The sequence below is a fragment of the Neofelis nebulosa genome, chromosome 10 (assembly GCF_028018385.1).
Source record: "Neofelis nebulosa isolate mNeoNeb1 chromosome 10, mNeoNeb1.pri, whole genome shotgun sequence".
Lineage (NCBI taxonomy): Eukaryota > Metazoa > Chordata > Mammalia > Carnivora > Felidae > Neofelis > Neofelis nebulosa.
The window spans coordinates 78,596,520-78,668,608 of NC_080791.1; the positions used below are offsets into that span (position 1 = coordinate 78,596,520).

Genomic DNA, 72,089 nt, shown 5'->3' on the forward strand with positions numbered 1-72,089 from the left:
TGTAACAGATGTGATGATTCCCAATACTCAAAGCCATGTGGCTGAAAGAAAAAAAAAATATAGCCCCTAACCCAGGCCTTGTACATATATAAAGACTTTCTTCTCATTAATTCATAATATTTCAAAAACTGTATACTCACATACACACACACACACACGTAGAGACATACACATATTTACGTATACACACAGACACACATGTGTAGATAATTTTATGGATGCATTGTGATTCAGAGACTAGGGATTCAGAGGCTGGGATAGGGTTATTTAATACATTTCCCAAGCATTCTCAGATTTCTTGAGTCCCCCAAATTTAGAAAGGATAATAAATTTGATTCCAGAGAAAGTATATTTCTTGGAAATATTTAAAACTGTGGGGTTAGTGGCAGATGAAGTTGACTGTCAGCATTGTAAAAAGGTTTAATCTTTTAGGCCTCCTAGTCTTTATTGCTATGTTTGGTGCAGTCTATAAAGTGAATTGGGAATAAGCACCGCTTCTTGAAGGAGGGGCAGGGTCTAAATAAACAGGAGTGGAAAAGCTCATGTAGGACACATTCATGCTATGGTGACAGCAAGACTACTCAGGGTTGAAAAAGCCAAGTCCAGGATACCTGTTTTTCCCAATAGCAGAGGCAAAATTATGCCTTCCCTGTTAAGCTGATGCATTCAAATTCTGGAACAAAAAATGACTTGATCTTATCTGTAGCAGCTTTAATTACCTTTATCCATTCTAGTCTGACTGTAATCAGCTCTCAGAGTACTTGACAGGACAGTGTAAAGTCACTAAGTTCTTGTTCTTCATGAATAATTTTTCTATTCCCAGGGAAGACATTTCACATAGTGAGACTCATTACAGCCCAACACCTCTTTCCAATCAAGTTGTCCATTGGAATTTCCAGGGCGTAAGGTGTGCTCAAGCATCAAAGTAGGGCTATTCACTGAGCCTCTTCTGTTGCCAGTAGAATCACACAGGGAGTTATTTGGTGCATAACGTGAATTCCCTGACGTGTTAAGTGCAAATGACGAGAAGACTCCAAGACCAGTGCTGATACTTGCAGCTAATGAGGAAATCTGCCAGAAGAGGGAGAAATACCATGTTGAAAGTCAGCTCTGTTACAGTGAACGTGACAAAGGGTTTGGCCTCAGGAACTCCAATGTCAGGACTGCTCTGTCACTTGCTGATTACAGACCTTAGACAATTTAATCCATCTAAGCTTTTAGTTTGTTTGTTTGTTTTTTTTTTTTTATCTATCAAATAGATCTTTATGTAACAAATGTGTTCATTGTGAGCAATGAATAAAATGCTTTAAAAATGGTGAAGTGAGGTCCAAAAGCTTGTTTTATTATAAGAAGTCAATATGTATCAGACATTTTGAGATGTATTAGATGTAGATCTTAAAAAAATTTAAAAACACAAAAGAAAGACAATAAATAACTCCATGTAATACAAAAGTTGAAAAAAAAAACAAGAAATATAACCAGATTTCCTTATGTGGCTCAACCGTGGAAAACATTTACATGGTTACAGTAATGGAAACATGAAATAATGATTTGATCAAAAAGCGTAAAATGGTTATACTGAAAAAAATAGAGGAAGAAAAGCTTAAGGGGTTTGAAATGGCATGAACAGGGGTGTATAAGACAGCTAAATTCTCATTCGACATTCTTGCAAATCAATGTATAATGTCTAGAATTCAAAACTCATTAATGGTAGTATACATATTATTAAGAAATATGAAAGTAAGTAAAAAGAAACAAAAAAAGAAAGTGACTGTTTCTAAGTGTTGGAGGCTGGGGTTGAGGAGGGTGGGGTAGAAGATTGCCATAGTCCATTCCAACCTTTGTCATGCCATTTTAAAAAATTTAACTTGACTTTATTGTGGTAAGAACACTTAACATGAGATCTACCATCTTGAAAAAATTTAAGTGTGTAATACAGTATTGTTAACTATAGGTACAATACCGTACAGAAGACCTCTAGAACGTATTCATCTTGTGTAAGTGAAACTTTATGCCTGTTAATTAGCAAGTCTCTATTTTCCCCTCCCATCAGCCCTGGCATCCACCATTCCACTCTCTGACTAAATGAGTTTAACTATTTTAGATACTTCATACAGGTGGAATAATGCAGTGTTTGTTTTTCTGTGACTGGCATTTCACTTAGCATGTTGTCCTCAAGCTTCATCCATGTGGTCACTTATTGTAGAATTTTTTTTCTTTTTTAAGACTGAAACATTCCATTGTATGAATATGCCACATTTTCCTTGTCCATTATCCACAAAAAGACATTTAGGTTGTTTCCACATCTTAGCTATTGTGAATAGTGCTGCCATGAACCTAAGAGTGCTAATATTGTTAAGATTTTGATTTTGATTCTTTTGGGTAAACAGCAGAAGTGAGGTCATATTGTGTTCTGCCGGGGTGTGAGAATTCTGGTAGGACGGTATCTCAAATTTCGATATCAGCTTGAATGTTTCTGGTTTTGTGCTTGCTTGGGGTGCAGGAGCCTTTCAACTGATTCCTGGATATCTTACAAAGGGATTTGTCCGCCAACTGATGAACTGGTGTTTTTGTTGGGAGTGGGGAGAGGAGGACCCCAGGATTTCTCATTTTGCTATCTTGCTGATGTCACACCCCATCATGTTATTTACCACGTGAACATACATTAATTATAATAGTCCCAGTATATAATCTTTACTGCAAACTACAATAAAACCTCTTAGGAAATGATGGAGGATAGTTTTACTGTGAGCAGAAACATAAATTCTCAATGGAAAGATTTACAATTGAATTTTGTTCTTCCATTTACTAATTACATGAATTTGGGAGACTATCTTTCTGAACATAAATAACAAATAAGCATATTTGAAGTATCCAGTGTTATTTAATTTATTTATATTTAAATTATTTATATTTATTTGTTGATCTAAACAAGCTTATAGAAGATATTCTAATTCATTCCCTGGCATGATGTCTAACTTATCATGTTCATTATTCCCTCAAGCAGGGAAGCACATTTTATGGCAATTTTGAGCTTATATTTTGCTCTCTGTTTTCTTAATGCATTCCTTCAACAATCCTCTAAATCATGTGTCCTCATGTTTATACACAAGAAGGTATAGAATATAGAGTTCTAGAATAATAGCACTCAAAGGGATATTAGAGACCATTTATTTCAAATGCCATCTAAAGTATGAAGGTATATTTCTTTGTTTCTTTTGAGACTTTGTTAATCCCTTAATAAATAATATTTAAGTGGTGTCTTTTGAAATGAAACCAAAATCTGACATTCTTAAGATATACAAGTCCCAGGGGCGCCTGGGTGGCGCAGTCGGTTAAGCGTCCGACTTCAGCCAGGTCACGATCTCGCGGTCCGGTCCGTGAGTTCGAGCCCCGCGTCAGGCTCTGGGCTGATGGCTCGGAGCCTGGAGCCTGTTTCCGATTCTGTGTCTCCCTCTCTCTGCTGCCCACCCCCACCTTCTCTCTCTCTCTCTCTCAAAAATAAAAATAAACATTAAAAAAAAAAAAAAAAAAAAAAAAAGATATACAAGTCCCCAAATATGCTTTATTTTGATAGTTTCTTTTTATTGTGAATAGGATTTTTTTCTAATTCCATTTATCCATTGGATATTGATGGTCTAGAAAAAAACTCTTGGGGGCGCCTGGGTGGCTCAGTCGGTTGAGCGTCCAACTTCAGCTCAGGTCACGATCTCGCGGTTTGTGAGTTAGAGCCCCGCGTCAGGCTGGGGGCTGATGGCTCAGAGCCTGGAGCCTGCTTCAGATTTTGTGTCTCCCTCTCTCTCTGCCCCTCCCCCATTCATGCTCTGTCTCTCTCTGTCTCAAAAATAAATAAACATTAAAAAAAATTAAAAAAAAAAAAGAAAAAAACTCTTGATTTACACACACACACACACACACACACACACACACACACATATATATCCCTGTTTTGCTGGCCATTTACTAATTACTATTAGTTTTAATAATGTTTACCGTTTTCAATTTTTCTCTTTTTTAAAAGTATTAACAATTTCATCTGCAAACTGAAAATTTGGATTATCTTTAATATTCGAATTTAATTTTCTATGAATTAATTCAACAGAAAAATGTCTGAAAATATTTGTAGACAAAAGTTTATTACAACATTATACAAAAGAGTAAAAATTAGAAACAGCCCAAATGATGCCCATTGATGAGAACTGGTTATAGTCTGAAACAAATGACATAATTTCATATATCTTGACTTTAAGAAGGTGTACCGGAAATAATACTCACCTTCAAAATCTTGTTGCAAACTGTGGGCATTACATGTTTAAATTTTGTCTCACCAAATTATTTTGGATTTGTCCTTTAGAGGTCTAGAGTTTACTGTAAACAGCCATTCTTAGCGGACAGCTCACATCTAGCAAAGATCTAATAGATAGACACTGCTTAAAATAGGCAAAATTTGTAATTGCAGAATATTACAATAGGATAAAACTGTTTGAACATATTGGCTTATACAACTGAAAATTGTATGAATATGCCACACTGTCCAACTGAAAATTTAGTTGGTGTTTCTGTCATATCTTCATCTTACTGGTTGTAGGAAACATCCTTGTGATTGCTGGATTGTATGCACCACATCTACATTCAGGTACTAAGCCTTTAAATAGTTCTGATCTAGATCTTGTATCTCAGATTGATACTTAGTTGAACTGGAAAGAAAAACTTACTTTCCTCACTTTATGGGAGGTATTTCCCCCAACCTATTTTGGTAATAGAGAAAATCATGTACTTTATTTTTTAACATTTTTTTTAAAGTTTACTTATTTTTGAGAGATAGAACAGTGTGAGTGAGGGAGGGGCAGAGAGAGAGGGAGAGAGAGAATCCCAAGTTGGCTCTGAGCCACCAGCACAGAGCCTGATGCGGGGCTTGAACTCACAAAACCATGAGATCATGACCTGAGCTGACACCAAAAGGTGGGTGTCTAACCGACTGAGCCACCCAAGTGCCCCTAGCACCAAACACTTTAAACCTGATATACTAGGGTGTATGCTGACCCATCAGAAAGCAATTGAGAAATAGGAGACTAGGAAGCTGCAGGACAGAAGGCTCTTGCTTTAGGAGAGATGATGCTTTGTTAAGTACCTCATGGGGTTTACTGAAAGAGGTAAGAATCTCCTGGAAGTCCCCAGGGAAGAGTTGCACACACCTTCACCTTCACCTCGTGTTTATATGGTTCCACAGGACTGAGATGTTTTATTATGGAGGCAAACACGATTTATTATGGATGGTATTTTTAACTTGTTTGCCAAGGACAAATGTGGAGGTAGTAAGACACCCAGTTCAATATTCTCCAAAATGCCTGAAGCTAAACTCCTGATTAAATCTTTTGATTAGTGCCTAAGATGCATTATTTGTATTTCTTTCAGCATGCAGCAAAGTCACCAGACAAATGCTTTCAAAACACAATAGCAGAAGCATTGACCTTAAGAATTAAAAAATCAATGGGCTTTTAACTGTTCATTTGCTTAAAGTTGCAATATTTTAGTATTTTGTAATGAAATTATAATAATAATGGTAGAGATCTGCTAATGTCATTTAATTTTAGAGAAACTTGTGTAGGGTCTAATTATTGAGAATTGAATATATTTCCAGTTAAATACACACCTATATTTTAAAATAGAAGCAATTCAATCTTTCACTCTTAAGTCATGATATCATTATCTTCAGGAAAGCCAGGATACTAATAATCAGTATTGCTGCTAAATAGTTTAGCCACTAAAAATAGTTTGCAAAATAAAAGCTCCTAAAACCTATTTTATATAAATTGTTCCTCTAGAGCATGCTGAGCTGTACCTATCACAAGCCCTCTGGAACCTTCAGTTGAACAAACCACTTTAGGTTTGTGGGTCAATGAAGCAGTTGGTTCGAAGTGGGAGAAGAATTGCTCCAAAACTAAAAATTAGACAAAAGAGGCCGTCCTCCATAGAAAAGTTCTTAGAATGTGAGGAAAGAGAGCATTCACACTTACAGGGGAAAAAATGCTCATTTCTACCATGAAGCTCTTGAGGATCCCGTATTACCTAGGAGTAATGAGGAAAGGTTCACTGTGTATCTCTTGGATATTTCATGACGTAGGTAACTTAGTAACATTTTAAGACTTTTTCCTTCAATATATCCTTGTTAAGTATTTATTCCTTGCCAGAATCTGTCATGAAAATATAAATATTGGAGGAACTAAGGCCAAGAACATCCAAGGAGTTTTTACAGTTCAGCGCACAAGACAGATGTGTAAACAATCATTCCAAGCACTTGTAAGGTGGGAGTGTTGTCCACACTGTAGAGAAGTATAATGTAAAGGAGAATGATCAGTTACAATAGTAGCAGTGTGAAGAGGGTGGTGGGAAAGGTTTCACAAAAAGGAAAGAAGCAATTTGAGGCTTATTTTCTTTTGGCTAAAATATAAAAATAAAAACTAACACTGTTGGTTCCTCAGTATGTGCTAAGTAAATTAATTATCTCACTTAGTCATAATAACTGCTCTATAAGGTAGGAAAAATTGTCTCTGTTTTACTAATGAGGATCTGAGGCCCAGGGCGTATAGATGAAACAGGACAGAGTTCATATTTGAACACAAGCATCTTGCTTCTGAAGCCATTGTTCCCAAGCACTCCCTATGCCACCTCTCATTGTAAAAGGAAGGAGAGCACATCTCAAAACCCAGACTGTGAAACAAAACTATGCTTTGGGGGAAGTAAAAATAATTCAGCACAACTGAAGCAAAGGCTGTATGTACATGAAAGAGTGAAAGGGTATAGGATTGGATCAAAGGATTAGAAGACAGACCAAATGGGACCACGTAGGCTGTGCATATGGCTTAAGAAATGAGGAATGTAGGACCAAAGGCAAAGAGATCAGATGAGAGACAGAACAACCAAGGTAAGAGAATGATGGCTGCCTAGAATAAAGCAGACACAGTGATAAAGGGACAGGAGTGGATAGAAAAATGGTGAAAAAGAAGAGTGGAAAGGGGCGCCTGGGTGGCTCAGTGGATTAAGCGTGGGACTCTTGATTTCAGCTCAGGTCATGGTCTTATGGTTCCTGAGTTCGAGCGGCACCTCAGGCTATGTGCTGACAGTGCAGAGCCTGCTTGGGATTCTCTCCCTCTCTCTCTCTGCCCCTCCCCTGGTCTCTTTCTTTCTCTCTCAAAATAAAAAAATAAACTTCAAAAAATTAAAAAAAAAAAAAAAAGAAGACGGGAGGACTAGGGGGTGTATTAAAGGGAGGCTGAAGAAGACAAGAATGGATCCTAGGTTTATAACCTGAGCAACTGATTGTATGTATATTAGTACCACACAAGCTAGGACACAAGGGAGAGAGTGCTTTCCCAGAGTCAATGCCCTTGTGCCTTTGAGGGTTTTGTGTGCATCTTTCAGAGATGCTTGTGCCTGGTGAATGCTTAAGAAGTCATTATCTATTCATTAGAGACCTCTTTGAGAGAAGCATACAGCTGTCTTTAGGACACAATAGAATATGTGTCTCCTTTGCCAAGGTAACAAATGATTCTCCATTTTCCCCAATTTGTGTAAATATACAAAAATAATCCAATATCACGGGTTTATTCTTTAGATTCTGGGCCAGAAAGTCCAGCAACTCTCTTTGAAAACATCCAACATCCTTTTATTGTGAGACATTTAAATTGCCCTGCAGACGTGACCTCACAGATCGTTACTTCGCCACCATGAAGTGGGCCAAAGAATAATTTATCACTATTTTTAAAAGGTATAAAAAGGTTAAATGACTCATTGGATTGCTCAAAATAGAAGCTCAGCTCTGAAGTCAGCTAGGTGCATGTAAGAGCAACCACCGAATGGCTGCATGACAGGATGTAAATTGCAGTTTATTGATACTTGATATAGCTTGAGTTCTTAGAGTCTTAGTCTGCTGTGAGCAATGAGCTTAGAAGTGAAAAGGGGAATTGAAGAGGTAGTTTTTCCAAGGTAGGCAGTTTATTCTTATTCTTTGTAGGCTTTTCTTCTGACCTGTGCTTTTCCATCAATAGGAATCTCAAGGTGAGATCCAATATCAAAGAAATAGGCACAACACGTTTGGCAGAAATGTTTCCTATGTAAAAACGCCTTTATATTATGTATTATCCAATATTCTATTTGTCCCATACAATTTTATATTTTATAATTTTATATCTAGGTCATCTCATTTAGTCTCTGCTGATGAATATGTATGTCAAATGCAGTCCTTTTCCCTGGATGCCAGACCCACATAAGAAACTGTTTTTGCAATTCTTGGCTGACGAATAGGTCTCTCAAGGTCAGTATATTCACAACTTGAGTTACGTATATTCTTTCTATTCCAATTTTGCTCCTCCTACAGTCTTGTACAACAAGTTAATTGAAACTCTGTTCTTCTGTTGGTCAGGCCAAATCTTGGAATCATTCTTAATGCCTCAGCTTTTCTGAGGTCCCAAATTGGGTCTCTGATGAAATCCTGTAGCTACATTTATAATCAAATAGCTATTCCATTTACTCTTCCCACATCCACTAACTTACCAGGCCGAACCATCAATGCTCTTGTCTGAAAACATTGGAACAGCCTTCCAACTTGTCATCCTGATTGTGTATTTTGCCTCCAAAATCTATTCCCACCATAATAGTCAGAGTTACTCTGTGATAATCGATGCTATATTTTTCTTTCACTTAATCCCTCTGGTGCCTTTACTTCTCATTTGAAATACAAATCAAAGTAGTTACAACACAATTTAATCTGGTCCTACCATATGAATTTCCTTCTCCTACATTCCCTATAGCCCATTCCTTTCTGTCCACACTTGACTTCATATATGAGGCAAACTCCTGCCTCAGTGCCTTTCCACTCATGGTCCAATCTTCCTGAAATCACACCTTACAGACTTTTACATGATTTCATCCATTATATCTCTTAGGTCTTCACTTTTCTTTGAGGCTTTCCCAAACTACCTGTTTTAAAATTGGAACCATTATGGGGTACCTGGATGGCTCAGTCGGTTAGGCATCCAACTTCTGCTCAAGTCATGATCTTATAGTTCATGGGTATGAGTCCTGTGTCAGGTTCTGTGCTGGCAGCTCAGAGCCTGGAGCCTGCTTCAGATTCTGTGTCTCCCTCTCTCTCTGCCCTTCCACCTCTCAACGTTGCTCTCTCTTTCAAAAATAAATAAACATTTAAAAATTAAGAAGTAAAATGAAAAAAAAATTGGAACTATTACTCTTATATACAATATCCTCCTTCCCTACTTTATTTTTCCCCTTAGCTCTTATTGTTATGTATGATAGGTAATATGCATTTTATTTATTTTTCTTATTTATTTTTTGTATGATAGAATTTAAGAACCATAAAGACAGGGATATTACCTGTTTTCTTAATGGTCTTGTACATGTAGTTACTCAATATATATTTATTGAATGAATGAAAAGCTATGCATTTTATACTTACTAAAATGACCTAGAATTTTGTACATTTTTTGTACATTTTTAAGAATCCTCATCATAGAAGAATGGTTGCTGTCTTTGCATGGATCCATGAAAAGTTGTATGTCTATTTTATCTATAAGGTTGAACCATATAAAATTGCCAACTTTCAATATTGGTTTTGATTAATTTCTAAATAAAATTAATCACTTTTTTTTCTTAGTACTGATTGCTTTTCTCCTTTGATTTCTTTTTTTTAAGTTTTCAAAATGTTTATTTTTCAGAGACAGAGTGTGAGCAGGGGAGGGGCAGAGAGAGAGGGAGACAAAGGATCTGAAGTGGGCTTTGCGTTGATGGCAGAGAGTCCCAAGCAGGGTTTGAATTCGTGAACTGTGAGATCACCACCTGAGCTGTAGTCCAATGCTTAACCAACTGAACAAACAAGGGGCGGGCCCCTCTCCTTTGATTTCTTGACAGCTCTTAACTATAATTCCCAAATTCTGAATTCTAGAAAGCAAATGGCTATAGGCTACTTCAGTTAAAGAAAAAGAAAGGTTGGCAATTACTCAGAAATTAGCTACTCTATGATCAGCTTTATGTTTGCAAGCATATGCAGGTTTAAGGCTGATATTCCTAGCCTGGAAAAGATAAGTTCTGGGCTCCATTCTGCTATTGCAGCATCAGGAAGATATGATAATGTAATCACTATATTATTTTATTTCTTTACGTTTTCCAAAAGAAAAATGTCAATATCATCTACTGAAGAATTTGAGACATTGGGTTAAGTTCTTATTTTTGCCTTTTATCTATGTAATCCCTTTTAAATTGGGTTTCTCTTGAGTAAACCCAACTATTTTACCTTGAACAAAACTCTGTAGCTTGTCTCCTTTCACGGAAAAATTTAAAAAAAGAAAAGAAGTTATTAACTGTTTTATCTTTTGGTGAAAAATAATCAGCAGTGAGCTTAACACTTTGAAACAAAGTATGCTAGTAAGCTAGTGAGTACACACATGTTGCCTCTATTATTTACTTCTCTTCTATTTAAATTTTGTTAATGTTTATTTATTTTTGGGAGTGAGACAGAGGGACAGAGCACAAGTTGGGAAGGGGCAGAGAGACGACAGGAAGACACAGAATCCAAAGCAAGCTCCAGGCTCTGAGCTGTGAGCACAGAGCCTGACACGTGGCTCGAACCCACGAACCGTGAGATCATGACCTGAGCTGGAGTCAGACATCTCACTGACTGAACCACCCAGGTGCCCCAATTTCTCCCCTACCTTAAAAATGGACTGTGATGCTTTTATTTCATCTATTTCTATAAATATAAAAAACAAAATCAGCAAAAACAAACAAATAAGCAAACAAACAAACAAAAAAAACACTCCTAAATGTACTGAAAGCCAAGGAAGACAAGACTTCATTAAAAGTGGCTGATGAAGTGAAGAAGTATGGACAAGGAGGAAAGGATATCCTTGGCATCTGGGGGTAAGTTTGTGTCAGAGGCTGTGATAGGTAGGGATGTGGAAATGATAACTCACGATCCAATAAAATTGTGTTAGTTCTTTTCCATAACAACAGTCTGGCAGGGTAAGATTTTCCTGTCCCCATTTTACAGAAAAATAACCTAAGATTCTTGTCTAAGAAAAAAATATATTGTATATGCGTAGGTAATGTATGGAGTATTCATGTATATGTAGGTGTGTGTATGTATATGATTCTTTCTGACAAAATAATTTGTTAGCTTTAAGGTATTTTTGTTAGCTTCAAGGTCTTTGAGACAGTAAGCAAGAGAGCTGAAATTGGAATATTTTCATGTGATAAATAGCATTATGCTTCATCTTCACCTTCTGAGTCATCCTTAACGCCTTAGGAGTATGAACTCTTGTTAATGGCAGTATATGTGTTATTAAGGATTTGCCTTTCCTGCATCCAAAAGGTATAGTGTGTCCAAGGTACTAAAACAGACATCAATTTTCCTCCTAGTAGAAATAAAATAGTTCTAAGAAGCTCTTTTTGTCTCTAGGTTAAACCATAATACTTTTATGACAACACAGAAACTCCTGGAAAACTTTTGACTTAGAAAAATTTGTCTCCTTAATATTTTGTCCTTGAGGTGATATATTTATTAGGATCTGGGAGAAGCCTTGGTAAGTAAAACAGCAAGAAACAGCACTGCCCATTTTATTTAAAAGTATATTCAATACACTGGGGAACCAACAGCACTGCTTTAATATCCTTCAGAAGGAATACATGATGGAAATGGAAAGAAGCGTTTGGACACTTCATTATAGAACTCCCTGTGGTTGGGGGCCACTTGAGAGTTTTGGCTGCTTCCCCGGCAGGAAAGAAATGCTTGTGATTAATAACCTCGATCTTCAGTGCCTACCAGAGCTGGTGCACAAATATCCCAGGCCCCTCACATTTTGTGTGGTGCGTTTTACACTGATTTCCAAAGTTTCTCATGAGAGATTAGCCTCCATCCACTGGCAATAGTAGCTGGCTTGAAAAGGTTGTCTTTATTGGCTGCCTTTTCTCTTAGCCTCAATTCTCTACCACTGGTGTTTCTTTCACATCTTTACACAAGCTACTTGTGCTTGAGTCCTTGCCTTGGGGTATACCTCTGGGGAACTTAAACTGAGACACACATTTTAAAAACTGGGTGTTTCCTGCTCTGCTTTTCAATGACCCAAATATCTAAATGATTACTCCCGACAGCCTCTGAGCACCCATTTCCAGGTTTCTGCATCTTAGACGCTTCCATTTTGTCACTCTCCTCTACATAGATTTTAAGAAGTTAAATTCTGCTGACATCCCATTCTAGATATTTGGTGTCTGGGTCCTTTTAAGGTCTGTCAGAGCAAAATTTGCACTGGATAGTTAAGCAGGCAGAAGCCTTTATACAAAACTAGTGTAAAAAGGAGAAAGAGTGAACTCAACTCTGGGAGCGCTCTTTTTTTTTTTTTTTTTTTAATTTTTTTTTTCAACGTTTTTTATTTATTTTTGGGACAGAGAGAGACAGAGCATGAACGGGGGAGGGGCAGAGAGAGAGGGAGACACAGAATCGGAAACAGGCTCCAGGCTCCAGGCTCCGAGCCATCAGCCCAGAGCCTGACGCGGGGCTTGAACTCACGGACCGGACCGCGAGATCGTGACCTGGCTGAAGTCGGACGCTTAACCGACTGAGCCACCCAGGCGCCCCATGGGAGCGCTCTTAAGTGTGGGGGTGAGCAAGTGTAAAAGTCCTGGATGACATTAGTGAGAGCACACTTACTCCTGTGTTGGCAGTTGTTTTTCTCATTAAGCCATGTGTGATTGCTCCTTGATGTCTATTTAGATTAGGTTCCCACCTTCCAGGAAGACTGGGAGGTAGGGGCACTATTTCTTTCAACGTTCACATTTCAAAAAGGTGGTTCCCAAGTCGTTGAGAAAGACATTTCCTTGATTATAAAACTGGTAAGAGTCTGGGAGAAGACTTACATACACATTTCAAATAATGTGTACATAATATACAATTGCAAACTTTCTAAAGTAAATGCTCTAAGAAAAGAGAGGTCAAAGGCCGATTGTCAGGAAGAAAGCTGTCCAAAGTTTAGTCAGGCTGAGGGGAATATTAAGGCCATCTTGGTCAATTCCTATTAATAAACATCCAAAGACATGCTTTTCTAGTCCTCTCTCATACAGTGGTAAGAGTTGTCCAGATGTGTCCTTCATTAGATGTGTGATTCTGGTAACTTTACTTCACATTTCTAAGCCTCATAATCAAAAAGCTGGTAGTAATCATATACTTTCTTCAGTATTAGAACGTATTAGTTGGCTAGGGTGGCCCTAACAAAATACTACAAACTAGAAGGCTTAGACAACAGGAATTTATTTGCTTATGGTTCTTTGGGCAAAGTATGAAGTGTTAGCCTGGTTGGTTTAAGGTAAGACGCCCTTTCTATTTTATAGACAACCATCTTCTTACTGTGTCCTCACATGGCCTTCCTCTATATGTAGCATCCCTGGTATCTCTTGCTTTTCTTTTAAGGACATTGGTCCTATTGGATTAAAGCTCATTTAACCTTAACTACTTCCTGACGACCCCACCTTCACATATGGTCACACTGGGGGTTAAGACTTTCACTTACGAATTTTGGAGGGACACAATTCAGCCTGTAACACATAGTTTCAGGATCATAGTAAGAAACCTACAAATGGTAATTATTATTAATAAGCACACGACGACTGGAAGCTTTGAATGAAAGGTAACTTTAGTAGCGGGTCAAGGAAATTTGAAAGCACAGAAGATGAGCTCTTTGGAGGCAGACAGCTCTATTCTAAAGTGCAGATGTAACTAATTCACTTACCAGCCATGATTAAGAAAACATATTTCTAAAAATTATTTCACCAGTACCTCTTTGATTTGATAAGTTTTACATTGATTTGGTAGGCTGATATTTTCTTATGCTACATAATTATTCAGGATAAATAAGCTTATAAAGAAATGTCCTTCTGGCAAATTTGTATATTAGAGTTAGACTAAAAAAATTACCTTTAGGAACTAGCCTGAAACCCAGAAGAACCTCAATAGATCCACCTAGCCCTTTTGCTACCAATCGTATTGATTGTGGGAGTAAATACATACAGAATACATAATTGGCTTTAAGTGACATATTTGCTAGTAAACCTATAACCACAAAATAGATTTAACTAAAAAAAATATTTGACAGAACAAACCTTTAGAAAAGGGGCAGTGGGTGGGAAGTATTTCAGGAAAAGCAATGCTAAAATTAGAAATTTTCTCACGGAGAATTTTTTGGGAAAATCCCATTTATTCCCTCTTAATCTCATATTTTAGGAACTTCCAACTTGTACCATTGGAATAATTTACATGATTGTCAAAACGTCAAAAAGGCAAGACGCATAGCCTTACAGTCACTACTCATTCTTGTACCCGGAGGAACTCCAGATATCTGAGAATACTCTCAGAAAAGCAAAGTACATGTAACGTTCCCAGAGTCACTGATGGGTTGAATGGAAAATGCTAAAGTTGAATATCTACCCACCCTTTTCCCATTTATGTTGTTCTAGTGAATTTAATAACCCTTGCCTGAACTTGTTGTCCTGAGTTCGAGCCATTGAGCAGGTTTTGGTGATAACATGACATCATAGATGTGATTGGCTTTTGAATCGTTGTCAAATTGATAGTGTGAAGCAGATATTGCAGAATAATATGATGTGATAGAGAATCAAGGAGTCTTGTATGTCGTACAAGGCAGGAGGATTCCTCAAGCTCCTTTACTATAACATCTCTGCAAATGTTTCAGGGTTATTACCTCAGGGCTTTAAGTGTGTGTATAGAGATGGGGTGGGGAATGCACTTGATTTGTCCATTGCTTCCCAGATTCCAACTCTGACAAATCTTCTTTTTCCTTACAATAAAAGTAGAATAAAAACAACATGGGAGAATAAGGAATGGGAAGCAAGACCAAAAAGGAGAAATGCAGCAGAATGAAGAGCACCAAAAATCTGAGCCGCCTCACTTCTTATGTCCTCTGGTATTGTTTATGCCATTAGCTAAATTAATTAAGCACTTAGATTAAAAGTCTTCTTGACCGCTGATTAATCAGCAAGATTTTCAGAGTGCTAAATTACTCTCTGAGGAAACATCAAATTTGATTAATACTTCTTGTCACATTCACACACACACACACACACACATCCCTGTATACACATGCACACACATAACACTAATTACTAAAGTATTATTTTGGTATCTTAAGGATAAGTCTCACTTCCAGAAACATTTTCATCATTCTTTTGTTTAAAGTTCACATCTTTGTGAAATAGCTATTATCATTTGCTCACTTTTCGGAGGACGAAAATGGGACTTAGTATGTTTGTTACTTGACCATAGTCTCCAAACGAGTGAAAGATGAATTTAATAATGTAACCCACTTCTGTCTGATTCCAGAGCCATTACAGGGAGACAATAGATTTTAGTTATCAAGAGGTAAACTCTCAAGTCAGATGGCATATCTTGAGTGCTGAATGCAACTAATTACAATCTATGGAAACCTCTGCATGTTAATTTCCTTCTTTCACCTCTCACTTCCCCTTCTCTGATATGGAAATAATATATTGTGTACCTCATGTAAATGTTGTGACAATTAAATGAATTAGTGTATGTACTCAGAACACTGCCTAGAATATAGCACATGTCCAGCAAACGTTAGTCCTGAAGACAAAACAATGGTTATGATGATGATTAATGATGATAATGAGGACCCATTGTCTCTAGTGATGAAACAGCTCTCTCTGCAGTAGGTGAAGCTTCTACCCCTCACACTTTTTTGACAATGATACATATGTGTTGAGAAGGCTTGCCTCTGATGAAATAAGCCTATCTATTCTATGTGTATTTCCTGCATTGCTGTTACTGGTTTGATCAATGCTGACCATTGCTGTGGAGAAATGTGTTATGATGTCTCTTCCAGAAACTGAAAATGCAGGTTATTTTTCCTATCTATACTTCAAACCCTAGGAAACTTCTTCGTGTCATGTCTCCTAATGAAGTTGAGGGAGATAGCATCCAACTGGAGCAGGATGAAGGCTTCCACAGCCCATCAACGGGGTTTAAAGAGGAAAGACCTTCTTTTTCCATTTGAAGTTTCTGCGTTGATTCTCATTGTTCATTCTACTTTTCTAATCACCCTCAATCTCAAAGGGAATTTAGGGGATTCCTGACACCATCTTCTGGTTGAAACGATTTACAAGACCTTTAAAGTAATTAAAGAAACTGGCATCAAAGACAAAACTAGCCAAAAATTGGAATTACTCAGAAAATTTCTTGAAGTACTTTTATGTTTGTGTCAGTGCAGTACCAAGAAAAATATGTTTTAAACAAAAACACTCTTTTTGTGGACTTTCATATTTGGGAAATTGGCTTTGTTTTTAGAGGACATTTTTACATTGTGCTTGATTTAATATCAGGCCAGAGGCAGAGTTTTGTCTTCCCAAATAATGATGACATTAAACATCTTAAAATTAGTAAATGAAAGAAAAAATGCAATTCAATAGAATGTTCTGAATTTTTACCAAGACCTTTATTAATGACTTGCTAGCAAATGTTTTAAGGGAAGTTGGTCAAGAGAGCTCTTAAATTATTTCAGTTATTCTTTGTGGATTTTATGAGATACATCTGAGAAGATTTTTATTTATTTATGTATTTATTTACTTTATTATTTTTTTGTTTGTTTTTAGTGACAACATGAAATTAAGAACATATGATTGTATTTGGTCATCAACTTTCATCATCAGACTGAATGCCAAATGAATTCTAGCTGTTTCCTAAATTAAAACTTGTAGTCAAAAGACAGAGTTATGCTACATTAGAGAAAATTAAAAAAAAATAATTGGTCTCAGTATCTGAAGGCAAGGCCATGGTTTGTGGAAGGAAATGGATCTCTGGAGAACCCTTAGGACAGTAGAGTAAGGAGTTTGGATCATTAACCATTTGTAGTTAATAGAATATGGTTACAGTCACTGTATTTCAGTGCTCTCTGCAGTGACCAAGTCATGTTGGAATTAACAGGATATAGATTATGTGGTGGCTAATATTGATGTTGCTTGGAGAGGAGGATTGGGCTGCATTTATATGATCACAATATAGTTAGTTCAGTTCTCTGCACTATTCTGTGTCTTGCCAACTAAATTCACGTGTGTGAGTCCAAACTGCATAGGAGACTTGTGTATGTGAGAAAGAAGGGTGTACACATACTAAGATACTGAAAAATCGGTGATGGGGTGTCCTAGAAAGTGCTCAGTCTTTAGTCAGAGATCTGGTGTCTCATCACTGCCATTAGTTAAGTGTGAGATCTGTGCTGAGTAAAGCATTCTTCCAGCTTTACTTCCTTGATTGATAAAATGCAAGCAATAAATTCTAACTACATAGCTGCTATGAGAATTAGACGTGATGCAATTCATCAGAGTGCTTTGTAAGAGGTAAAAATTCTACATAAGGTTGACACTTGAACGCAGGTTTGAACAGCCAGGTCCACTTATACACAGATTTTTTTCGACAAATACAGTATAGTACTATAAATATATTTTTATCTTCCTTTAATTTTCTTTTTTTTAAGTTTATTTATTTATTTTTGAAAGAGGAAGAGTAAGGGAGGAGAGGCAGAGTGAAAGAGGAAGAGAGAGGATCCCAAGTAGGCTCCCCACTGTCAGTGCAGAGTCCAGTGTGGGACTCGAACTCAAAAACTGTGAGAGCATGACCTGAGCTAAAATCAAGTCTTAATTGACTGAACCACCTAGGTGCCCCATCTTCCTTATGATTTTTCTTAATAACATTTTATTTTCTCTAACTTATTTTATTGTAAGAATACAGTATATAATGTATATAACATATAAAATATATGTTAATCAACTGTTGATGTTATCAGTAAGGCTTCTGGTCAATAGTAGGCTATTAGCAGTTAAGTTTTGGGGGAGTCAAAAGTTATATGTGGATTTTTGACTGCATAGGGGTGTTGGTGCTCCTAAGCCCTGTGTTGTTCAAGGGTCACTGCACAGTTGTAACTTATTATAATTATTTTTATTCATATTACTTTTATTCTATATGTACTCTAAATCTCAGCTAGAATCAATAAATAACCGATAGTAGTCATAGGTATAAAAGTATATATTATATCACTGATCTCATACTAATTTTTCCTTCAGGAGGAAAGAAAGACCTCCCCCCCCCCAAAAAAAAGTAAAACACAAATAATCGAGGGAAGAAAATTAAAAATTAGTTTGAAGATTGGAGACCAGTTTTATGTAGCAGAAGATATTGAAAAACAGCAAGAAATAACATCACCCTATTTGTAAAAACTTGGTTTTCATTATTCAGATGTGTGTGTGATCACCACGCCCACTGAAGAGAAATAATGTTTTACAGACTTTTATGAATTAAAGGGAATATTCTAGAGAGTGAACTGGGCTAAGGGTTTGAAGAACCAAATTCTTGGCTTATTTTCTGGGTTAATTTGAATAATAATCTCATAGTGCCCAAATCTCTAATAACACAAATGAGAAAATCAGCCGTACTAAGTGATCTCAAAAAATTGTTCAGACTTCGAAATTCCAGACCGGACACCAAGTCGCTGCTTCTAAACTAATGCAGGCTTCGTATCAATGATACATTTATTATTCCATTTTATTAATAAGATGGCATCATACATTTCTGTAGCTCAAAGTGTACTTTGATCTCCATACTTTTGATTCATGAAAAACTCCCTGAGTTGTCTTCAATTTCTTTCATCAATGTTTTATAATTTTCAGATTATAGCTCTTTCACCTCCTTGGTTAAGTTTATTCTAGGTATTTTATTCTTTTTGGTGCAATTTTAAACAGGATTGGGTTTTTATTTTTTCCGTGTCACAATAAATTTTTTATGGAAACAGGCTGGTGTGGGGACAAGGGGACAAACAAGTGCCTTTAGGTCCAGTGGCTCAGGTGAAATAGTGAGGCATCTTCACATCGATGCCATACTCCGCTGACTGCAGGGGTCAAGTCCTCTGTGGTTAGCGTGCTGCTTGCAGTCCTTGCTGTTGCTTCCAGAACTGCTGGAAGCTGTGCCCTTCATTTTTCAGTGCTGTAGGGCATCACTGGAAATATCTGAGATGGATTTCTGGGCAGCTGCAGCTAGGGAGATGAGCCGAATTATGCCTGGGTCCAAGGTCTCAGAGCCAGCACCGTGCAGGTAGTAACTAGGCACCGCATCTGGGATCATAGGCGTGTAATCCTCTAGCTGCATCAAGAAATCGACCACAGGCTTCTGGACATCACTGCCTTCACCTCTCCATTGGTCTTGCTCCACAGCACGTAAACCCCAATAGACCCAGCCCCCTCGACCTCGGTGCCTTGCAGACAGTGGAGGCGCCCAGCACCACCCCAGTCAAGTGCCCACTGCCACAGCTCCAGCCCCAGGTACCCCCTCCCTGCCCCCCCGCCGCCGGCCCTGTGGGGCTGGCCTTGTTTTCCCCAGTGGTGCTCATGGGGCAAGACTAAGAGTACTGCTGAGGCCCAGGCGGCAGAGCTCAGCACAGACGTGTGATTGTTGTCTTAATTTCTCTTTCTGGTACTTTCTTGTTGAGAGTTTGTTGTTGTTGTTGTTGTTTTTGTTGTTGTTTTAAATCATGAATGAATCTGATATTTTGTCAAATGCTTTTTCTATATCTATTGAGATAGCTACATGGTTTTTATCTTTTCTCTTGTTAATGTGATGTATCACATTGATTTATTTGCAACCATTGGACCACTCTTACATCGCTGGAATAAATTTTACTTACCTGTTAGAATGGCTAGTATCAAAATGACAAGAAATAATAAATGTTGGCAAGGTTGTGGGGAAAGGGGAACACACTCATGGTTGGTGGGAATGTAAATTGGTGCAGTCACTACAGAAAACAGTATGGATGTTTTTCAAAAATTAGAAATAAAACTACCATATCATCCAGCAATTCTACTTCTGGGTATTTATCCAAAGAAAAATAAAATACTAACTTGAAAAGATATATGGACCCCCATGTTTATTGCAACATTACTTATAATAGCCAACGTATGAAGTAACCTAAGTGTCCACTGATGGATGAATGGTATATATAAACAATGGAATATTATTCAGCCATAAAAAAGGATGAAATCTTGCCATTTACTACAACATGGATGGACCTCAAGGGAATTATGCTAAGTGAAGTAAGTCAGACAAAAAAAGACAAATACCATATAGTCTCTCTTATATGTGGAAGCTAAAGATAAATTAATTAAACAAAAAAAGCAAGGTCAAAGTCACACAGAACAGGTTGATAGTTGCCAGTGTTGGAGCATAGGAGAAATGGGTGATCTGTTTTTGTTCGTTTGTATTTTGGAAATAAATTAAAAACCAAGCCAAACAATGTTAGTTGGCATACTGTAGGTATAACATCGGAATGAGAATCAGAAACTTGCTGAATTTTGGAATAAGGTAAAATAAAGGATCTTGCATACACTTAATAAATTACCAAGCTAAGGTTCAAATTCAGGTCTGTCTATAAAAGTCAAAACCTTTGTCATTATTCTAATCTCTTTTTCATCAAGAAGAAAATGTTGAAGCAAAGGGTCATGAGGATCAAAGTTAAGGCACTCTGTTTAATCTAAGCAAGTAGCCAAGTGTAATAATCAAGAGTAATCTACCATTTAGATTAAAGACAGTAAATCTAGAAAATGGATCCATAGTCCAGGAAACATGCAGCCAATGTTTTCGGGACAGATATTTGGGTACAAGAAATTATAAATGCGGATTATAGAACTTGATTCTGAAGACAGCTTCTATCCCATCCAAAGGAAGATATTTCAGTGAGCATTTTTTAGTGAATAAATTTAAGATTGCCAATAGATGGTATATTGATACATAGATACATAGATATATAAATATAGAAATAGGATATATGTAGCTTAAAAGATTAGAATTTAGATAGTGGGTGGTAAAAGTGAAGAACAGAAATGAAGACATAACCTAAGAAAATGAAGCTCCTACTTAATGAAAATTTTTTTTTTTTTCAACGTTTTTTATTTATTTTTGGGACAGAGAGAGACAGAGCATGAACGGGGGAGGGGCAGAGAGAGAGGGAGACACAGAATCGGAAACAGGCTCCAGGCTCCGAGCCATCAGCCCAGAGCCTGACGCGGGGCTCGAACTCACGGACCGCGAGATCGTGACCTGGCTGAAGTCGGATGCTTAACCGACTGCGCCACCCAGGCGCCCCCTTAATGAAAATTTAATGGGTCCTGGAAACAGATGGACTGGGTTCACATCCAGTCTATATTATTACCTATGTAATCATAGGCAAGTTTTATAACCTCTGGAGCCTCTTTGTACTTTTCTATAAAACAGAGACCATGAAATTTACCATGTGTGGTTGTTGTGAATATTAGAAAGAATATATTCAAAATGCCTAGCTGTGCCTCCATAAAGTAGTTACCCAATGAATGGCAATAGAACTTGTCTTTATTATTAATACTGTCAGCTTCACATAAAGTTGCATGTCCTTGAGAAGCGGGGCGGGGGTGGGGGTGGGGGTGGGGGCAGAATGATAGATTCTGATGGCTAAATAACACATTCCTATGCACCAGAGAACTGAAAAGATAAGGGAGAAGAAAATGGATGTATCAGAATAGGCAGGTTCCATTTCAAAGCACTCAAGGAATCAGCAGTTAAAAACTTAAAAAAAAAAAAAAAGGTCTTATCCATTTGTGTTGAAAAAGGAGACTAAGTTGGAAAGTGACATTTGTAACATTAAAGAACCTGCTCAGTTCAACTTTGCTATTTTTACTATTTAGAGTCTGGAACACAGAGAAAAAAAGGTCTTTGAAATTTAGTTCCATGTTTCCAATTAGTAAATGGCTTCTTAATTATTATGATTCTAATTTAGGAAGATGAAAATAATGGTTCATAGATATTTTTATCCTTTCTAATAATAAAGAATAACTGGTAAGTTTGTAGTTAAAATAAACCATAGACGGATAAATGAAAAGCTGAGAATGTAAATAATCTAAAGAAAATTACATTGTTTGCTAAAAAGATCATTTTGGCATAAAAATCTGAGTCTAAGCCATATATGATGGTAAGTATTTTGAAAGAGAAATAAAAAAGACAAAGCATAAGAATTATGTGATGTGTCAGCCAATGACTAATGGAGTCAAAGGTGAGATTTCTCTACTAATAAAGAGAAAAACAGGAGTTTTGCAGGTTAAAAAAATAAGGTAAACAACTTATATATCTATTTGTTCTAAGTGCACTTATAAAAGACAATAAAATAGGTAGACAGAATATAATAACAATGTTGACATTATGCTCTCAATTTAGTAGAAAATAGCCTATATATAGCCTCCCTAATATCATGACACATGTGACTTATGTATACGTGGCAGTCTTCCCTTAATGTTATGGCTATGTGTGTATAGACACCATTTCAGAATTCAACTCAGAAATCTCATTATGCTCTATTTAATTGGGTGTGTTTTTAAGTAAGTTGAAATCCATAATAGGAGACATAATACATTTCTACCTTGTAACAGATTTATCCCATCTTGAATAATAATTGCCTATTCCACAAGAGTAACCATTTGAGCACCTTAATATGGATGACTGGTAAAGAATAAAGAACACCAGGAAGTCAAATATCCTCAAATGAGAATATATATATATCATAAATGGTATAGAGTTGTGACAGCCTGTGAAGGATTAGTTAAAGATTTTGCTTAAACAGATGTGACCTGGAATTTATTGTAATTACTGTGGGTCTATGGTTAATTCCAGAGAAAGCAAATAGGAAATAAGAGTAAATGATTTTATTTTCTCAATTAGGCAAGGATCAAGCTGAGGGAGATCAATGAAATCGTGATCAGTAACACCTAGCTTATCATTACTGAAAAAATAAAAGTCACTTGGAAAAAGACTAGGAGAGCAGAAGGTAGGCAAAGAATCTTGCTGGAAATTTATGGACAAATTGCTTGAGCCAGATAAGTCATGAGTCATAGGCTTACTATTTCACTGTTTGTAGACACATCAAAACATAGAATGCCTTAGCCTACAGTTACACTAAACCTAATTTGAATAGTGGAGAATCTCCAGAGTTGAAACTTTTTAAATTATTTAATTGCGTATACTTTTTTACTAGGATTATTATTACTGAATAAATATGCTTTTGAAAAATGTGTTTAATTTTTCTTTCTGAATAACTATGCTTAAAGGAAAGCTATTTCTATAAACCACAATGCATACTGCCCCCAATCCACCACCTGATAATTAACCTGAATTTACTCATCCTAATTTGCAGAAATGTGGAAAAAAGTAACTTCCTTTTTATAAATCTGTAGATTAAGATAAAATTAATGATAACACAATCAACTAGTTATTCATTAACTCTAATTTTAATTTAATGAAGCAAATCTAATCTGAGTCTTTTTTTGCATTTTACCCTTTATCAATAATAATCTGAAACTATGGAATGCCATTAGAGAATGCATTAGTAAGTTGAGATCTGTGCCCTCTCTTCCAAATAGTCAACAAGATCCACAAAGTCTATGTTTTGCTTTTGATCTTAAAAAAATGAAATTCAAACTAAAGTTTCAATTTAATGAGGTGAATAAATTCAGAAAAAGCAAAAGTACAAAGAACATAGGATAAATTAGTTCAGACACTGAGATTAATGATTTTCTTTCATAGCTAAATTATAAAAACTATTTATGAAATTATAAATAAAGATGCTTTTCTTTTGGTTATACAGGAAAATAAAATATATTCATCTAATTTTGATATTTAAGTAAAGTTAAAATTTAGATTTTTCCAACTATAGTGTTTTGATCTTTTAATAAACTTAGATTTAAAATTCAAAGAAACGCATTCTCATTTTATAGCATTATCCTCCACTTTGTACTTAAATATCTATCATTTAATAGGTTATACTGGGTAAATATAATGCACTAATGAATAAATCAAGCTGTGTGGGATCAAATTAAGTTGTTTTAGAAAAGAAGCTGTTATGTGTTTGAATTCTGGTTTTTGACAATGTCGTTTTGACTTTGAAAAGTTACTTTAAAAGTCCCTGATCCTTATTTTTTTCATCTCTAAAATGAAGTTATTAGAAGTAAGTTTATTGTGAATACTAGATATGCTCTATTTGCAATATTTACCATTGAATATGGCTCATGGTGGGAACCAGTCTTTAAAGTGTTGGGGCACCTGGGTGGCTCAGTTGGTTGAGAGCCTGACTCTTGGTTTAAGCTCAGGTCATGATCTCACAGTTTCCTGAGTTTGAGCCCCCACATTAGGCTCTGCACAGACAGTGCTGCGCCTACTTGGCATCCTTTCTCTCTCCCTCTCTCTGCCCCTCCGCCACTCGCTCTGTCTCTCTCAAAATAAGTAAACAAAAAATTAAAAAATAAAAATAAAATGAATATTACTCCTCTTTCTCCCTCCCCTTTTGTTTCTTCTGATCCCCCCTTCATCTTCTTTTTTGTATCATTATTATCACCAATTGTTTTAGCATGAATTTCATTTAAACAAATGAAAACACCATCATTCCCATGTTTGAACTACATCATTTTATATCTGGGTAGACTAAAGGGCTAAATGTGATGAATGAGCTGTACTGATTCCAGATCAGAGCCTCTAGTGACCTTATTACTTTAGGGTAGAGTATAGAAAATGCTTTCAGAAAGAAAGATGATCAAATTGATATAGCCAAAATAATCTTGTTCAACTTGTCAATCAATTTCATAGCCACAAATGATATATAATAATGAAGACTCTATTCACCATGGATTCTTTATGGTCTCTAGTTCAAGCTCTTGCTATTATTGAAAGTTTTATTCCTTACATTCATTTTTAAAATTTGACTTCATATTTGGATATTATACAGTGATGTTCACAAATGAGAATAAAGTACATGAAGACTTAGGGTCTTTGGGGAAAACATTATCAATTTAAGTATATGGTCCATGGTGGTAGAGGTCAATCTGAACAGATAAGTCATTTGTTCCATCCAATGTTAATTTGGGCTGTATGCCTGAAGACAAGGTGTTGCCTAATGGAAATCATCAATTCTGATTTAATTCTGGATCTCATTCTAAATTATATTGTGAGCTTTCAGGTGGCATTTAACTTCTAGGACTAATGAACTTCCTCTGTGAAATCTTTAAGATACTTTTTTTTTTAATTCTAAGGTAGCTACAAGGATTTTAACCTGGGAAATAATGATTTTTGGAGAACTAATAACTGTAAAATGAAGAATTACAGTCTTTGCTTTTCAGGTTATAAAGGGGTCACTTCTGAAGCTGGGCCAATGAATTAGCAAGTATCTATATCTACTACTCTATTTGATCTCTATGACTATATCCCCTCCCTCCCCCCACATTATGCATCTGTGTGTTCAATTTGAGTTTCGTTACACAAATGCAACTTTAGTTATCAGAACATAAAATAATGTGGTAGACTAAGCCAATAATGAAAGGCCAAATTTTCTGCAGCATTGTCCCATTTTTTGATTACCTTGATTGCAGGGTTTTCAGCCGAAAAGTGGCAAGATCTAAGTTATATTGTGAACTGATCACTATTTTTATTGTGTCAGTGCAGAGAAACTAGTTAGGAGGCTACTATAATAATCTAGGCAAGAGATGGTTGTAACTTGGACTGATATTATACTTTTGGAAAGAATTACCAGCGGTAAGATTGTGGATAATTTTGAAGAGATAGCAAACCAAATATTTTCGGAGTATGAGAGGAAGAAATTCACCAAGGATGATTCTTCAAAGTTTTGTTTCTGTTTTCTGAGCAACTTCATAATAAAGAAAACTGTGGAGGGGAGTAGTTAATGGTGAGTGGAGGCAGAAATACTATTAGTCATGTCATTGGGTTCTCCAGATGCATACAGGTATAAAAAGCTTATTAGAGATGAACAGGTATATATATATATATATATATATATATATATATATATATATATTTTACATTTTTTAATGTTTATTTATTTTTGAGAAACAGAAAGAGCATGAGTGGGGGAGGGGCAGAGAAAGAGGGAGACACAGAATCTGAAGCAGTCTCCAGGCTCTAAGCTGTCAGCACAGAGCCCAGCACAGGGCTTAAACCCACGAACCATGTGATCATGACCTGAGCCGAACTCGAACGCTCAACCAACTGAGCCACCCAGGTGCCCCAGAGATGAAATTGTGTAAACGGAAGGTGGACCAATAAGGCTGATGAGAGAAAAAAGTTTAATTGCAATGCAGGGCTGTCAACACCATGAGTAATTTGATGGAGTCCTCTGCAATGAGCATTGCCTATCAGTGTGTACTACAGAAGCTGAAATGGCTGGGCTTATCTATCCTGACCCTCTGTCACTGGATGTGGCTTCCCCCAAACAAGGTAGCTGTCTGCAGGTGAGGCAGACTTTAAAGATCTGGAAATTGGAGGCTGTCTGCTGACCTCACAAACTGCAGCTGGGCAGCAAACCTGGCTTGGAAAGATCTGGCATTTTTTACTGACTTTTCCATATTCATTAAGAGAGCTGCTGCTCAAGGATGCAAATGGACCTTTCTTTCTGAGGAGAACCATACAAAATAGACATTAATTGGACAAATTACAGCTGGTCTCAGGGCTAAAAATGATGCTTACTGTCTCCCTCTTTCACTATCGATTTCTAATTTCCCAACAATCTGAGCTACTATCTCTGTGGCCTTAGTATCTTGCATGGCGAAGTTACCTAGACCCTGCTTTCAAAGGAGTCTGAGCCCGGATCCTCTGCTCTTCTCAGAAAATGGCTGTTGTTATATATTTATAGTTATAATTGGTCAAAAGTGTAGTAAGAAGCATCCAAATGGAACAACCAAGTTTAACATGCATTTTTTTCTGTGTCTCGTGTAACAGCAGTGCTACATTCTCATAATTGTCGGGGTCCATTACCATTGCCTGGGGAGTAATTCCTCTTCTTGTGTAGAGCTCCTGGAAACAAAAGGCACCCTATATGCTCAGGAATCATCTGATTTTATTTTATTTTATTTTATTTTATTTATTTATTTATTTATTTTAAGTTTATTTATTTTGAGAGAGAGAGAGAGAACACAAGCTGAGGAGGGGCAGAGAGAGAGGAGAGAGAGAATCCCAAGCATGGTCTGCATTGTCAATATAGTCAGAGGCAGGACTTGAACTCACAAACCATGACATCTTGACCTGAGCTGATATCAAGAGTTGGATGCTTAACTAACTGAGCCACCTGGACGCCCCTGAATTTTGTAATTATAGTTACATAAGATACTTTTATGTATCCTATGTGAAAGTAATTTCCTTCTAAAGATCAGGATTTCTGATCCTACAGGGTCCAGAGTTGTGGAGACAGAAAGCATCAAATCCCTCTTAGGTCATCAGGAATGATAATGAGACCATTCACCTTCCTCACTTGGTTTCTAAATGTGAGTGTATTTTTTCTACTGGGTAACATTTTTTTTGTATTGAATATATAGTCAGAGTCCTGAAGGATAGTATCTTATCCTTTCAGAGTATCACCCTAAAGGGGAAAATCAGCTGTGCTTTCAGCAGGCTGTCCCAACAATCTATCAGGTGATGAATGCAATATGAAAAATGGATCTCCCAATCATAATCCCAAACCACACCTTCTTTGCTGAAAGTGAGTGCCCTAGTCTCCTGCGATGTGATGTGGGATCCCATTCCAGTGCATCAAGTAGTGGGTAAGCCTTCAGAAATTGGAGGTCAAAGTCCAGGGGGTAGAAAAAACAAATCCATTACCCAGAATAAGTGTGTGTGTGTGTGTGTGTGTGTGTGTGTGTGTGTGGTGTTTTTTGGTTTTTTTGTTTTTTGTAATTCTGTTCTTTCCAAGGAAGGGCCCTAGAGAAATCAACTTTCTACTTGGTCTAGTCAAGAAATGATATCACATGGAGGCACCTGGGTGGCTCAGTCGGCTAAGTGTCTGACTTTGGCTCAGGTCATAATCTCATGGCTCATGGGTTCGAGCCCCACCTTGGGCTCTGTGCTGACAGCTCAGAACCTGGAGCCTGCTTCAGATTCTGTGTCTCCCTCTCTCTCTGCCCCTCCTCCGCTCACACTCTCTCTCTCAAAGTTAAAAATATTTAAAAAAAAGAAAAGGAAAAATAAAAAGATATGATATCATATGAAGACTTCACAAGGCTCTCTGTTGCTGGCATTTCAGACATTAGGCAATAATGATGATTAGATTAGTCTTGGGAAGTAGAGTCCCTGATATTGGGCTTATGTGTAGCCTCCATTCCTATAACTAGGTCTTTTTAGTTCATATGTGCACATCAAGGCAGAACGATGTTGGCTAAAGACAGACAATGACTGACATCAACTGGCTGAGATAATTTGTCTACTTAGTTGTCAGTGCTTTTTGTACTTCGATGCTCTCTAGTGGATATTAACATGTTACAGACAGATGTCCAAATGTAGACACTGATTAATTAAAGATTTATGCCGGAAACCATAGGATGGCTAATAAAAATAATTGAGTCCTTATGTTATAATGTACAATTATTGGAAGAACACTGAACTAAGAGTCACAAACACAAGGTCTCATCTTGAATATGACATTAGTAGGACCTAGACCTTGACCAATTGTAACTGCATTTGTGAAAATGGGAATATTACTTGCTCTGAATGCCTCAATGTGTTATTGTGGTAAATAGTAAATTCTGGTGAAATTTAAGTACTGTTTAATATGGAATAAGAATAGTTATAAGCAGAAGTCCAGCCAATGAGGTTTTTAGAACTCTTATTCATAAGAATATATAGAGAGATTCTTCCTTGTGGAAACTTGATTTCATTCCATCTCTCCTATAAGTCTACCTTTGTCTAACTGTTTCCTTAGAGTAATAGTCTTTAATAGTTGTGACTGCATAAATGCCTTTCAAGTTATAGCACAGGGTGGTTTTACTAAATTGTTTTACCTCAACACTGAGTGGTTTTACCTTGGTACTTAGAGGTCACTTGTTTTGTGTGTTTCTTTATCACCTATTCTCTGATACTAAAGTGAAGGGCACACATTTTAGTTTTTGGGGTTGTTGTTATATCAGTATTTCACTTCTATAGTGTAAATTCTCTGAATTAGATAGTGTAAATTATCAAGCTACCTCCTCCAGACCTGCAAAAATATGGTTAAACAGTATGAAATTTTATTTCTTCTTTATGTAACCACCCAGAAGTGACTGGTTGAGGGCCAAGGGAGAAGTTCTGCCATATTTTTCATCCAATGACACCTAAACTTCCTCTGGTCATCACCATTTTCTAGTCACTATAAAGGAACAGAAAGTACAGAACAATGGTTTGGGCTTTAAAGAGTGATTTATAACCCACTGAATCTAATAAAAGTGTAATTTTGGCTTATCACATCTGATCTCGGTAATTGGAACTAAGAGCCCCTTAGAGAGAGCTGGCCAGTTATCATCAGCCAAGGTGGAAAAAGTATGTCTGTCACAAAGTAATCTTGAGCCTAGATCAAGGTGAATCTAATATAATAAATTATAAACAGGTTGGTAATGAAATAGAAAGCAGCAGCATGAGCTGATAGCTGAGTCATATAATTAGAAATTCTTGAAATAAAAATCTATTAATTCTTATTATTGAGGTCTTGAGAACCTGCAAAATTTCTACAACCAGCTAACAGACTTAAACCATGCCTTAAGTTCTGTTCTTCCATTTTTATGAAAATACATTAAAACTTATCTAACATCTGCTTACTCCTTTTCTTCCCTCTACTGGGATCAAGAAAGTTCTTACGCCATATCATGTGCTGAACCTTTGCAAAAAACTCAAGTCAACTAATTTTTGAAGCCAAAATGACATTTAATTCAAGATGAAAACTATCATATCCATTGTGTTGGCCAAACTAACTTTCAAGGAGAACTTAAAACTATGGAGATTCTGTCAGTGCACTGACCCAAATTACTTTTTGCCACTCATTGCCTCATCATTGCAATTTAATTGATTCAACAAGGTCATAACTGGGCATATAGGCAAAGCTATAGAGTTTCTTCCCAATATACAAGTTGATGTCAACTTCCAACCAACATGTTTTTATTACCAGAATTGTTTGTTATGCTATGATTATTTTTCAATATGTCATAAATTACTTATAGCTATGCTCATATTGACAAAGTTCTTATCTACTGACACCAATTATTTCCCCTTTAATCTTGTCAGATGGCTGCTGTTCAGTATAAGGTGTCCTTAATTAACAACTAACTGTAATTAAGAGTATAATGAAAATATATTACATTGTCAAGACTCTGTTCATCTTGATGTTATACAAGGACAATAGGACTGTTTCTATGAGAATGCAATGCTCAAATATTTAGCCCTCAAAATTTTCTCAGTGCATTTCAAGGATTAGCATTTTGAAACCATTGTTTTAAAATTGCAATAAGTACTAACTCCACTAAAAATAATATATACGACAACAGCTGTTTATGAAATAGTTCTCAGAAGTAGCTGTTTATTTTTTGTGTGGAAGAAAAATGGAAAAATTAGGAAATAATTTATTCTTAGTAAGAATCAAAGCTTGAAGCTATCTCTTATTTATTTAGGCCAATTATCCAATTATATTCTTGATATTAGGTCAAATTAAGCCATAAAAATTAATAGTAGTGCAATTCATCAAAAACACATTAATATTTTTACTTAGACTACATCTTTGAGTATATTCATTCTGTCTTGGCAGTGTATTGAAGTTTTCTATTGACACAGGATTTGAAGTATTTGCTTCTTTGTTATCTGCTTTGAAGAAAGAAATGAAATGTAAAAATCTAAATAAGAAACGTTTTCAAAGAGTATTGAAAGAAAATTAGATCAGAACTTTTTCTTTTGATTTTTTAAAACTTGGCCTTCCTTGGGGCACCTGGGTGGCTCAGTCAGTTAAGCATCTGACTTCGGCTCAGGTCATGATCTCACAGTCTGTGGGTTCAAGCCCCCGGTCAGTCTTTGTGCTGACAGCTGAGAGCCTGGAGCCTGCTTTGGATTCTGTGTCTCCCCCTTTCTCTCTGCCCCCCCCCCCCAACCTGCTCACTCTGTCTCTGTTTGTCTCTCTCTCAAAAATAAATAAACATTAAAAAAAAACACCACTTAAAATTGGCCTTCCTCTATATTATGTAATTTCTCATCTACTATCCTCTTACATTTTATCATTTTACTATATACTTACTAAGTACCTGGGGGCTTATGATATATTTTGCACACAAATATGCACTAATTTTTTTGTGAATAAACGATATGGTGATCTGACACATGTTTCAGAGACACTCTGTGAAGTAACAAAGGAAGACACGTAATTGATCAGAAATAAAATTAAGGGTCTCTGACTAATGATGAAATCACAACCATTAAGACAATTAAATATTACAAAGTCAGTGTAATTTTATTTTTTCTCTACAGTGTCAATACCCTACATCCAGTTACTACCAGAAACATAACATTTGGCTGAACTATTTGCGTTTATTACTCATCTCAACAGAGGAAAGAAAAAAAAAAAAGACCAGGGCTATATTGTGATTTATTATAAAACAGATATATTTGGTCTTCATATCCCATTCCTGCACAGAGTTCCTAAAACCTTTGGAATTTCTTAAGTGAAAAGAATGATAAAGGTGTCTTGATATTTGTAACAAACCCCTTTCAACCACATCTGAGTTTAATGTTAATGAGGTGACTTTTGGATCTATCTAAGGATGGGGTTGGTTTACCATGGGAACCAATCTGTGTTTGGAAGGTTGGTAGTTTCAGTGCCATCCTTCTGACCTCCTGGGAGAGAAGATGGGTTAGAGGTTGAATGGATCAACAACAGCCAATGATTTAATCAGTCATGGCTATGTAATGAAGCCTTCATAAAACCCCAGAAAGATGGGGTTTTGGAAAGCTTGCAGGTTGGTAAACACACGGAGATTTGAGGATACTAGTGTATTAGGAGAGGTCGTGGAATCTCTGCCCTTTTCACATACCTTACCGTATGCATCTTTCATCTGGCTGTTTCGAAGTAACTCATACGATCAACCTGTAATCTGGTAAGTAAAATGTTTCCCTGCATTCTGTGAGATGCTCTAGCAAATTACTCAAATGTAAGGTGGGAGCCATTGGATAGTCCAATCTATAGTTAGTTGTTCAGAAGCACAGGTGACAATGTGGACGCACAAATTGGATTCTGAAGCGTGGGGTTGGGGGGTGCAGTCTTGTAGGGCTGAGCCTTTAGCCTGTGAAATCTAATGCTATGTGCCAGGTAGGTTGTGTCAGAGAGTGAAATTGCAGGACATCCAGCTGCTGTTGGAGAACTGCTTGCTGGTGTGAGGAAAGAACCAACACGTTGTAAATTGGAATCAGAAACATTAGACAGCCTGATGGGAATGAGAAGAAGGACTTAGTACCTCTGATTTTCTTTCTCAAACTTTCTTTCTTTTTTGCACAGTACATCAGTTTGAATCCCAAATTTTTTGCAAGAATTACTGAAAAATGACAGGATAGTTTTTTATCCTGGAGTTGCTAAATTTTGAGAATGTGTTTCAGGAATGCTTAGCAGGTATTTAACTTTTCTATGGAGAGATAGCCTACCTGTTACAGAACCTGACAAAGAGGAAAGACAAGGAAACCCTGCATGAATCCAGAAGGTATCTCTTGACCTCCTGCATCTAAATATCCTTGAATGTTTTCAAGCTTGAGGTCCATATAATGAAAGCCAGGAAATTCCCTTTATTCCTAAAGTTGGATTGACTTGGGGTAATTTGCTGCAACTGAAAGATCCCTGTCAAGTTAAAGAGGCTGAAACCAGTGATTAAAGAGGCAAGAGAATGGCAGGGTTTTCCTTTAATAATGCAAATCAAACCTGCACTAAGGGCTCCTTTAGGGGAAGATTTATTTTCTATTCAGATCCTGTAGCACAAAATATAGTACGTCCCAGATATCTTATCCACTGCTGTTCTATTATGTTTTTCTTCAAAGTACTTCTATTCTGATGTCTTGCCATCTGATCCCCACCTCTCATTTGGGTGGGGTAGACCCTACCTCTAATAGATCCCCTGCAGTTTTCCTTTATATCGATAATTTCTCTTTTTTTCTGCCATATTTTTCATAGATGTATTTATTGCTCAAAAACTTCCGGAAGCAGTTAAATGGCTTGAGTTAGTTGCTGACAAGTCAATCCTGTCCTCTCAATTTATTCAGGAGCATTTCTAAAGGCACTGCTCATTTTCAAGTGTTCATAAATTCCAGGCTGCTCATAGGCCATATTGCATAGTTTTGACTAAGCCTATTTATCACCTGATGTGAATGTTCACTTGCTCCCAAACAGATCTTTAGATTGCATGGTTACAAAGAAAAACTAGAGCTAGTCATTAGTTACAGAGGTAAAAACAGATTTTATTCAGGACTATTGCAATAGGGGAAAAGAGACCTCGTATAGAATTGGGTTCAATCCAAATATAACATGGGCAAGTCAGAATTTATGGCTAAGAAGCAGGGTGGGGTCAGTGGATGGAAAACTTCTAAGAGGAAACATTAAGGTTAAGGAGGACATTGGCTAAAGCAATATAACAGGATTCTTACTGAGGACAGGACAGGGTAATCAGGTGTCACCTGGGGGATGGGGAGGATGACTAACCCAATCAGATATTGAGGGTGATCAGATATTGAGCGTGGGAGGTTCTGGTTAAACTGAATTAGTAGGTTTTTTGCTAAAGCTGGATTTTACAAGGAAGTGCACAGATGTGCCTAAGAGAAGGATCCTAAAATTTGGATGAAAAACAAATCTTTGTCAAAAGAATTAAATGTTCTTGGAACTCTAGACTGCAGAGGAGAGGGGAAATCAGAAATCTTAGAAATGCAAATCAGCTCCTTGAAATGGCATACTCTGTGCATCCCACCATCTTCTCCCCTGCCCAGTCTATAAAATGCCTGATATTGTTTCTTAACTTTGTAGGTATTTGATCAACATGGTTAATTTTATACATCCAAGCAGCACCTACATGATTTGGAGACTTGATATTCCATGCTTATTTTCTATAAACAGATAAATAGTTTCCTCTTGGACAACATTAGTAATTGTCCTAACGTTCATACAGAATTTTCCAGTTTTCAAGGCATGTTACCATACATTGTCCCATTATTTTTTTTCTTCACGTAAACCTCAACTATACACAGACACAGGGGTGCAGTGAGGGTAATGACTTGTGTGAAGCCTTGGGAAAGTGAGTAGTAGAAAGAAGCAATGCCTGGAAACTGGTATGTCAGGTCAAGTGCTCTTTGCACTTTGCTCTGCTGCTTCTGGATTTTTCAATAGGATGCTGTTTGCTTTTGCATTAAAATAAATGCTTCATCACTTATTTAGGAGTAATACTTAAAAAGATTTTGGCTTTCAAACTTGGCGGGGTAAGAGATTCTTTTTAAAAAATTCTTTTAGGCTCCACATAAGAGTGAAATCATATGGTATCTGTCTTTCTCTGTATGGCTTATTTCACTTAGCATCACACTTTCCAGTTCCATCCACGTTGCTACAAAAGGCCATATTTCATTTTTTCTCATTGCCACGTAGTATTCCATTGTGTATATAAACCACAATTTCTTTATCCATTCATCATGGGTATTGAGGAGGGCACCTTTTGGGATGAGCACTGGGTGTTGTATGGAAACCAATTTGACAATAAATTTCATATATTAAAAAAAAAGATTAAAAAATTCTTTTAAGTTGTATTTTAGAGAGTGAAGGAGTGTGTCTGAGCAGGGCAAAAGGGGTAGAGGGAAAGAGAGAGAGAGAGAGAGAGAGAGAGAGAGAGAGAGAGAATCCTCACCAGGCTCCATGCCCAGTAGCGGAGCCCAACTTGGGGCTTGAGTCCACGACCCTGGGATCATGACCTGAGCCAAACAGGCTCCCCAAAAGATTTTGTAATGAATCCTTCTTCTGCACACATTTCTCTTCTTTTCAAATGTAAATCAATTTTAGGGAATCCAAATTTCCAGCTTCTTCGATCATTTCTTTATTTTATGCTAATTATTATATAATGCTAAAAAGGCAATTCATCTCCGAAAAGTACAGATATTTATTATGTTTGAATCTAAACATAGAGACTGCGTTCAATGGGATTTTCAGCCACTCACCTATCTTGGCTGACACACTGAAGATTGTTTTTCCCCTTTGGAAATAACAGTTTATGTATCAGTTCCTCTGCAATCTTTGCTTTATGATTCTTAATTCTTTTCATAATATTTTTGTTTTTGTTGCTCAAGAAGAAAGTTGACTCGGTGCTGATAAAGATGGTGTAAAATAGGCAGTCTCAGTGTTTAAGTAGAAACATAGCTTGCAGGAAATTTTCTATTGCTGCTATTGCTGCAATCCCTCCTCTCCTTCTGTGAGCCTCTTCCTTGCATAAAATGTTGCACACATACAGATTTGAGCTGCAGGTGAGGGGACAAATGATCAATCTCAGTAATCCTGAAGGATAGTAGAATATGCTACCCAAAACAGGCCACTTTGGCTTATTATTTTGAGCCATAGGCATTTGAAAAACAGCAAATTCAGGGAAAAGCTTTCTGGACTTCCCATGGCTGCCTAAATAAAGGTCCCACAAAAGGAACTCAGTTGTTATAGAGCCTCTCCACTACAGTTTCATCACTAGGGAAGATTGAGTCTTATCACAGGGAAGGAAGCTAGAAGTGTCGACCCCCCATCCAGACACTTTGTCACAGACTCTTATACCTCCCATCTATTCTTCTAAGGGTCTATTTATCTTTTCTAAAAATCATTTGCTCTCCCCAGGAAGCCTACATTTCCTCCCTCTTTTCCTATTAAGATGATATTTAATCCAGAATTGTAAGCCACTTTGGAGAGTTGCTCATTTTTTACTGTGTCCTGTGTGCATAGGAATTCAGAAAAGTATAGGGAAAATTCTTTTTTTTTCTCCTCTACAATACAGATCAGCTCTCTGAAAGTACGTACTTTGAGGATCCTACCCACCCCTGCCAACTTCAATTACTTTAATGCCTTTTCTAAAGAGCTTTTATTATAAGAAAATGTTATAACACTTAAAACCTGTCAGAATGGCTAAAATCAACAACGCAAGAAACACCAGGTGTTGGTGAGGATGTGGAGAAAAAGGAACCCTTATGCACTGTTTGGGAATGCAAACTGGTGCAGCTACTGTGGAAAACATTATGGAGGTTTCTCAGAAAGTTAAAAATAGACTACCTTACCATTCAGCAATTGCAGTACTGGGTATTTAACCCAAAGAACACAGAAACACTAATTCATAGAGATTCATGCCTTCCTATGTTTACTTCAGCCTTATTTACAATAGCTAAGATATGGAAGCAACCCAAGTGTCCATCACTTGATGAATGGATAAAGAAGATACATATATCACATCTTCACACATATATATGTGTGTGTGTGTATACATATACATACAATGGAATATTATTCAGCCATAATAAATGAATGAAATATTGCCATTTGAAGAGACGTGGATGGAGCTAGAGCATATAATGTTAAGTGAAATAAGCCAGACAAAGACAAATACCATATGATTTCACTCATATGTGGAAACAAAACAATTGCTCATGGGGGAAAAGTGAGAGACAGAGATAGTCATAGCAAGAAATAGATTCTTAACTATAAAGAACAGTCTGATGGTTATCAGAGAGGAGGTGGATGAGGGGATGGGTTAAATAGGTGATGCGGATTAAGGAGTGAGCTTGTGATGAGCACCAGGTGATGTATGGAATTGTTGAATCATTATTTTGTACACTGGAAACTAATATAACACTCTATGTTAACTAACTGGAATTAAAATAAAAGCTTAAAGTAAAAATAAATAAATAAATAAAATACCTCAGAGAGCTCCAAAAACATTAAAAAATCAGAATATAAAATTGGATGTAAGTTATGATCGTAACTTTCCAAATACATATACAGCAGAAAACTGTAATAATTATAGCTCTCTGTTAATGATAATAATTTTATGTCAGTGTTATGAATATTAGATTTTTTTTGTTTTCTTTTTCTTTTTTTATGATTCTGTCAAATTAGTTATTCAGTAATTAATGATTCTGAGGTATTAAGTCTGGGTGGCCCACAGCTTAACATGGTAGAGCCCTTAATATAGACAGTTCATTTTTCAGACCGTTATTTTTTCTTTTGGCAAGTAAATAGCTTTGATCGAGTCACTTAGTTGTATGTGTACTATAGCTACTATATATTAACATACTTAAACTATACTTAATTTATATATTAATGTATCTATTTATTAAGGTCTCAACAAATTAGATTACACTAATGACTAAGAGATGTCCCCACCCTTTAAAGTGTTTGAAGTTTAGTGAGAAAGATAGAGAAGAAAGCAGACGATTGAAATATAGAACATTAAATGATACAAAAGGCCGAATCTGAAATGTGATAGGAACAGAAAAAAAAGGGGGGGGGCAGTGCTTTCAACTTACAAATGTCAGAGAAGGATTTGGGTAGAAAATTACTAAGAAGTCAAGGTGCATATCAGTTGTTTGAGATTGGAGAGTGAGGGGTGCTTCAGGCATAGAGAACAGAATAGGTTGGTGAGATTCTGGCATGTTTAGGTGACTAGAAGTGAGTGAGCATATCTGGAGCTAGGATTTCAGGGTGACATGACAGAAGATGAAAACAGGCAACAAAGATGCTTAGACGTCATTTTGATAGCAGTGGTGGACTCTGTTTTGAGATGTACATCACCAATTAGAGGTTGAAATGTCAATGTCCTGCAAAGTTTGAACATATTTAAGGAATATTATGTTCAAGCTGAAGTTCTCCTATTTCAGGGCAGAGGCCAAACAGAATGTTAATACCCATTTCAGTGTGACGATGGAATAAAATCTTAAATCATCACAAGTTCCCATGTTACACCTTCATGGCTTAAAAAATGAGGATGAACTTTAGATTTGGGCACTGTTTTGTTCAGTTGTACTACTTTGTTCAAATATCAGCATCTCCCATGAATTGTGTACAGGGGACAAAGTTATTTAATCTTCCAGAGCCTCAGTTTCCTTGTTTTCTAGATGGGAATTAATTCCATCCAGAGGGGAGTTAACAGATTACAGGTGACATCTTATACAAAGTTAAACTGAAAGGGTGCCTAAGAAGAAGAAGACATTCAAAAAGTACTCTTCCTATTCTTACCTCTGAGATTTCTAAGAACACACATGAAAATGACTCCAACAGGTCAAAAGCAAAACATTCTTTTAGATGTAGCCAACTCCACTTGGCAGTTGCTGGGTACTATTTTCTAAACAAGGAGTCTGTCCTCTAGCTCTTAAAAATATGCAAATGATCCCCTTGAAATTCCCTACACTGCATATGAACTCAGCAATGCAACACCTTACTTGGCACACATTTTCTCATGATATGTCTTGTAAACTGCAATATTTTAACTTCTACTTCACCAATTGTTACACTATTACTTTGTATAATATCCTATTAAGTGTCCCTTCTAAAGAGATTATAATCACCAGGCCCTGAATGTTCAACACTGCTGAGCAATTCATCACCCCTACTCCACTTTTCTTCCCACGTCAACATCCACAATAGTCTCTGTGCCTCTATTATTTAGAAAACTATGAAACCCTGTATCAGTACACAAACAGCTGTTTCTCAGGACATTTTTCAGCTTATTCAAGCACTTGCCATAACTGAAATCATGCATAATTACAATTCTAACTGCCTACATATATTTACAAAGACCAATCTTTGCTTTACTTTCTGACAAAGGCCTCAGTTGGTACAACACAGGTCAATAACTTAATTATACCATCGTGAAATTGAAACAGAGAGGCCAAACATTTTTCAGGTTTATTGCCATTGGTCTTACAATGAAGGAAGGGATATTCATATGAATTACAAAGCATGTTTTTATGTCTTTTTTTTTTTTGTATTTGCATTCAATTTCACATACTTCAAATACAATGAGATTGTGTGGAAGTGACTTAAAATGTTTTCCGGTTTATTTTCATCCTAGAATTTCAGTATATAAAAATGGGAAAAGTGGGTTAAGACCAAAGTCTCAGCACCTTCTTATCTTGAGTACAAATTTTTGGAAGAGTCTTTATTTTTCTTGGAATAAGCTTCAGGAATTTCACCAAATTCTCAATTTAGAAAACATTCAAAATATTTTTGCAGTAGTTATTTTTTACAGGAGTACCTCTGTAATCATGATAACCAATTTTTTTTTTCATTTTGTTTTTTATAACGACTATTTTTAAGACTTCTTGGAGGAGGCAGTTCCATGTGTTGTTAGTGAGAGTGAAATCTGGTGTAATATTTTTCTTGAACTCTTTAACATTGTTATTAAAATTTATATAAATGCATATATGCCCTCTCTTTATAATTTCTTATACTTTATCCTAATAAAATTATCAAAGATGTAAATAAAACTTCAGTCAAAATGCTACTCAATGCAACATTCTTATAATAATAAAAAGAAGCAAATTAGTCTTACATCATACCAAAAAAAAACACCTCAAAATGAATTAAGGATCTAAATATAAGACTTGAAACCACACAAATCCTAGAAGGAAGCACAGGCAACTAATTTCTCTGACACTGGTTGTAGCAACATTCTTCTAGACATGTCTCCTGAGGCAAGGGAAATAAAAAAAAAGCAAATAAATCATTGGAACTTTATTAAATTAAAAAGCTTCTGCGAAGCAAAGGTAACAACCAACAAAACTAACAGACAACCTACTGAATGGGAGAAGATATTTGTAAATGACATATCTGATAAAGAGTTAGTATCCAAGATATATAAAGAACTGATACAACTCAACACCCCAGAAACAAATAATCCAATTGAAAAATGGACAGAAGACACGAGCAGATTTTTCTCCAAAGAAGACATACAGGTGGCCAACAGACACATGAAGACATGCTCAACATCACTCATCACCAGGGAAATGCAAATCAAAAACACAATGAGATATCCCTTCACACTTGTCAGAATGGCTAAAATCAACAACACAGAAAACAAGTATTGGCAAGGATGTGGAGAAAAAGAAACCCTTGTGTACTGTTGGTGGGAATCCAAACTTATGCAGCCATTGTGGAAGACAGTGTGGAGGTTCCTTAAAAAATTAAAAATAGAACTACCCTATGATCTAGTACTTCCACTACTGGATATTTACCCAATGAATACAAGAACACTAATTCTGAGGGATATATGCACCCCTACCTTTATTGCAGCATCATTTACAATAGCCTAACTATGGAGCAGCCCAAGTGTCCACTGATACATGAATGGATAAAGATTTCTCTGATCCATTTTAAGAGTTGTTCACACTCGATTCCTTTTCTCCCACCTCTCTGGAACTCACTTCCATTTAGATTTCATCCCTATAGCTTTTCTGAACTAACCCTTGTCAAAGTCAGCAATGACCTCCAAATCACTAACAGCAGTGGTCATTTCTTCATTCTAATCTAATTTTGACTTGTCGACATTTTTTAATATATTTGATTCTCTCCTCCTTGAAATACCATATTCACTTGAGTTTCAGAAATTAATACCTTGCCTCTAATTAAAGGAGAGTTTTAAGGGTCAGTCATTGGAGCTTTTCTCTCTTCTCTCTACCTTCATACTCTAAACTGGGACTATCTAGCAAAAATGTCAAACCAGCCACAGTTCAGTGTCCTGATCTCCTGGTTCGTAAGTTTGAGCCCCACATCAGGCTCGCTGCTGTCAGTGCAGAGCTCACTTTGAATCATCTGTCCCCCCCCCCCCCGCCCCTCCCCTGCTCACACTCTTTTTCTCAAAAAAAAATTGTTTTTTTAAAAAAATTGTATAAAAAGTAAAAATAGGCAATTTTAATTTTAAAATATATTTTATTTAAGACAAGATATTAAAACATGATTGAAAGTAAAATCAATATAAAATCATTAGTGAGGTATCTTAGATTATTATTTCACACAATGTCTTCAAAATCTATGGTATTTTATGCCTACTGTACATCTCAATTCAGATGACTCATGTTTCTAATGTTCAAAAGCCCTTTGTGGCTAAGTCTACCATATTGGTCCATGTGAGTGTAGATAATCTCATTTATGGCTTTAAATACCATCCCTCTGGGCTGAGTGCTGTCAAATTAACATAAATGGAACCACTTCCCTGAAATCTTCTTCCCTTAAAAGCTTATTTGATATCTCTACTTGGTGTCAAATAGTTACATCAATATGTGTGTGTGTGTGTGTGTGTGTGTGTGTGTGCGTGCACGTACTAAATATATATATATATATTTATATGTATGAATATATATACATACATATATGAGCATTTAATATAATGATTTAATGATTACCTACTATAAAAGTGTGTGTGTGTGTGTGTGTGTATATATATATATATATATATATATACACAGACAGTTAACCCTGTTAGAACTAGAACTACTTCTATAATGTGCATAGAGTCTGATCATTTATGTCCATTACTACGCTCTATTATTTCCCTGCCACTAGGTCCAAGTAGGAGTTGCTATTTTTCATGGTGCTTGCACTGTTCCTTTTCTACAGTGAAGTTTTTTTTCTCTTTCTCCAGAATTCTATAAAAAGTAGAAAATAAAAGACAAATTCATACGGTGGTGTAATTTAATGTTTGCACCTAATTGAATTTACCATTTTCGTTGTCTGCCTGGTCTCTGTAGGCATTTGTGCTTATAACACTAGATGTGGACTGTAAGACATGACACACAGAAGGAGGCTTAACATGTCTTAACCAGCATCTGTCCTATTTATCACATTAAAGATGTGGGTGATGTTTGTTGGCATTGCTATGTCTGTAAATCATTAAATAAAATAATGACAATCTTTCCTTTTGAACTCCATAGTTGAATTCTTTTTACAATTGAATCTAATAGTATGAGCAACATTTAGGAGAATTTAGACAAACATACTTGAACTATGTTACCCACCACAGTAGTTTCAAACTTAATGCTATGTTTTTGATTCCTAAAAGAGCACTTGTGACATACAATGTAGAGTAATTACGTGTAATTGAATATTTTATTTCTATGAATAAAAAGAGTATTTGCAATGTGTTATTTGTGCTAAGATACTTATCTGTAATAAACTGAAACCCTTGCTCTCACCTTGCTATTTTGTTATATAATACATAAAAACTAAATTAATAACCATGAAGACAACAAAAGATGAGTTTTAAAATAATCAAAGGGGTTCATATTCATGTGTGGTTTTTTTTATTATTTATTTTAAGAGAGAGCGCATACATGCGGGAGGAGCAGAGAGAAGGAGAGAGAGAAAGAACTCAAGTAGGATCTGCACTGTCAGTGCCGAGCCTGATGCAGGGCTCGAACCCACGAAACATAAGATCATGACCTGAGCCCAAATCAAGAGTCAGATGCTTAACTGACTGAGACACCTAGATGTCCCTCGTTTGTTTTTTTAAATGTCATAATTACAGACAAATTTCAATTTATATTAAACATAGATGTAGATATGGGTGCAAAACTAATCAAATAAACCATGGAATCGTCAACGCATTTGTAGACAAATCAAGTTTTCTTTTTGAAAGTACTGATTTAAATTAGATGAGACCCATTATCCTCCGGTTAAATATATCAGAGCAAAGGGATTTCCATCTGCATTGCCATCACTGAAATAATCAAAAGGAAACCAAGTAAATAAATTTCAAAAACAGGCAAAATGTGAAAACACCATTCATTAAAAAAAAAAAAAAAATTTGAAGTAGTCATAACACCTAACTACTAATTGGAAAGAATAGCTGTTGTAACGTGTGAAACTTGAAACAAGTCAAGGGGTGATGATAAAGTAGATGAGGCAGATTCTCAGACTTGACTAGAGGTACCTTTCCCTCTGGATTATAATGTGAAGGTTTGTTCTTCTGGGATTCAATAGAGAAGCAGAAGAGTTCAGGTGTGAGTGGGAAACCTCTCATTTAGTAAGTTCTGCTTTATCCTCTGATAGCTTATTAAATATTCTGTTAAGTGTTCAGTACCAAAGGAGGGTTTATATCTCATCCCACGGAGAGAAAGTCTTGTAATTTTCATTGTAAATCCATTTTTCAGCGTCAAGGATAAGAGTAAATACTTCCATTAGAAAGTTATTTTCTTAATCACTTCTCCTGTTTCTCCTTAGTATTATGGTTAATTAAAGTAATTTGTTGGATTACGGTTACAAAAAGATAAGAAAGTATGAAGATAATTATGTGCCACCTGGGTTTAACTATTATGCCAGTGAAGATTGCTGCAGTCCTTATGTTACACTTTTAAAATGAAATCTTGTGTAATAATTACATAGTCCTTGTTAAGTTACATTATATTGGAATAAAATATAATAAGCATAATGTTTGGTTTTTTTTCAACCAAGAGTCAAGGACTTGTATTATCAAAATAATTATGAAAAAAGCATTTAATCCGACAAGTAAATATATTTGTAGTGTTGTCTACATATGCTATGCTATCACACAGGAGAAGGAAGGGGACATCTTCCAGAAGGAATGCTCGTTAAACCTTATGATGTCTGTATTTCACCTGAAGGGATGAGTAAGACATGATGACTATTTGGTATCGTTGAATAAGTAGTTCAGAGAAGAAATCAGCAATATGCATTCATTAGTTATTTCAGCAAACATTTAATAAGCATCTACCATCAGTCCAGCCCTGGTCAGCATCCTAATGGCAGAGAATAGACAAAGACTTATTCTAGAGGGATAAAAGATGGTAAGTATGGAAACAAAAACAGATACATCAATTGTAGGTTCTCTGAAGATAAAGGAAGGAAGAAATGAGAAAATGAGGACTGGCTGCTATTTTCTGAAGGAGTAAGGAAGCCTCTCTGAGAGTCACAATCAAGCAGATACCTCAATGGAACAGGCTGCTTATCATTGACATACTTGATGATTCAGTTTGAATGCTGAGATTGTGTGAAATTTGTCCAGGTTATCAGTATATGAGTTTAGATATTTTGTATTCTCCATAAAAAGAGTACTTTGTACCACCATCAACACAACTGTAAAGATATGTATTGGCATTGTTTCCGGTAATATAAAAGCAATAGGAAGGGCTCTTAGGGGTACAATAACGCCATTATTAATTGCCTTCATACACTCATGAGAAATTTCTTTAATGAGTATTAATGGTTAAATAGATGCGTTCCTCTTAAAATCCATGTAACAGGATAACATGTGAAACATGAACTAATTCTCTTCACTTTATTGTAACTCGGTTTTCTTATTTGTGTAAAGACTTTTTACTGTCAAATTTCTTCTTTGAATAGTGTATGGGCTTGAACTGACAGATTGCTGGGCTCTTGAGCTCCTTTGAAATGCAGATTGTTTTGAGGTTCTTGGGCACACAGGGCTCTGTAATTATGCCACAACAACAGGGAACCTCTAGCTCAAGAAAGACATTGAACAGCTGCGATGACCGTGTACAAACGTTTTCTCAGTTTCCAAAACAAACAGAAACACACACTGTTCAATGGCCTTTATTAGCAGACTATTCTCTAATTTCATCTCATAACAATCTGCCAGTGTTTTCTTTAAAATTGCTTTCTAAAAGAAAAAATATATATTACTTAGCCATTTTAATTCAAGTGAGGCTAATGCTTGGCACTCCAACAAGACTGCTATTTGAGTCCACTTTTTCCCCTGCGAGACTATTAACTACTCATTATAAAGACCATGATAAAAACATATATATAAATACTAAACCTTAATATGTACAAGTAGATTACATGTACATGTACCATATGTACATGTAGAGTCACTTTGAATTTATCCTTTTTCATATCAACTCTGAAGGAATCAGAATTTGTACATAAAGTCTCATTGGTCTGGGCCACTGAATCTTATGTAAAGAAATGGCTCATTAATTCTAGGAGACAGTCCTACAGAATGATTAGAGCCAGGGGCCCTGGAACCTGGGTTCAGACCCTGACTCTGCCACTCATGAGGTGTTTGGCTGTGGACTGGTTACTTTGCATTTCTGAACTTCTGATTCCTTACCTATAAACTGTGAATGTTAAGAGCACCAGCTTCATAGTGATGCTGAAGTGATAAATACATCTGGCTTTAAGAGCTTCCCCTGGATCCTGGTAAGAGCTCAGTGCATGTGGCTTCCTCCTGTTTGTGCTCTTTGAAGTCGGGGTGACTATACTGAGCACAAGTACAGAGTGTATCCACGCCCCTCAAAGTAAAAGTGATCCTTTACTATTTGATTAGAGAAGAAATCATCAAATAGTTCTAGCAATTAGGAACATGTATGAGTGACAGAGACAGAAAGCCTGACTACATTGAAGCCATATACTGCTTTCTCAGCTAACCAGTAGCTGAGTAACTCAGTAACTGTTGTTGCTTGTCTAGGTTCGTTTGCATTGTGGTGTTATCAGAGAACCTGGCTTGTAGCCTAATGATTGCAACATAGCTGCTACAGATGGATACACCAAGAAAGTCCTCAAGGCAGGACTCAAGGGGTATGGGAGTGAAGGCAATCTCTTCTGTTCTTGCTCTTTTATCAGGAAATCAACAGATTTCCCACAATTTACCATCTGAATTTTGTTGATGACTTACTGTTATTCTCTGTGTCATATGGCAATTCTCTGTGGTAAGAGCTACTGAAATAGCAAGCTGGGACCTTGCAATCTCCAACAAATTTTAGGTTATATTAATAGGAATGGAGGTGAGAAACACAGGTTGGGTAATATTTTAGTGTGTGCCATAATGGCCATCCAGGGAAACATCAGAATTGAGTTAGACTTTCATATACTTATTTATGGTTTGGTATTTATTGTTTTAATATCGAATTGCCTATTGGAGAGTGATACTATAAACTTTTCATTGCTTAATTCCTCTGAAGTTTTAATTTAGCAGTAGTACAAGATTTTATTTTGTAGCTGAAATGTTTTCATGTGCTTTTGTTTGTTCGTTTGTTTTCCTGAAAACCATCAGCAGTTGGGCAAGGTGTCCCTAGAGTTCACTCAGTTCACTCATCGCGCTTCAGCTATACTGGCTTTCTATTTCTCAAATAGGCCAAGTTCGGCTCTACCTCGTGGCTTTCCCACTTGTTCTTCCTTCAGGTTTGGAAAGCACTCTTCCAGCCCAGACCTACACCTATCACCACCATCTGCCCACCTCTGATTCCTAACCTAGGTTTGGTTCAAATGTCTCTTTCTCAGAGGCTTCTTCTCTGATCTGATGCCCCTTCTAGTCAGCCTCTATCTCACTAATCCTATCTTATTTTATTCATTCTCTTGTTTTAATTTTCTTCCTTTAAAACTGTCTTATTTTTTATGCACTTACTTAATTGTCTGACTCTTCCAAATTTACAGTAAGTTCCTCCAACTGAGGGACATTTGTCTGATTCATCACTACAGTTTCTCAACCTAAAACTGTACTTAGCACACAGTAGCAATTTAAGAGATACTTGTAAGATAAATGAAAGAATTCTTAACATAGGGTTGTTCATTAAAGCAAGAGGAGTGATTTGAATATTAAACACTGAAATGTTTGATTATAGCAAGAGAAAAATGGGTCAATCTCTCCATTCCAACAACTGGAATGTACTTGAGAATACGTCTTCTTACACCTAACAGAACCTGAATGGACATGGTAACAGCTCTCACTTAAATTATACCATGGCTAAAAAAACCTCCTTTTATTGACACAGACTTCCATTACCCCTGGTCAAATCTTGCGGCTTCGTCATCATTGCCTTTGTCTATGTCTGTCCCGAGGCATCAAATATTTATTTAAAAATGCAATTCTATCCAATTAACAGATGGGCAAAATATCTGAACAGAAGTCTCACTAGAGAAGATAAACAGATGGCAAATAAGCATATGAAAAGATGCTTAACATCATATGTCATTAGGAAATTGCAAATTAAACCAACAGTGAGATACCACTACATACCTGTTAGAATGGCAAAATTCCAAAACACTGGCAACACCAAATGCTGGTGAGGATGTGGGGCAACAAGAGCTGTTGTACGTTACTGACAGAAACGCAAAATGGCACAGTCATTTTGAAACCCAGTTTTGCAGAGTTTCTGGCAAAACGTAGTATCATTTTGCCATATGACCCAGCAATCATGTTCCATGATATTTAACCATATGAGTTGAAAACTTATTACTCAAAAACCTGAATATCAGCCTGCAGAGCAGCTTCATTCATAATTGCCCAAACTAGGAAGCAATCATGATGCTCGTCAGTAAATTAATGGACAAACAAACTTGGCACATCGATGCAAGGAATATTATTCAGCAATAAAAAAGTGAGCCATCAAGCTCCCACAAGACACGAGAAAACTTAAGTGCATATTGTTAAGTGAAAGAGGCCAATCTGATGATGCTATGTGGTGTATGATTCCAACTATTTGACATTCTAGATAAGGCAAAACTACGGAGACACTAAAAAGATATGTAGATGCCCAGAATTTGAAGGGAAGAGAATAGACGACCTATACGATGTTAAACATAAAGAATGAACCTTAATTTAAACTATGGATCTTAATGAATAATAATGCATTAGTACTCACCAATATTAACAGATGTACTACAATAATGCAAGATGTTAATAATAGAGGAAACCAGAGGAAGGGTGTTGGGGAACATGGGAATACTTTGCCTATTCTGTATTTTTCTATAAACCTAAAATTACTCAAAATAACCCAACTAACATCTATTTTTAAATAATGCTCACAGAGTGATATTTAAATACAGAGCACCTGTCTCTAGTGTCTTTGTATTAACAACTTGTAACATGAAAACTGGAAACAGTGATTGATTGGCTTGGCCATACCTATCCACAGAAGAATTGATTTATTCTCTTTCTCCCTTAGATTAGTTGAATAACCAAAGGCCAGAAATGTTACCAAACCCCATTTAATTCTGGACTGAGATTCAATGTTTTTCAAAGTTCTGTTTTGAATGGCTTTTATAAGTGTTAACTAAACAAAATGTCAGACTTCTCAGAGATCAGCATGTCTTGGGAAATTTTAATAAAAAATAATTGTAATAATAATTGACTGTATTTTGACTAACAAGTAGATATTTCATTTTCTTCCTCAAAAAAAGGACAATTTTGGCTTTGAGGAAAAAATAAAATTCTCAGGTACAGTAAAAATGTGCACAGATTGAAATGTGTCATTCCATTATCCATGAAATAGAGAATAAATGTCTTGCTTACTTACTAGAAAAACAAATTTCAACCCTAGAAGAACACTAAAATTCAGATACTTTAATACCTCTTAATGCTTCTGGATTACATGGAACAATGTAGTGTAGCTCATGTTATTTCACATAAACATGGAGAATATTTCCTGTGGGCTTTCGATTTTTGGACACAATCCAAGATGAATCAAGGCTTGAAAGTTCAAATACATTAAAAATGAAAAAAAATATTAATTGATGTAATAGTCATCAGAGTTACCAGAAAGTTGTCATCTTATCTCTATTAATCTTAATAATCACGATACTTTGTAGCTTTATCACTGTTAACCAGTAGAGTAGTTTCACAATGGTTTTTCTTTCTTTTATTTATTTTTCCTAACAAATATCTATTGTGCAATAAAGGTTAGAGATCATGAAACTGCCGTGTCATTTACAAAGCCTGAGTGATTCATTGATTGCTGGTCTCTTGACTCACCCTTATAACTATCTAAAAGGTTATCTTCTCCTTGATGAAAATCTTCCAGCAGGCAAGGCGATAGAATGTATCGATGAAATGTCTAAAGGCAAAAAAAAAAAAAAAATGCAATTGCAATTCACTGTGAAATTCTAATTGGGAATCTGTTTTAAGACTTCATAGTTGAGAGACATTTCCATTTGTTTCTCCCGCTTGTAAGCCAGTGTCTTAAAGCCAGCTGATGCTGGGGGAAGCTGCAATAACTTATCCTAAATTTCTTTCCTAGCGATCTGATGGCACAATCCAAAAACTAGAGGTTCTTTTCTGATAGTCTTAACCTTAACTGAAATCCGACTCTTGCCAGGACCACATGCGTTTCCAGCTTTCTTTTTTAGAGGATAATGAAAAGTGCTGCATACGTGAGGTCTGCTACTGAGCCTTTAATAAAATTTATCTCATGCAACAAGATAATAACCCTCTGAAGTAGGCATTACTGCCCTGTTGTATAGTTGAAGAACCAGAGACTCAAGAACTTACATATCCTATTCAATGTTTCAAAACTACAATATGGCAACAATTGATTTCTACGTCCCTGATTCTACGCTATACATCCCTGTTCCCCCTCCTGGTGTACTGCATAGACTCCTCTGACATGCGCCTGTGGTTATCACTGTCAGCTCTCTTATGTGCAAAGCTCTACCTCTGAGTCATCACCATGCAGTCACGGTGGGTCTCCAATGCTTGTAACTATCTCCATGATTATAGTCAGCTTCCATTCCTAGCCACCTCAACTGTGGCTGCAAATGTCACATTCCCTTTAACTCCTCAAACCCTCCACCAAACAAGTATCTATCATCAGGCACATGCCTGCTCTCTCTCTCTCTCTCTCTCTCTCTCTCTCTCTCTCTCTCTCACACACACACACACACACACACGACTTTGCATCCTACTTTACAGAGTAAAATTCAGGTTTTCTGGCAAAAGATTTCTCAGCATGCTGTCCCTCCCTTAACCCTTTTTTGAACCTATATTCGTCATCAAACTTGTCCTTTCTGTCCTAGCAAAACAGACATCCTCAATCTTCCTGTCCAAAGCTAATCTATGCCTGGGCTCCTGAGTCCACCGCTCAGGAACTGGCTCAACATTTTCTTCTCTTTCATGATTTCATATACATATATCTTTTGGAGTTTCTACTAAATCTATGTATATGTAAATTTTAGGAATGATTTTTGCCTCCAAGTAACAGAAAACACTTCTACATATGGCTTAAGAAACTAGGGGTGACTTTTTTCACATAGTAGGAAATCTAGAACTAGAAAGTTACTGTCATTGGTTTAAAAGCTTAGCAATATCAGGACAATGTATTCTTAATTCTCTCCTCTGTATCCCGTCATGTAAATATGCTGCCATTGTTTCGTACATTACACCCTTTTAGAAAGATCTCCAAAAGGTTTCCACTCTGATCTTATTGGCTGGAATTCATCAGCCAAACTGGTTGCACAAAGCTACCCCAAATGCTTTAGAACGGGAAGGGCAGGTATGCAATTTTTTAAGGCTAAAGAGTGAAGGCAGGAGAGGAAGAAAGGAATTGGGAAAAGGTACTGTTTTAGTGAACCGATGCTGTCTGTCAAAGCACGTGTGCAATACTTTAGTGTCTTGTATCTTCGAAACAGGAGAGTTATGCAAAAGAAGACTGTGATAGATCCAGATTCTTGATTAGCGTCCCTGTGTTCAGCTTGTGTCTTGTTCCTCCTCTGTCGTACCTGGACTGCTTCAGGTCTGACCCTCTGCAGGAATTTGTTGGCAGTTCCCTAATTTTTGGATCCATCTCCTTGAACACTTGGAACTGTGACCACTTCTGCTCAGACACAGGAGTCACCTCTTCTGTTCATTCGCTTCTATCTGAAAACACACGACGGAGCAATCTTGTGTGCTCAGTCCTTTTGACTTTGCTTTGACGTTATTAGTTTTTTCCATATTTTATTTCTGTGTTGCCATTTTGGGACTGTAACTGGAGAGACATTGAAAACTGTGTTGAATCTGCCTTCTTTAACTGTGAGCTTTATCTTATCATGTTGAGTGATTATTTGTATGTCTGTATTGGCTCCTAGGTTCTGAATTATGGAGGCAGGGTCATTTATTTGCTTTGTTTTAGTTCTTAGTGTGCTGCACAGTTCTTAAGCACTCGATTATTGATGAATGTGAATATAAATTAATTAATTAATCACTAAATGCTCAGAAGGATTTGAAATCCAAATACCAGACTTGGAGTACAGGATTGCCCCTTTACACCTGCCTGAAGCAGCAAAGTTTATTTCACATCTCAGATCTTCAGTTTCTCAATATTTAAATTAAAAATAATACTAAATGCACCATGTACTTCATTCATATTCTATCTTAAAATAAAGCCAAATAACAGAGAAAGATGCTTGTTGAATTACAAAATGTAAGCTGGTATTATTTGATGCATTTTTCTTTTGAAAGTCTTTATGTAGAATCTGACAAAATGATTAATTAATCCAAAATTATTAATTGAAATTCATCAACAATTTAGTGAATATTTACTATGTACCAATCACTATCCTTGGCACAAGAAATATGGTGACCACTAGATCAGTTCCTGTTCAGATGAAGCATACTTCCTGGTGGGTGAAACAAGGTAGGTGTATTCATTTTCCATTTGCGGCTGTAACAACTTACCACAGGCTTACTGTTTAAAACAACAAGACTTAATTATCTTACATGGCCAAAGCCTGACAGGTTTCACAGATTAAAGTCGGGATGTAGGCTGGGTTGTTCTCTTTTCTGGAGTCTATAGAAGAGAATTTGTTTTTCCTTTCTGCTAACCACTCCCTGGTTTTTAAAAACACATTGATAGTAAGAATCCTGGGAATTCTTTCCCATACACCATTAGGATGCATTGGAAACTGATGAAAAATACAATACGCTAGCATTGCCAAGAGTTTTTTTTTCAAAACCATTTATATTCTCTCTCTCTCTTTAATTTTTTTTAACATTTATTTATTTTTAAGACAGGGAGAGACAGAGCATGAACGGGGGAGGGTCAGAGAGAGAGGGAGACACAGAATCTGAAACAGGCCCCAGGCTCTGAGCCATCAGCACAGAGCCCGACATGGGGCTTGAACTCACGAACCGCGAGATCATGACCTGAGCCAAAGTCGGACGCTTAACCGACTGAGCCACCCAGGCGCCCCTCTCTCTTTAATTTCTAACTGAAATCTCCTTATTTTAAAAGAATTACATACAAAATCAGTTTACTAAAATTCCTTCAGGGCTAAGTCAAGTAAGGTACATTTATTTCTACTACCAACCCAAGAAGGTGATTATTATTTCTATTTCCTCTTAACATATGAGAAAACTCATAAGTGTTCAAAAAACTGTAACTTACCCAAGAGATGCTACCAGCTGGGGGATGGCCAGGATCTGGACGAAGGGCTGAGCAGCCGTTGGTACCAGCCTTGTGGTACATATTAGGCAGGCACACCCACCTGCCTGAAGTCTGTGGGCCTTTTCCATGGCATTGAAAAAGAGGTCACATGTTTAGGAAGAGTAGAAGAAATACCAATTTATAAACCACACCAGGTACAAGTTACATTTCTAAAAAAAACTTTCTCTTGGATAATTTGATGAAGACTAAGACCAGGGGTGCCTGGGTGGTTTCGTCAGTGAAGTGTCTGACTCTTCACTTTGGCTCAGGTCATGATCTCCCAGTTTCGTGAGTTCAAGTCCCGTGTTGGGCTCTGCGCTGGCAGTGTGGAGCCTGCTTAGGATTTTCTCTCTCCCTCTCTCTCTGCCCCTTCCCCACTTGCACTGTCTCTGTCTCTGTCTCTCTCAAATAAATAAATAAATAAATAAACGCTTAAAAAAAAGTGTGGCACAATGTGAAAGATCAGATAAGGGGAAGAGCTGGGAAGGCAGATACCACACCACTCTATTGTGCGATACATCTGCGCAAACAATGGGAATTGTAAAATGTTTTCAAAGAGTAAAGCCTTAAAAAATGTCACAGGCCCAAAAAAGAACAAAAGAAAGAGAATACTGAAGCATAAAGCATTCAAGCCCAAGAATCGTTTTGACAAATGGCCTGGAGAATCCCAAACCTCAGTGGCTTTTGATTTGATTGCTGGATACAGAGCAGAATCTGTGTTGCAAAGATTCATATGGGATAAACTTTAGAAATGGTTTAAAAAAATTCTCAAATCTCAGTGGAGAAAACCGAGTCAGAGAATAATGGGGCTGCTCGGTAAACCACAAGTGCCCATGGGCTATGAGGCTCAGTGGGAAAGGAAAGATTTATTCCTCACTTGAAATGCAATGTGAGGCCATTGCAAGGATACAGATTTTGGACTCAGACAGACTCCGCTCAAATCCAGACAGTTGTTCTATGTAATGGTGATACTCTCTCTGAGTATCACCGTTTATGTGCCTGAAACAGGAATTAACCAAGATCAAATGGATTTTATGGTCACACATGGTCTCGTATACTAAATCTCAACACATGAAGCCTACTTATTCGTTCATTTGTGGATCATTCCCTGAGTGCCGGAGAACTTTGATAAGGAATGATCAGTCTTGGGGATAAAAAACAAGTAAAAAGGCAATGTATTACAGTACACAGTGATACACACTTTAGGATGAGACTATGGCACGCTGGGAACACACAGGAGTGTCACCCTGAATGCCTGGAGCGTAAATAAAGGCACCTAGGAAGGGCAATATCTCCTTAGATGCCAGCGATGCATAATGGCAGTTCGCGTGAGGAGACTGGAACATATTATGAGACTAGAGAAAGAATTAGGGCGCCGCAACAGTCCAGGAGGGTCTATCTCCAGCAACGGGAACTGGAAAATAAGAAATGTAGAGATCAGGAAGAAAAGACCTGGTTAGGAAGCTCATCCCTTTTCTTTCCCTCCTCTGTAAAGTTCAAGCCAGGTTAGGAGCAACCCATATCTCGTTTTCTCTTTCATCCTTTTTTCTACTTACCCAGTTAGGAAAAGGCAAATATCAAATATTTATCAAGACACCGGCCAATCAGAACAGTAGTTGTCTTGGCAATGGGGCAGGGTTCTAGGGGAAAGGAGTAAGAGGAAGCAGTGGAGAATTTTAACTCAAATGAAAGCATAATATTTAACAACTGGCATGTCCATGTCATTGTACCATCTGAATTTGAGCCCTGGATCAGGTTAAGCAACTGAGAAATAAGGTTGTCATCACTGACATTGATTTTTTATGTTGCACTTACTTTGTAGTAGGTTAACATCCTCCTCTGTATAACCCGTGTGTGTGCACGTGCACATGCACACACACCTCAGAACACTTTATATCCCAGCTATGAACAACTGGGTCAAATGTTGAAACAAAGTACATTATTTAATTTCACGGAATTAACTGATCTAAAGGTCGGTGATTCTGGCACCATTAAGACTGTGCCATCAGTCTCAAATGACCCACAATTCAGAGATGATAGGATTAGTATAAGACTTTTCTAGTTTCAAAGCACTTTCACATTATCGAATGTAATCCTCACAATAGCACAGTGAGGTAGATAGAGTGGGAACTCGGTCATTTACAAATGCTCTGAAAGTCAATTTCCACCAGCTGAAAGATGGCCAGGAGCCAAAGAAGCAGGTGGTATCATGATGTGTACGTAGAAAATGAGAAAATTGAGACCTATCAAGATAAAGCTGATATCCTTTAAATAATATGCACTACTCTTGAAATGAAAAGATACAAATAAAGAAAGGGACACAAACAGAATTTTATTATTAAAGACATTTCACAAGTTGAATGAAAAAGGGCTGAGACTGTTAGAATTCAAATGACAGGACTAACTTCTTTTTCTAAAAGCTTTTGTTTGTGGGCTATTTGGAGTTGCAAAGGATTACAATTTGGTTTTAGACTCGCTAATTGATGTGTGTCTGGTTAAATCCTAAAACAGAATTTACATAGTATTTTGAGTGGACAGGAGGCAATGGCATGTTTTCCAAATAAGAACAAAATAGTGGAAAATCTGTTGCTTTCTTAACCAACATTGGTTTAAAAATATAGTCCCAGTTTTTGTGAGAGTTAGTGCTGATGTCCACACAATTGTGATATTTTTATATAGTGTGGTCCACAGAATTCCAGGGTAAAGGCAACATTTCCTGAGGGATCAGGGCAGGTTTCCTTGGAGGAGTTGGTACCTTGAAGAATGGGCTAAATTAATCCAGGTGCCTTTCAGTTTCAACAACCATTTTGCCACAATACACCTCAACGTTTCTTTGGGATTTATTCACTCTTGCCTTCTGTCTAGACCACATTGCAACCTTGTCATTTTCAGCCAGAAGAATGAAGACATTTGTGAACAAATCAAGAGGAAAATTGAACCAACGAAGGGAGAATTAGTGAAATGAGAATAAAGATATTCCTTTTGGTGTCTGTTTAGGTTATCCAGTACACACTGAATACAGTGGACTCTGGGAGGTGCTGTATAGAGGAGGCATAAGCCCAACTTAAATCTAGACCTTGAGGAAACATAATATATGGCACAAATACATTATCTTATATGATATTTTGTATTATATAGTGTATATCGTATTGCACTACGTTATCCTACGTATGATACAGTATATGATGATGCACGGGAGAAGATGTGATGAAATGACTTAGGAAGCATCTGAATATATTGTATGGGATTTCTGAACAGATAGCAATTCATTTAGGCTTAAGGGGCAGAGGTGGGGTAAGTGACAACAAAGACACATGGAGATGGGGACACGAGGCAAAGGACTGCAGCTACGGTGTATAGCAAAAGAAACTGGAAATGCAGGGCAGAGATAGGCAATCATGTGGCACGAATGTTAGGAGGCAAGCTTGAGGGCGGTGAGGTGGGACTGTGAAGCATTGGGGACTGGATCAAGGAAGCCCTTGAACATCCTTATCTGGAAAGTAATTGGAAGTCAGACAATCTTTTGGAGGATTAGCCCCACAGCGCTCTGAAGGATGGTGCATGGAAGGCATGAGAGAAGCCAGGAGTCTGTCTCCTTGGGAGAGCAGCAGCACCGCCCCACAAAGACTTACTGAGTGTGAGACACCATGAAAACTCTGAATGGGACAAGCCTCATAAATAGGATTCTGCTTTTTATTATCACTTTTCATTAGTTTTCTGAAACAAGAAAACCAGATTCTACAGGCAAGTCAGTGTCGAATCTGTATCAAATCTGACTGGGAGAAAAAAATCAGTATCAAATCTGATGGGGGCGGCGGGGGGGGGGGGGTGGAGAACAATAAAAAAAGGCCCATTGAGGCTGTAAGGCATTGAACAATGGGTGGTGTTTGACTTGGGTGGATTACTGATGTGTGTTTTTAAAAGATTTTATTCTGAAAGGGACAAAGCGTTCTCCTGAAAGACTGGCCTCTTTTCTCTCTAATTTTAGTCCCCCTTTTCTACTCTGCTATTATATTGCTCTAACTTTTAAAAGGAATATTTTTTTTTTAATTTTTTTTTTCAACGTTTTTTATTTATTTTTGGACAGAGAGAGACAGAGCATGAACGGGGGAGGGGCAGAGAGAGAGGGAGACACAGAATCGGAAACAGGCTCCAGGCTCCGAGCCATCAGCCCAGAGCCTGACGCGGGGCTCGAACTCACGGACCGCAAGATCGTGACCTGGCTGAAGTCGGACGCTTAACCGACTGCGCCACCCAGGCGCCCCTAAAAGGAATATTTTACTAACTCTCCTCACACCAGGTAATTCTTTCATTGCCAGGACAGTTAGAAGGTCATTGCTATGTGCTCTTTTTCAATCAAAGAGTGACACCCAGACAAAAGTCCTCCCCCAGCACACTACCATTGCTTGGCTGCATTCCCCGGGCTGAGCTGCAAATGTGTCTCCTGTAACAGTTTAGCATTCCCCAGAACCTGTCAGGGGCACTGAGCAAGAGCAGGAGAAAGGCTTGCTGATATATTCATGGTCATTTATAACGTCGACAGCCACGCCGAGCAATGAGAGCTGAGGCATTTCTAAAACTAAAGAAATGTAAAAACGCTTGCCCTTAATCAATGTGTCTCATGCTTTTGCATGCATTGTTTTAAGCAAACGATTTCATCTGAAAGCGTTCTATTCCTGACAGTACTCCTCTGGGAGAATGTTGAAAACTCTAAATCTCAAATCAAGTGTGAAATGTTGCACAATTTCTAATTACCGAGCTCCGTGGAAAGAGTAGATCCGATCGAATGTGACACCGGGGGACTTATGGCATGGCGTATTAGGAACACCTGTTGTCGGGCAAAGTGACATCTAAGATGCTGGCACAATCTCCCAATTAAGGTGGTTAAAGCTAGCTTAGGGTAAAGCCAATAAAATTCACAGTAAAACATGCTGTCAGCTGAAAGATAACTGCACAGAATGGGCCTGGGGGGGTTGCTGTTTTTGTTTGTTTTGCTTTTTGAATTTCCTGCCAGCACCATTACCACACAGTTTATTTTCCCAATGGCTCCTTGTTAATCTACAGAGGGTGCAACAAGTATATTAAACTACAGCCATCCTTTGCTGACCTGGACGTGAATGAATACGGGCAGACGTTTGTTTCTCATGAAAGGACACTACGTCCCGAACAGCAGGTTTTCAAATCTCCTTAGTGAATATCTTGGAAATAAAAGTTTTAAATGCGGTTGCTGCCATTACTTTTTATTGCACAGGGTTCCTGCCTTCCCCTGAGCTCAGTCTGCTTTGCGGGTGTTACTGCGTTTGTCTTCACAGTATGGTGTGCAGTTGTAGGCTATTATTCTGGTTTTACAGATGTCAAAACAGACATGCCGGCAGGCTGTGACTTCCCCAACATCACGAAACAGAACTGAAGCTGCCATTCGTTCCTGGACCTACTCGATTACCCATACATTTAAAGGAGAAAGAGGAGGGTGCGAGGTAGTTAGAGAAGAGTCAGAAGAAGAAGATGGGTATAGTTTTCATTACCGACCATAATCTCTGTTTTTACAGGCTCATTTAACCTTATTTTTCAGGTCTGTGTATGGGAAGACTTAGGGCTTTGGGCTTCTGAATCTTGTACATCATCACAAAGCACATTAAAAGGCAGAGCCAGCATTTGAACCAAGCTGACTCTTGAGACTTTTCACTGCATTTTGAAGGTAAGTTTGTCATTACTCCCCACGGTTTGGTTTTCTTTATCCGTCAGAGGGGCTGCACAGAAACAACAGCTGTTGCTTAGATAAATGGCCTTTATTTCTTTATAGAAGTTAGGGATAAATCCTAGAAAGGCAACAGAGGCCAGGTAGAGGAAAAACAGAGGTTTGGGTTTGGGCGAATGTGCGCATAAAGTGCACCTCTGCTTCTTACTTGGTGATAAAATCCTTTTATCAGGTACTTAATTTTTATCCCTCTCTGTTTTTCCATCTGAAAAGAGATACAAGCCTACCTATTTTGAGGAACTGACATAATAATAAAAGATAATGTGATTTTCTAGTACATTTACATGTCCAATAAATAGAAGCCATCATTAGTTCATGTAGTTCAGATGCGTTCATCAATCAAAAAGGGGATGTCGCAATTGAATCTTACATCTCCAGTCCATGTGAAAGAGGGTAATAGAGATGCTAACACGTTGTTAGGAAAATATGTATCATGTGATCGATTTTAGAAAGCATTCCTCTTGTAAAGTATTTCCTATTCCTAATTCTGTCTCCGTTTGCAATCTTACATTAATAAGTCCTATGTTTTGAATTAAAATGATACATGTAAGATTTAATTACGGAATTAAATATATTTTGAATGGTAATTTAGTCTGAGAACCAAAGCCAGTGAAAATTTTTGTAAACATGAAGCAATCAGTAGCTACTAAATTCTATTTATCATGAGGTAAATGTGGCAATGGAGCCATCAGAAATTAAAGTTCCATTAAAAAGTTCAATGACAATTAACTATCTCTTTCTCAATTGAAAACAAGAAATTAAACACTAATATTCAGTAAAGAAATGTAGATATTTTTATACTTAGCAGCTTTATTTGTAGGAAGATCATCACTTCTACTACAGCTAAAAAAGGCGAGGCAGAATGTTCAAAGATGTGACTTCCAAGAATCTTAACATTTTGCTAGCTTTTTACTCCTTACTTATTTGAGAATGGTAAGGTGATTCTGCTATAAAAATTCTCCATAAAAATTTAATATTTTATAATGGAATACTGAATGTTAAGTACACTGAATTGGAGGGTAAGATTTTTTAGTTGTAAATCGAAGGCAAAAATAGAACAGTTTTGTTTGCACATAAACCAAATATCCTACGGATTGAAACATGGCCAATGTACCAAAATGTTAGAAGGTATTCAGAGTCATTTCACCCTCAATAGTTCAGCTGTGAACATTACTGTTGTCATTTAATACCCCAAATTTGTTTTAGAATTAAAAATGTTCAATTTGGGATTGGATGAACTGAACAGACCTTTTTACAATACCCATCATAAGCCAATTTGAAATTTCTTGAGACAATAGGTACAGCTCAGACCAAGCAAAATAAGAGAAATTCTCTATCATCTAAAACTTCTTAGTGGCCTGATGTCTTTAAAAGTGAGCTACAGTGGTCTACTGAGACTCGCTTCAGGAAAATCAGAAGACCTTTAAAATAAGGCAACCCAAGCAAGAGTTGAGAAATTAGCCTTCTGAGTGCTTTTAAGTTCATTCTAAGCACTCATTAATTTATGGAATGCTTACTAGAGTCTGCCTCAGCGTAAACAGAGCCATTTGAAGTCCAAATCAGGATTTTGAACAGGAAACTCATAACTTAGAGATCACAGAATCATTGATCCATGGGAACTTTGGAGATGATCTAGTCCAATCCTCTTCAATTGAGAGAGGAGAACATTAAAGGTGTTAAAAACTTCAAAAAGTTTTTGCATACATCAACTTACGCATTCTCAGAGCACCTTTTTCTATGTAGAGGCATAGATAATGGTCATGTCATTTTACAAAAAAAGGGAAACAATTCACAGAAACTATCTCCTAGTTGGTCATTGGAAGAAACAAGCAACCCTGGGGAACTAAGGATACTAGGACCTTGAAGACATCCACAGAAACTTCAGGAGTATCTGTAGAGATGAATGGTAACTGAGAATTACCAAAAGTCTATAGGACCATTTCCAAAGGAGATTCAGTTGGGATGTCCATTGACCATAGCACTGTGAGCCCTACGGCTTTGGCAGGGGCCATTTAGCTACCAAAGTTGAGGAGCAGAATGAAATAAATGGGCAAGTGACCAAGTTAATCACAAGTTAATCAGTGTCCAGGTGAATTTTAAGCACCAAGAGAGCTGAGCAGCCATATTCCCCACCAGTCAGAGGAAGAACCCAAATGATGGACTGCTTGCTACTGTGGATCCAGCAGAAGCCCAGGGAGGCTGAAAATGCAGTTATTATAAGAGGCTTGTAGCAAGACAAACACAGATGTGAGGTCAGGCTCCGCCTCTTTCTTCTGGCTTTGGATTTGGAGAAAATCACTTATTTCTCAGAGTCTGAGATTCCTCATAGTTTTGTCTCCAGAGAATTTGCTTTTTAAATAATATAATTCATGTTCAAAAGCTTTATTGCAGAGTGCTTAGAACGTAAAAGCTTGAAAAATAAAAAAGCTATTATTTTCATTATTATTATTGTTTAAAATATACCCCTTAAGGGGCGCCTGGGTGACTCAGTTGGTTAAGAGTCCAACTCTTGATCTCAATTCAGGTCATGATCTCATGGTTTGTGAGTTCAAGCCCCATGTTGGGCTCTGGAGCCTGCTTCGGATTCTCTCTCTCCCTCTTTCTGCCCCTGCCTCACTCATGCTGTCTCTGTCTCTCTCAAAATAAATAAATAAACTTTAAAAAATTAAAAAAATATATAAAATATACCCCTCAAGTCAAGAAGTTTTTTGTTTGTTTGTTTTGTTTCCCCAATCACCAGGCCTATAAGCAACATGATGACATCTGAACATGGAATAGGTGGATGGCAAAGGGGTGGGCAAAGGGGTGGCAAAGGGGAATATATTCCTTACAACTTAGGTGACTAATCCAAATTATTGGAGACAGAATGGAAAGCAAGTTTCCTTCCAAGTCATTTATTCCCCTTTAATAAGCCATTAGAGTTTCACAAATTCTTTTTGCATTAAAAACAAAAAAAAGTCCCTTTGTTATTCTCAAAGCTGTATTTAAATTAACCCACAAATATCTATTAGAACATTCATATCTGTTATTTTGAATTTTATGGAAACTCTACCACTGCTTTTGGTAAAGTTGCTAATTCAGTTAAACAATGGGAGGCTCTTATGTCACTATTTTAATGCTCTGCCTTGTTGAGGTTTGTAAATATTCATGCAGAAGAGCCACACAACATACTCAGTATTGTTGTTTTGACAGATAAATGCCTAGTCTTCAATTACAGGAGATTTTTTTCCCCCCTGAAGCAAGCATTACATTTGACTAAAGCATGAAAGAAAAATCAAGTTTGTAAACAGATTTACCAAAGGATATTTAAAAAAAATTTTAAAGCAAAAACTATACTTTTTTTGCCAAATAACACAATATTTTTGGTTTTCCAACATTTATGTCCTGATACTCCTGATCTTGATACAGCTTTTCCCTGCTCATGGCTCCTTTATCACATCTTACCAGAAAACTTATTAAGTCATTAATAAATTAGTTTTGACTGTTCTAGAATTTCAAATAAATGGAATCATACAATATGTACTTGTTTCAACTTCTTTTATTTAGCATATCTTGTGATATATACACACTACTACATGAATAAGTAGTTTTTCCCTTATTTCTGAGTAGTATCCCTTACACAGAATGATCGATTCATTTATCCATGAACCTTTCATGGACATTTAGTTTGTTTTAGAGTTTTTGGTTATTACAAGTGCAGCTTCTCTGAATATTCAGACATATGATTATTTTAAACACATTTTAGTTTTTATTAAGTAGGTATCTAAGAGTAGACGTATATGGTTGTAGGTTTGTTTGTTTTATAAGAAACACTCAGACCAGTAGAATATTAATGGGTCCCTAAAACTCATTTTCTATAACTATGGTTGTCCAGGTAGCTATGGGCCTAAGTGGGAGAAAAGTGAATAAATAACTTAACCATATTACATGGTAGAAGCCAGAGTAAACACTTTCACCAAGAAACCTGGTTTAAGTGTTCCTGCTATTAAACAACACACGATCCTGCCTCTAAAATAGACTCTCTACGTGCTCCCATGGTCATTGCAGCATTATTCACGATAGCCAAGACATGGAAACAACCTAACTGTCCATCAATGGATGAATACATCATGAAAATGTAGTGTGTGCATGTACATTTATATATATATGTGTATATGTGTGTGTGTGTATATGTGTGTATACACATATGTATATATGTATACATATGTATACATACATATATGTATATATATGTGTATACACACACACACACACACATATATATATATATATATATATATATATATATATACATACACTGAGATCCTCACATGTGTGACAACATGGATGAAATTTGTGGGTATTATTGTTAAGTGAAATAAATCAAAGACAAATTACTGTATGATCTCATTTATAGGTGGAATCTAAACAAATCAAACTCAGAAACAGAGAATAGATTGGTGGTTGCCTCCAGGGGCTCGGGCATGGGAGAAATGAGGAGTTGTAGGTCAAAGTATACATACTTTCAATTACAAGAGGAATAGGTTCTGGGTGTCTAATATATAACATATTGTATACTTGAAATATGTTGAGAGAGTTAATGTTCTCACCACACACACACACACACGCACAAATGGTGACTATGTGAGGTGACGATATGTTAACTATCTTTATTGTGGTAATCATTTCACAATATGCAGATGTCGAATGATTATGTTATACACCTTAAAGTTACGTGGTGTTGTTTGTTAATTATATCTCAATAAAGCTGGACAAAAATTTAAAAATTAAAAAGAAGTACACTCTTTATAACAGTGTGAGAACAAAGCCTGTAGTAGAGTGAAGAATGAGGGGACAGATTAAAACCGCATTTGTTCATTAGCTAAGAAATCACATTTTCAGCTGATTTTTCGTTTATTTTAACTGTAGAACATCTTAGTACTAGGCCTGTGCTGCTATGTACAGTCTAGGCACAGTTAGCAAATTCTTAAGGATGCCAACTCAAAGTTTGACTTTATTATGTTGGACACAAAGGAAAGCCAGTAATAAGAGAGGAGGATGGCTAAGATTTAGCTTCGTAAGATTCTATGAAAGCATAGTTTGCACTGTCCTTCACACCATTACTTTCCCTTTCCCAACTCGGTCAGACCTGGAGATTGTCTATGTAAGGTCAGCCTGCACAGATATTCTCTCCTCCCAATATAATTCTGTTGAGTGAATCCAGCTCAGGTTTGTATATCCCTTTACTCATTTGGAATTGAGAATGATTTGCCTAATTTGACCATTGTATAAGTAAACACACTCATAAGATATAAGGAAAGTATTAGAACTTTTTTACATCTTTTTTTGAAAGTTTATTTACTCTGAGAGAGAGAGACAGAGAGAGAGACAGAGAGCTGGGGAAGAACAGAGATAGAATCCCAAGAGGCTCCACACTGCCAGCATGGAGTCCAATGTGGGGTTCGAACTTATGGACTGTGCAATCATGACCTGAGCCGAGATCATGACCTGAGCCGAAATCTCGAGTTGGATGCTTAACCACCAAGCCACCCAGATGCCTATGAACGTTTTTATATCTTTAACATGGGAGTGGTCATGCTGTTGTACTTATTTGTTGAAACTCAGCATTTTGCTAACAAGCACTTTTCAATAACAATGTAGAAAAAAATAATGTAATTTGGCATGAAAGTCAATTAGAGAAGCTTATTAAATTCTCTAGATTTGCCAGTAATCTGAATGATTACTGTATTGAATACATGTATTGAATAATTCATCAGCTGTTTATTACATTTAACCCTCCCCCAATTACTGGAAATATTTTCTTTTCCTTTTTTATTTTGTAAAAGGATTAAATTTTTTTCACCGGGGAGATGCCAGAAGTTTAATTGCAGTTTTATTAACATGAAGCTTTTGTTACTAGAAAGGGTTTTAGCTAACACTATGTTCTGTGCTCAAATTAAGGGACCTCACTACAGCATTAGGGTATTTATCATAAACCCTCAGTCTATTTATTTATAGGACAAGCAATGGCTAATTCTTTCCAGTATTGTAAGCCACAGATAGATGGGTATCTTGCTTCTAATTGTCTGATCTACTAATTTGAAACAAATAAAAAAGAGTTAAATAGTGCTGTTTTTAAGCTAAACCAGAATAATAAAATCTAAGGTAATTTCATTCTATGTAAGTGAACTGCTCTTCCAGAAATGTAAAAAAGAAAAAAAAAAGATTAGTAAGGTAAGTACATAAACATATATAGAATATACTAAAACATAATTAAATATCAGGTGAATGCATGATAACTTAAATTGTACTAAATAGAAATCATGTTATATTAACTAGGCTATCCTGTGCATCCGTTAATATTATACAATTTGACAATTTAAATAATCTGTCATGAATTCTTTTAAAATGCAAATTATTAATTTATACATATTTTATATTAATATAATGAATTCCTATGATAAGCATGGGATGATTCTAGCATAAAGGCTCTTGCAGTCTATTTTATAGGCAAAGCTGAATTTCATATATGAATAAAGCAAGAACTTACAACTGGCACTTAGAATCTGTCTATAAAGGGTGCCTGGGTGGTTCATCAGTTGAGCTTCTGACTTTGGCTCGGGTCACGATCTCATGATCTGTGAGTTCGAGCCCTGTGTCAGGCTGTGTGCTGACAGCTCAGAGCTTGGAGCCTGCTTCAGATTCTGTGTCTCCCTCTCTCTCACCCTCCCCCATTCATGCTTTGTCTCTCCCTGTCTCAAAAGTAAATAAACATTAAGAATTAAAAAAAATCTGTCTTTAAGAATATAATACTCTTACCTGGACCAGAATACAAATTTTGTCAGTATTTGTGGTATAAGTTAATAAACAGAATACATTATTCATTTTTAACATGTGTTTGAGATTAATTAAAAAAAAACAGGTTTTAGATTGGTGACATTCATTAACATACTTGCTTTATTTTTTTTTGAAAGATAAAAGCACCTCAATAGATTTTCTAAACTGCCAGCTTCCTAAAAAACACAACTTATTCTTTTCTTAATGTATATGAGTTTATAGGTCAAAGAAAATAAAAGATAAATTAGAATAAATGTAAGCATCTAAAATTACCTTGCTCCTTGCAATTCTGCACAGAAAGGCTTACATCTCTATAAAAATGGGACAATGGAGATCAAAATAAATTAATTCATCTACAGTGGTCTTGAACTTGAATCAAGCACACAAAGGTAATTGTCTCCTACACCTACAGAACACATTTCTCACATCCTTAAAATTTCAACATGATGTTTTCAGTAGGGTTATGCGTGCCATATTATAAATGTTTTATAAGTTTGCAATTATAAGAAATAAAAAAAGACATTCTTCAGGTACATTATGTTCCCACCATGTTTTTATAAGATTTTCCTAATGGAACATTTAGTGTTTATTAAGTCCTACTACGAGCTATTCAAGTTTTTCATTTGTCTGAATCTCAGGAAATCCAGATGATGTGCCATAATATAGCAACTAAGAGCTCTAGATTAGACTTTGACAAACTTGGCCCCAAGTTCTAGGTCAGTCTTTTGGCAATTGAGGACTCAGATTTCTGTCAGAACCCTGACAGTCTCATGGAATCGCCACCCTAATCTGAAATGCCTACTTCCAAACCTCTTGGTAAGAAAAATAAAGTCTGTTTTAAGCCACTGTTTTCCAGATTTGTTATCTGTGGCTAAATATGGTTATTAACTAATATGCTAATTGTGTCACTGTTGGTAGATTCTCATTCCATTCTGAACCTCCTTTTTATTCGTTCATAAAATAAGTATAGTAAATATTGAAAGAAATAATCGTACTGAGTGTGCTGGAAGAAGTAAATGAGAACACACATCCAAAGTGATTAACCCAATTGTTGGCAGTGAATTTGCACTCAACAGATTGCAAATATTAAATTTATGTACTGTTTAAGAGGCAAGGCTTCCTTTTCTTGCCCCATCCATTTTCAGTGTTACATTTGAGAGAAGCTATCAGCAGTCAAATACTTGAAGATGGAAACAATCTTGTGTCTTCACATCTCTTTGTATTTTTTAACTCTAACAATACAACAAATCAGGAATCATAGAAATCAATCCAAAATTGCTGTGAATCTATGCCCTTGAGAAGTCTCCAGAGCAACACTGCTTACTCAAAATATAGAGAGGAACTGATGCTGTAAGGCTGGATGTAGTTAAACTTTAATGAAAGCAAAATGTGAGAAAATAAAGTACAATCAGATATTCCATACCTTATAAATGAATAAAGTTAGATGGTTTTATTTTTACAAGACTCTAAAAAGGCAGAAGTAATGTTAATTTAGACAGCTGAATTGTTTCAGATAAACAATGACTTGAGAGTAATTACCATAGCAAATGTGCTAATGATTTTGAAAAGATTATTCTAAGTAAAATCCATCTAACTGAGGAAATAAAAACACAAAGCATTAAATCTCAGATCCTTTTTAAAGTGAAGCATTACTTATTTACTGCTTTTAGGAGATTTTTCCTCAACAGAGCAATTAATTTTTCCTAATTTAATATATAATGAAGTTTCTTAGGCATAATTATATTCCTTTCATTTACATTTCTAAGAAACCATTGAACTTCAAAATAAAAAGTTCATTACAATGCTAATATTTAACACTTCAAAAAAATCCCCCTGTGCAAGTAACTAAATTAGTTGCTTGATTAATTCTATTTACCATATTCCTTTTCTGTTTCAACCATGCCATTTTTTTCCCCAGATTCATTCAAGAGCTTAATTCTTTATGATTTATTAGAAAAGCAAACATTTTTCTTGGTTTATTTGGTTGACTTGTTTTCATGTGTGAACTCTGCATTTTTTTATTTCCTGCTGTCAATTACTTCCAAAAAGCAATTTTTAAGTTGTCCATCAGGCATAAACTGTGCAAAGGTATATTTTCCCCACCAAACCCTTCTGAAAATCTTCCACGTATTACCCATTACTTAAGGTCTAAAATATGTTCCTAAAATCTTTGTAATATAAGATGAAGGTATCAGATTATAGAATAAAGTTGTTCTAAATAAGAGCTGACTTGTTAGAGTTCTAAAATATCTAAAATATAAATTAGAGGATACTTGATATATTTTTGTATGTGTAAGTAGAATAATGGGATGGGAAAACTGATCCTCTCTTTAGGTTACATGGGTGTTCATATGTTTTATTTGTTCCTTTATTTAAAATATCCAGTAAATGTTAAATGCATACATAGCACTGTGATAAAATGAAGGAGGAGCCTATGCAGTATTTGAAAGCAAGGTCTCTACCCAATTCCTTGTTGTCTCCCCCAGCCTCCAAAATGATAAGGAAAGAGAAAGGAAACACACCAGATAGTAGAAAAGAAATGGAAATAAAGGGAAAAAAAGGATGGAAAGAAGAGAGACAGTGTCTTGAGTTGATTAGAAGCATGGCCTATGGTAGAAAATAAGTTTATCTTCAAGGCCGGCTCTTGTACTTTAGACAAGTGTGTATTCCTGGGCCTCATTTTCCTCATCTGAATAATGGGGAAAATATCATCCACTTCATAGAGTCCTGGGAGAATTAAATGAGATCATCTCTACAAAGTATGTGGCAATACCTAATATTTGCCATATCTGGCAGACCCTATCAGAGAAGTCATCAATTTTAAGTAGATTCTTTCTCATATCTTTGTGGGACAGCTTGAATAAAGGAATCAAGATCAAGCTAATTTTAACTCAGTAAGTGATGAATTAAGTGAGCTCATAATTTGAAGTCCAAAAGAATTCACTGATATTACAGAACCAAATAATGAATGGCAATAGAGCAAGTAAAAATTTAAATATAGAATAAGGAAGAACTGGCTCCAGGAATTAAAAAAAACTGATAAATTAGGCCATGGAAGGCAAAGCTAAGTATAATTAGAAAGGAATACTAGATTCAAATATTTAATGATTCAGGTGTCAGTCTTTTTATTCTGTAATGAACAGTTCCTCCTTAGAATCCTGCGTCTTGCCTCAGCCACCTGGATTTAAAAAGGGTAAGTTAAAACTGGAAAAGGTGGAAGAATGAATAATAGAGATGGGATAAAACGCTTGTGAGTAAATGACAGAGTATTTTAAGCTCTTTGACTTTACAAAATGCTATAATGTGATATGATTAACAATTCTATCTTTGTTTCTCAGCAGTGAAGTGAGTTATCAAAGCAAAAATCTTATAAGACAAAATTAAACAGGCAAGACGGACTTTAGTCAAGGTAACTCTTATAGGGAAGAGAGTCTAGCACTTTGAACTCTGTTGAAACAAAGGGAGGGGGCTCTAAGCACTGAGGTGAGCTTGTGGAAAAGTACTGGAAGACATTAGGGGAGATTGATCTATGGAATATGTGTAGCACATCCAGTTATTCCTCAGTTTGCAAATGTTTGTTCCTATGATTATGCCATCAGTGTTTGCTAATTAGTGCCTGAGGAAGTTGGTCTCTGACCCTCCCACAGATAGGGACACTACCTTCCTTGATATTTACATTTCAAAGAGATGGCCCCCATTCCAATATGAGTCCTGCTACCAACATTTCCCATGGAAAATAAAATAAAATAAGAGATGGCTCCCAGGTTCCTGAGAAAGACATTCTTGGGTTACAAAACTGGCAAGAAGCTCTTCAAGAGATTGACATCTTAGATGGGCAATAAATAAGTTAGTTAATATAATATAATAATAATGTACAATTACAAGTTTTCTAAAGTAAATGCTCTTAGGAAAAAGGGAGGTTAGGGCCAATGTCAGGAGGAAGTCTGTCTAAAGTTTAGTCAAGCTGAGGGGAATGTGAAGCCAATCTTGGTCAGAGTATTTGTTTTCCAAGGCCATAATAAAGCAGCAAAATAAGGATAAAAAAAGAAAAGAAAAACAAAGAGAAGAAAAGAAAATGAAAAACAAAACAAAACAAAACCAAAAGATTTCAAATAAAAAGAAGAGATTTTAGTTAGAATTAAGAATCACGAAATAAGTCATCACTTCCAGTGTATTGCAAGTATAATAAAATATTGAAAACTATAGTTTGGAGGAATTTATTTATGTTGTACTTATCCATGATGAGCATCTTTGTGAAGAAAAACTTTTTTTTCCCCTAGATAGCTAACATTTATTGCTCCTCAATGACGGGAAGGTAGACCAATGGATCTCTCATTTTCTGCCTAATAGTTTCTTAAAAACACCAACCACCTTTAATTTAATAATCCTAAGAGAACGAACTAGTTATGTGGTCAGTGCACTCATGAAACAGAGTAACTCTAAGACTAGAGTAGAAATTCAATTCTTAGTGTGGTAAAATGCAGCTTCCAGATAATAAGAATAGTTGATATTCCTTGAACATCCACGCTTGTCCCATAATGTGGTAGGATCATATGAAAATTTTATTAAAATTTACTTCATTAAAATTTAATCTTACAGGTTAAATTTACAGATTTCTCCTGTTATTATTGTCATTTTGCATGTTTTGTAATACAGTTTTACAAAAGGACACACATTGGTAAATTTGATGGGGAATTCAGTCAGTCAGAGAAGGGCAAATACTATATGATTTCACTCATATATGGAATTTAAGAAAGAAAACAAATGAGCAAAGGGAAAAAGAGAGAGAGAGAGAGAGAGAAAGAGAGAGACAGTCAGACAAACCAAGGAACGGACTCTTAACTGTAGAACTGATGGTTATAAGATAGGAGGTGGGGGGGCGGGAGGATGGGGTGGGGAGGGATGGGGATTAAGGAAGGCACTTTTGATGAGCACTGGTGATGCAAATGTTGAGTTACTAAATTACACCTGCAACTAATATTACAGTGTATGTTAATTAACCTGAATTTAAATAAAGACTTAAAAAATAAAATAGAAAAGGATAATTTATCCTAATTAAGAAGAAAAAGAAAAAGATTTAGAACCAGAGTTCTTCTTCCCAATTGTATTATTATATGTTTGCCTCAGAACATAAAAAAATACAATAAAATAAAATAAAATAGAAAGAAAGAAAAAAGTATACCCTCTCTTTTGGAAATGGCAAATATTAGCCTGTAGGATTAAATTTAAATTTAATTTAACAGAAAATTCTGTTTTCTACAAAAAAAAGACTCAATTATTTCTGACTTGTACTTTAGTGCAATGTATATAATATAATAAAATGAGGCAAGCCATTGGGTAAGGTTTGAAGTAAAAACATGATGCAGTTTGTATTTTAAAATGTACTTATAAAGAGAAAATAAGGCTTTATAAATTACAATATGAAAACCACTGAAATAATTCAGCTTGCTACATGGTATCTTTTAGTAATAAAGAAAATTCATAAAAGGTGAAAGAGAAATCATGATGAACTGATGCCTCTAGATGATTCGTTTGTTTCATCCCCCTGACAATTTTATATTGCTAGTGAAAATAATGTCCATTACACAACAGTGCAAATTCATATACATTGTCCTATTTACTACTTATGCCAATAAAAGACCATGTTGCAATAACCCACTCCAGATAGTTTAGGAAGAGTAGTATCACAACTCAATGTTCAGTCTTTTCCCCCGCCAAAAAGTGAAATGACTTACCCCAGGGGTATCCTCAGTTGAAATAGTCCTCATGTAAATGGCTTCTTAGAAATATTACAGAAGCAGTTATAGCACATCATTCTCTAAAGAAAGTCTGGGAGTAAATAGTATCCTACCAGTAACACTCTGGGGATTTCTATACGTAATTGATGTTTATGGTCTTCAAAATCTGATGAAATCGATAGAATTTCCAGAGACTCAGCAATTGCTCCTTCTCCAGAAAGTGGAATTTTTAAAAAATACAGTTGACACACAATGTTACATTAGTTTCAGGTGTACAACATAGTGACTCAAAAAGTTTATACATTATGCTATATTTATCACATGTGTAGCTACCATCTGTCACCATACAACACTATGGTAAAACCACTGACTGTATTTCCTATGCTGTACCTTTTATTCCTACGATTTATTCCGTTTCTGCAACCTTGTATCTTCCACTTTCCTTCACCCATTTGAACTTCCAAATCTCATAGGCAAATAGTGAAAGGTGTGATAAAGGCAATTTTACAATTTTTCTAAGCCATTCCATGTGCATGTTGCTTTGTTTATGCCACTCATAAAATCTTTTATTGATTGACTGATTGATTGATTGATTGATTATAAGGGACAGCCTGTACCGGAATCAAGTGCTCCTCGTTTTCTCTCAGATTTTTTTTTAACAGAATCGTCCTGGCAGGCAATAGTAATCATTTATAGATGATATTTGAGTTGACATTTGTTTACTATATTAACATCATATTTGGGCAGGAGGGAACAGAAGAGCACATTTTTATGATATGGGCACTTTTTTCACAATAGTTTATAGAAGGAAATGGAGGAATACAGCAGATTAGAATTCAAGTTGGCTATACGCACAAAAGAACAAGGACAATGATGCTCAGCAGGACATTTCAAATATACTTTAATCATGATGTTCCATAGCCTCGGGGGGTACCAGTGAAGAGACTGCTGTGTATGATAAACCAAAGGTCCTCGGAGCTGAAAAAGTTCTGAAGGTTACCTCCTCCAACTCTGTATCTGGTATATTTGTCTCTGTATCACCTTTAAAAGTGGATTTCAAGATTGTGCCTCAATATCTTTACAGCTGAGAAAAGTTGTTTCCTAAAGGTAACTCGCCTTTATTTTAAGGCAGCTTCAATTATGACATTATTATTATTATTTTACTGCATAATCCTTAGGCATGGGCTTTCCAGACATTTGAACACAGGTGATTTTTTTCCTTATTTATTTTATAGTTCGCTCAACTGAATGTCTCCTCTTTTCATGTGATTTAACATCTTACATGGTTTCCTTATCTGCAAATGGAGAGGTTGTGCTACATCCATATAGTTATTAGTTTTTGTTTACTTTTTAAGTAATGGAACTCTTTATATAAAACAAAAATCCCATGTGATATCCTTTTAAATAAAATTCAGACCAGAAGTGTTAACTTGTGATTAGACAGGGTGAAAAGCCAAGAACTCAATTACTTGACTTCTCCTGCGGCCTTCTTGGAAACCCTAGCTGGAAGTCTAGGGCTCTCTGGCAGGAACACTGAAAAATATCATTGCATGCAACTATGAAATTTATGTCTAGCTGAAAATATTAGTATAATTGCTCAAGGTGAATTATCTCTTTCCCCCTAGATGGCCTTCATAGGTGGTTCTGCATCTGTTCGGCATTCTGGTCACTTTTTTGGACACACCCCAATGTGTCTCAC

The 72,089-nt window shown here is 36.5% G+C and overlaps 1 pseudogene; it reads right to left on the reverse strand.

The window, feature by feature from the left end:
• Positions 1-18,926: 18,926 nt before the first annotated feature.
• LOC131486631 (transcription initiation factor TFIID subunit 10-like) lies at positions 18,927-52,120 on the reverse strand (annotated as a pseudogene).
• Positions 52,121-72,089: the final 19,969 nt, after the last annotated feature.